This window comes from Anolis sagrei, chromosome 1 (assembly GCF_037176765.1).
Source record: "Anolis sagrei isolate rAnoSag1 chromosome 1, rAnoSag1.mat, whole genome shotgun sequence".
NCBI classification, from domain to species: Eukaryota; Metazoa; Chordata; class Lepidosauria; order Squamata; family Dactyloidae; genus Anolis; species Anolis sagrei.
Window position 1 is genome coordinate 59,729,860 of NC_090021.1, and position 72,089 is coordinate 59,801,948.

At 40.4% G+C, this 72,089-nt stretch overlaps 1 protein-coding gene and 1 long non-coding RNA gene across 2 annotated transcripts; one reads left to right on the forward strand and one right to left on the reverse strand.

The window, feature by feature from the left end:
• Positions 1–11,272: 11,272 nt before the first annotated feature.
• Positions 11,273–39,179, reverse strand: KCNK1 (potassium two pore domain channel subfamily K member 1). Its single transcript, XM_060753836.2, has 3 exons — positions 38,261–39,179; positions 17,916–18,311; positions 11,273–14,363 (listed from the first exon to the last, which is right to left on the reverse strand). Exons 1-3 carry the CDS (start codon positions 38,613–38,615, stop codon positions 14,107–14,109), a joined length of 1,008 nt encoding a protein of 335 aa, XP_060609819.1. The 5' UTR covers positions 38,616–39,179; the 3' UTR covers positions 11,273–14,106.
• LOC137096261 (uncharacterized) lies at positions 38,813–42,182 on the forward strand. The gene is made up of 2 exons (XR_010909380.1): positions 38,813–38,860; positions 41,677–42,182. It is a non-coding gene; the product is annotated as an uncharacterized lncRNA (long non-coding RNA).
• Positions 42,183–72,089: the final 29,907 nt, after the last annotated feature.

Sequence of the window (72,089 nt, forward strand, 5' to 3'; positions counted from 1 at the left end):
GTTTTAGCGTGGTGAGGTCTGTTTCACACTTGGCATGCATACTCAGCAGCAGAATAGCAAAGTGCAAGGGCAAATGTCTTCACTGTATCTGGTTGTGATCCCCAGGTTGCACCAGTCAGCTTTTGTATGATAGTGCCACTTTTTGCTTGATGTTCAGGCAATGCTTCTTGTAGGTCAGAGAAGGTCCAGGGTAACTCCCAGGTATTCAGGTGTGCTGAAATGTTCCAGTGGGATTCCTTCCCAGTTAATCCTCAGAGCTCAAGATCAGAGGTGGCCCTAGGTAATTTTCAATGGTAAGCAAACAGTATTTTGCCCCCCCCCCCAACCAATCACTGATATATATTTTCTGTTCATCATGGGAGTTCTGTGTGCCATATTTGGTTCAATTCCATCATTGGTGGAGTTCAGAATGCTCTTTGATTATAGGTGAACTATACATCCCAGTAACTACAACTCGCATATGTCAAGGTCTATTTTCCCCTAAGAGCGCCCCTGGGCAAAATCAACTATATTGCAAGTGCTTATTTTGCGTAATGGGTTGAGCCTCCCCTGCTCAAGATGAAATGTGACAATGATTAATTGTTTCACTTTTGGGAAAAATCAATGTGTTTACATTAGTCAAAGACAATAGCTCTTTAAGTTAACTTAAGAGGTCTCTATACATTAAAAAGGAAGTCAAAACAAGGATGCTTATGTTTACCAACATCAAGTATGCAAAGTCAACATCTGTCCAGGAAACTGAGATGAAGCCAGGATGTTTCAGGCTGGAAAAACATCTGTCATTCATTTACCACTTTGGAACAACATCAGCAAGAAATTGCTATATAAGAGACCTTATAATATTCCAAAAATTGTGACAGACAGTGGTGCTGTTCACCTGCCATGCTCTGCTCCTTGGGATGGAGAGAGATGGTATACCTTGGGAGTGTCAGAAATGCAATGGAAAGCAGGAATCTGGACACTTGGCCTCCTTTTCTCAAGGGAAGAGGAATGAGTGTGATTTTGGAGTCATGTTCTTAGAGAAAGAGGGTACATTTTGGGGTTTAGAAGTTTTGGGAGTTTTGGAACTGTGTGTTGGCAGGCTGCAGGGAAGCAAGGTCCGGTCTAACAGGTGTTCTTCTCCAAGAGATGACAGAAGGAGAGATAGTGATGCATGGGTATGAGTATGGGTAATGTGAATGCTAAGTAAAAATATAACTCTCCTCAGACCTCACAACTTCTGAGGATGTTTGCCATAGATGCAGGCGAAAAGTCAGGAGAGAATGCCTCTAGAACATGACCATATCGCCCAAAAAAACTTACAACAACCCAGTAACTCTCCTTTTGTTTGCTTGTTAGGCAATGTAACTGCAGGTTATTTGTGGATTCAGTGTAGTTACATAGAATCTGTATATCTCTATATATCTAAATGTTGTTCTGTAAAAGTTCTGATACCCTTTCTCTTCCTGGAAAATTGCAATAAAAAGAACCTATGCTTTAAAGTTATTGAAAAGTTATTCGTAACACAATTGGAGAAGTTTCCTTTGCGGCTACAGATAGCCTCATTGATCTATGCTGAGGTTTATGTCTAGAATGCCATTTTTGGATTTTCTAAGCTCATGCTGTACCCAGTACCAGGCTGATCATGCCTCGGTTGAGCAGATGTTTCAATGACATATGGCGTTATGTGGTTGCTTTGAGCTAATACAAATGATAGGATTGGCTTGTAAATATATTGAGCTTCATTGCAGCCTTCCTAGTAAGTGACCAATAAAGTGATAATTTATCTCTGAAGATAAAACAATTTATATTTCATAACAATCAATATTTTTTATCAAACAGAACATTTTCTGTGAATATACAGAATCTTCAACCAGTGTCTTACTCCCCCTCAACCTTGAACTGCCAATTGGCAAGAAAAAAAGCACCAACAGCCTGGCTTATTCAAAGGTCTGCAGCCATGGTTTGATATGCAAAAAACAGCAGGTGAAGTCTTTCATGGCCCAGAGTTGCCTCCATTAATTTGTGCAGAGATCAGCCAGGAGTTCAAGGAAAAGCTCCAAGGGACAGGTTCAAAAGCTGCCAATGCTTCCAGCATAATCACATTTGCTCTTAGTCAACAGGAGCAAATGCCGGGGAAACAGCTGCACCCAAATGTGAATTACTCAGACCAAAAGACTGAGTCCAATGCTCCGTACACAGGAATGACCTTTAAAAGATCCCCTCACATCCCCACAACTAACTTATTTATTTAACATCCCAGCTGTTGGGCAATGCCTTACTCTTTGGCAGAGTGAGTACATCTTGCCTGAGGATCCCCAGTGGGGTTCTATGCATGTGCAAGGATTTGGAATCCTGATATCCCAGAATCTAATCCTGCATTCATACCCCACTGCCTCTTTTACACATAGAATAATATAGCTGGAAGAGACCTCATGGGCCATCCAGTCCAAACTCCTGCCAAGAAGCAGAAAAAAAATGGCATTCAAAGCACCCCTGACAGATGGCCATCCAGGCTCTGCTTAAAAGCCCCCAAAGAAGGAGCGTCCACCGCAATCCAGGGCAGAGAGTTCCACTGCTGAACAGCTCTCATGTTCAGGAAGTTCTTTCTAATGTTCAGGTGGAATCTTATTTCCGGTAGCTTGAAGCCATTGTTCCATGTCCTAGACTCCAAGGCAGCAGAAAACAAGCTTGCTCCCTCTTCCCTATGAAATAAAACAAGACCTCCATCATGCTTAAGCCTGATATACTGTTTGTTTTTTGCTATTTTTATTCCGATTAGCTTAAATTACTTTTGGGTTAATCTCAGTTTTATTAGTCTATGAATAGGTGAATACAAATTGTGTGTATATGTACCTGCAAGTTGTCTGTCAACCTATGGTAGCCACATGTATTTTATAGAAGTTTCTAAGGCAATGCTTCCCCAGAGGTGGTTTTGACAATTCCTTCCTCTGAAATACCACCTGACCCTGTCTAGCTTCCAAGATCAGATGGGCTTTTATGCATTTAGGGTATATGGCTAATGATTCTGGAAATGAGATGAGGAGGATTCATGTTGTATTGATTTTATTGTTCATGGAATTTTATGGATTTTATATGCTTTTAACTGTTTTTATATTATTGTGACATGGAATTGTGCCGTTTTGTAAACCACCCTGAGTTGCCCTCAGGCTGAGAAGGGTGGTATAGAAATATAGTAAATAAAACAAACAAACAAACAAATAAATAAATATGGTGGTACCTTGAAAATGCCTGGCTACTGCTCATGTTCACTTGCATGTCACCCAATTTGTTAGAACCAGCCACATTTGGTCATTTTCACCACTGAATATACACAGAAATGAAAAGCATAGCTGCTATATATGTGGCCAGTAATACTACATCAAATCCAAGTTGGTAAGGAATTAAAATAGGGAGCCTATACAACTGTTTACAAGTGGGAAGTATATTTTGCATCCATCCTCCCATTCCTGGATGACTCCAGGGATTGAAAACAGTGGTGCCTTTTCTTATATAGCTTCACTTTATTGTTATTTTGATAGATTCGGGCTGCAATATATCCATTTGTGTTTGAACAGCAAAGTGAAAAGCAAAGTAATATATTTAGAAATAAGTGCAAGTGTAAATATTAGCCATTATCTTCACCAAATAACCCCTGACATCATGACTTTGCACACAAAGCAGTCATCTGTCCAAAGTGCTGGAAAATACATGGTGAAATCTCTAGTGCTTTTCCACCAGGCTGATTTTTCTGGTGATATTGTAAACACACACATAAACTCACACTATCTACAGTGGTTTGGCTGCATTAGTTCTTGAGGAAGGAAGACGAGTGAGATGACCTTGCTAGGCTTTGGTTATAAACCTGTTATGGTTCCCACAGAAATATGAGGCTGTTAAACTCCTTGGTAAATAAGTGCAAAAAGGAGGAATCGTAGAGATTCCAGTGACCAGTCTCCTCTACACTTGACAACCACTAGCTGAAAAAAGTCAAAGCAAACACAGAGGGAAAAAGTCCAAAAAGTATTTATTTAAAACATGTGCATCTAGTTACATAGATGAAATGTCTCAAGGTAGGTAAAAAGCAGGAGGAAAAAAGGTTACTGCTACAAATCTGTATGTGTGTGTGTGTGCATATGTTTTTTTCTTTGTTCTCTAGAGGAAATGGAGAGTTGAATCTGAAATGGAAGGCATTTTCCCAATGCAACAAGGTTAGAGTTGGCATGATGGAATCTGTTGAGGAAATTTTGGGATCTGTGGTTTGTTGAGACACTGACTAGAGCATTTGAAATGCCCCTCCTGAAACTGGAAATACACATTGACAGTTGCAGTAGAATCACAGCACTATAATTATGTGGTATAAAAAGACCCCTAATGAGAGGCTTGTGAAAATGGGAAGGGTGTAATTTCCCACCTTAGAGATACATTACTGAATGACCTCATTTAGTTACAAACTGAGGAAAAGGTGTCAAGCAACCTGCTTTTAAGTTTGGACAACCTCAGTTCTTCTAAGCTAATGTCTGGGGGCCCCTGGTAGTGCAGTGGGCTAAACTGCTGAGCTGCTGAACTTCCTGACCGAAAAGGTTAGTGGTTTGAATCCGGGAAGTGGGATGAGCTCCCGCTGTTAGCCCAGCTTCTGCCAACCTAGCAGTTTGAAAACATGCAAATGTGAGTAGATCAATAGGTACCACTTCTGCTGGAAGGTAACGGCGCTCCATGCAGTCATGCCGGCCACATGACTTTGGAGGGGTCTATGAACAACGTTGGCTCTTCACCTTAGAAATGGAGATGAGCACCACCCCCCAGAGTCGGACACGACTAGACTTAATGTTGGGGGAAACCTTTACCTTTACTAATTTCTGGCTTTATCCAGCATGTATTGTAGTCAATATAAGTTACTGAAAGTGGCACTGAATCTTGCCAGAGTTGTAAGCTGCCTTGAGCTGCCTGGGATGAGAAAGGTGGGGAATAAATGAAGCAAATGAATAACAACAACAACAACAATAATAATAACAATAATAATGTAACCATGATGAAAAGCATGGAAGGGAAAGGCATTTGAGGAGAAGTAATCCCTTAGTAGTGCAGCATTTACTTCACATGAAGACCATCCTTTGATCAGTTCTTGGCATCTCTGGGGGAAGATTATTGGGAGGAAAACTTCTTAGCTTCGTGGTAGTGTATTTGCTTTTAATGCAGAAGGTCCAAGCTTTAATCTCTGCAGTCTTTGGAAAATCTTTTGTAGGAATGGAAAACCACTGCAAACCACTGCTTGTTAAACTGTAGGTCCCAGCCCCAATGGGATTCACTTAGCTTAATGTTGGGGTAAAAAAAAAAACCAAAAAAACCCTGGCAATAGTCAAAATTTCCGATTGTCACTATGTGGCTGTTTTAAATCCTTGCATAAATCTGTTGTGCAGTGGTTACAGTGCACTCTGCCAAAGATGCTTCAGCTGTACTTCACAAAAAGGAAAGTCGGCCTGTTTAGCGAGCCTTGCAAATGACAATTTCTTGTCAGTAAATGTTTGATTTTAATACCTATTTTATAAACCTATATAACAGGGGTCACATAAAAATTCTCAGTCCAAAAGGGGTCACAAGCAGAAAAGTTTGGGAAGCCCTGGTATGGACAATACTGAGCTGGACATCCCACTTGGCTCAGTCAGCCCCTTAGTGTTCTCAGAGGAGCAGCTGAGAAGAAGAAAGGAAAAGGAAAAGGGGTGGGGGGAGAACCAAAACAAGCAAAGCAGCAAAGTAGAGAAGCACGTGGAGATGCATTATATTTTGCCAAGTCTGAGTTTCATTTATCCTCCTAGACTGCACCCTCAGGTTAACAAACTTGTTGCCTTCTCTTGCTTTTTGAAAGCTGCCATAGACAGTGTTTCCCTGGCAGCACATAAGCCATCAAAAAGGATATTTACTCTGTGATGTGTAGCAAACATCTTGTTCCTGCCTCAGGCAGTCCCTAGACATAGGGAGTTAAGGAAGATAAAAGATGTTTATCTCTACTCTCAAATGTTACAGGTTTGAGATGGATTCTGCCTTTTGCTAGGCTCTGTCTGCATTCTTTTTTTTTTTTACTCTTGCAATTTTGATTTTGCTAATCAAAAATGTTACCTAACAGACTCACTACTTGCATTATAAACTTTCTTTCCCTTTCTCACCTTAGCAAAGTAATCTCATAGCCATGGCTCAGATCACTTGCAATACTTACATGAAATGTCAGTGAATCTCCACTGGGGCATTCATTACCATTGTGACTTACGGCATCTATGCAGGCAGGCATCACATAGTGCCACTCAAGCAGACTGTCAGGGCTTCATCATAAAGGCTGCTAGAATTGCCACACATTGTGGCAATTCCAGCGATGCATGTTAGCGGGCATGGGGAGCCCATTGCCTCATGACCACATCACCTGATTCACCCAGATGAGCATCCCACAGTGGGATGCATTAACTGTCTAGTTTCTCCCCATTGTTCCTGGAGGAACATAGGAAGCCTCCCATCACCACCCCATTAAGCACAGAGTAGTTGTGTGTTGCGTAATGGGAACCAGCAGGCTCTGTGCTTAAAGAGGCGGCCAAATGGAGCATGCCACCGATTCTTCCCCTGCCTAATGAGGTCGTTAGTTCCATATTTTTATCTGCATTTACCCAATCCATAATCTTCCCATGAAAGATAGTTTAATTATTCATGTAATGGCTGTACCATGGTACACCATCATCATAATATACCAGCAACAGACAAGACTAAAACCTGGATCCTATTTTCCTTTCTACGAAGTGGGGGGGGGGGGGGAGCATTCTACTCACAAAAATGGGGCTTCTGACTTTCCCCATTGTTTTTGCCATTCCTGGAAAATTTGCTCTCACACTTGGTGCACCACTAGGAATGACGTACAACATAGCATAGGGGGCTGCAGGAGGAGTGAATATTCTTTTCTTTCTCGCTACCTGCATATGTGAATGTGTGAATGTTTGTCTTTTTCCCTTCTTCCTCCCCCACATACTTGTTAAAGTGAGACCTAGCTAACATAGCCTGTTTGGCAGACTTTAAAATCCCACTGCGCTATAAATGTTTTAAAACTGGGGCCATAACTTTGTAGAAACGAAACAGCTGTTGATTATCCTTGGATAGGAGCCCACTGTGAGCTCCCTGTGACAAGTGAATCATGAATAAATATCAAAAAGCCGGAGGGCTCCATTTGAACAAGGAGCTCCACAAGGTTCTTGGTGTCCAGATGATGCCATGTTTCAAAGGTGAAAAGTGAAACCTTCACTTGGGCTCAAAATGTATTTCAGAACAAATGTATCACAATATTTGTTTTTTAGTTTGAGAAGAAAGTTAGCTCATCACTTCTGGGGAAATACGAGTCACTGTGTTGTAACTGCTATTGTACATAAGCAAATCTGTTCATTGCATAAATTAATGTGATATGTATATTGTCAAAAGCTTTCATGGCTGGAATCACTGGGTTGTTGTGAGTTTTCTGGGCTTTATGGCCATGTGCTAGAAGCATTCTCTTCTGATATTTTGCCTGCATGTATGGTAGGCATCCTCAGAGACAACCTCTGAGGATGCCTGCCATAGATGCAGGTGAAACGTCAGGAGAAAATGCATCTGGAACATGGCCATACAGCCTGGAAAACTCATAACACCCCAATGTGGTATATATTTTATGAAAAGTACAATGTTTTTTTCTGAGTTGATTCAGGGTGCTTTCACACTACACAGTATGAAAGTACTATTACAGTATTATGAATCCTACTGAGGGGGCAGGATGGGGCAGGGAATTGGGGAGGGATGCTATAGAGCAGGGGTCCTCAAACTAAGACCCAAGGGCCGGATACGGCCCTCCAAGGTCATTTACCCGGCCCTCGCTCAGGGTCAACCTAAGTCTGAAATGACTTGAAAGCACACAGCAACAACAACAATCCTATCTCATCAGCCAAAAGCAGGCCCACACTTCCCACTGAAAGTTTGTTAAAATTGTTTTTCATTTTAATTATTGTATTGTTTTTAAGTGTTTTTGCACTACAAATAAGATATGTGCAGTGTGCATAGGAATTCATTCATGCCTTTTTCAAATTATAATCAGACCCTCCAACAGTTTGAGGGACTGTGACCTGGCCCTCTGTTTAAAAGGTTTGAGGACCCCTGCTATAGAGAAACCACACACACCATGGGCAGAAAAAGCAGAGCCTTGAAGCCAAGCCAAGCCCTCTCCTGTTCCTCTCCTAATTTGCAAAAGACGAGACCAAGATTCCAACAACTAGGGATCTGCTCCATTGGAGAACTCTAGTGGTGCAAACATGGAGATCCCAAGGCTCTCCCTCCTCATTATTTGATTATTTAACAGTTCTATGATTAATTTCATTTTTATGTACATACACATTTAAATGGGATTTGTATTTGTGTTAGTGCTAAAAGTCTTGTTTTAGAGAGAAAACAACTTAAACTGTCATAGCTTTGGGTTATTGTGAGTTTTCTGGGCTATACGACCATGTTCCAGTGTGCTGTCGCTCCATCTTCCCTGCCGAAGAGCTCTGTTCATCTACATCCTCCTTGATTGAATGCCATCATTTTTCTGCCATTTCATTATGGGTGTCTATTTATCTACTCACATTTGCTTTCAAACTGTTAGGTAGGCAGAAGCTGGGCTAAAGGCCAGGAGCTCACCCAACCCAAGTTTCAAACTGTCAGTCTTTAAATTGGCAAGATTAACTGCAGCTGGCGGTTAACCTTCTATGCTAAAGCCAGGATTTAAAAAATATTTTGGAATATCTTGAAAAGGTGGGTATTCAAGTGAAGTGCTTGGTGTTGATCCATGCCTCCTGCAATTTCCCTTGTCCAGCTTTGCATCACATTTGTTAACTGATTGTGTTATGTATGAGACCCATCTGGAGAAAAACTGAGGATCTAAAGGACTGAGGATATAAGAGTCCTACTGCACGGGAGATCTTCAAGGATCCTGCCAACCACCTGCTTCCATCATTATAATCATCATTTATACCTCACCTTTCTCCCAGTGGGGACTCAAGGTGGCAGACTCTCCACACTAGACAAGTTTAAAAAGTGCAATACAAAGGTTAAAAAAAATAAATACACCAAAATGGCCTTGCAAATGAATAAGAAGGAGTGCCACAGTTGGCAATTGGTAACAAAAATATTCAATTTTGGAACATTTCAGATTTTGAGGTTATGAATTATTGATGCTCCACCTGTACTACAACTCTCAAACTATTCCAGTTAGAAAAAGCAATACTGACAAACCCGGCTCCCAATTATACCAAGAAAGTTTGTGGCAGCAAGGAACAATATTACGTGAAGCAATCACTTGCAGTTTTCTGTCAATTTCCCCACTCCCGGCTGCTGCCTTGGGTCATCATTCCAATTTACACCTGTCAGCTTGACTTGTGATTCGTTTCTGCAACACACAACACAATCCCCACTTATACTGACATTTTTCCTGCAGACTAATCCCCACTCTTTCCTGTAATTTTCAGGCCAATGGCAAAATGTTATGTCATGTATTATTGCACCTTTAGCTTCAAAGGAGGATCTTACACGGACTGGAGCTTGAATGTATTAACGTAAACTGCAGTGAAGACTGAAAATGAGAATTTCAGGATTATCTTCTCTAGCTCTGCATTGATGAAATATAGCTACATGTTGTTTCACCACCACTCTGTTGTTACTACCATCTCATTTATTCTTGTCAAACAACCTGGAACATTTTAATGAAAGTAATTAATAAGGGCTTGGACTGAACAGTCCTTATCTAAATTACTTAGATAAATACTCCCTGGTGAATTTCTGGAAGCAATTAGTATGCATCAATGTGTATTATATGTTTTCAAATCTTAGGTTACAATAGAAAATTCAATGATCCAGTTGCAGCAATGCCCAAATAGCTTTTGTGGTACATATAACCAGCATATAAAATGCCAGGTGGCATAGTAGCTTCTGAAAATGGGATTATTAAAAAATGAAATGGCTTGAAGTTTGCAGACTCTGGCCTGTGTCCTGATCCTGCATCAGGATGTGTTGTTATTAGCTTGTTGTGCACCGAGTGAGTGCAAGAGTCTTTCTGGCTGGCATAATACACAAGAAGAACTGAAAATAAAATAATTTTGGCACTGTTGTGTCAGTTTGGGCCCCTGGCTATTTACCTGGTGCTCTTAACAATTTTCTTCAAGGCGTTGAAGCAGTTCACAAATCATGAATATCCTACAAGCATACAGGTTCAGTATCCACTATTTGAAATGCCTAGAACCAGAATTGTTTTGGATATTGGATTTTGGAACACTGTACCTGCATTTGCATATGTGTTACATGATGAGGTATCTTGGAGATAGAATCCGAATTGGAAAAAAAGTCATTTTATGTTTCAAATATACCTAGAATATATATACCATATATTCAAGGGTCCCCTGGTGGTGCAGCAGGTTATACTGCTGAGCTACTGAACTTGCTGACTGAAAGGTTGGTGGTTCAAATCCAGAGAATGGAGTGAGCTCCTGCTTTTAGGCTCAGTTTCTGCCAACTAGCAGTTTGAAAACATGCAAATGTGAGTAGATCAATAGGTACCGCCTTGGCGGGAAGGTAATAGCACTCCATGCAGTCATGCTGGCCGGATCTTTGGCTTAGAAAGGGAGATGAGCACCACCCCCCAGAGTCAGAGACAACTAGACTTTATGTCAGGGGAAACCTTAACCTTTACCTATACCTTGTTCCAGGCCTGGGCAAACTTTGGCCCTCCAGGTGTTTTGGACTTCAACTCCCACAATTCCTAACAGCTGGTAACCTGTTAGGAATTGTGGGAGTTAAAGTCCAAAATGCCTGGAGGGCCAAAGTTTGCCCATGCCTGCCTTATACACATGGCTTGAAACTATTTTTTATTATTATTTTTAACATTTTGTCCATGAAACAAAGTTTGTGTATATTGAAACCTCAGAAAACAAAGGTGTATCTCAGTCACCCTTGTGGGCAATTTTAGATTTTGGAGTGTTTTGGATTTCAGAATTTCAGATAAGGGATGTCCAACCTGTACCACTTCTCCTATCCATTGATTTCCAGTTGATTATACTTGGTAGCTATTCACCCTGCCTCCAAAATCTTTTACCATCAGTCTGTGAAGAGCTTCATGAACAAAGACCAATGGTTTTGCATCGACCAGGTCATCAGCTCTACTGATCTATTTAGAAGAGCACGGCATCTGAGAGCACAGTGATTTGCTTCCCTTCAATACTTCTAGACTGCTACGATTACATGCAGTTGAATAACGCAGGAATAAAGGACAAGTAGAGTCACACTTTATTTATGTCTGAAATGTTGATTGCTAATATACAGCACAACATGGTGTTTAGTTTGTCTTTTAGTTCTGTGCTTTTAATATCCATTCTTCTTGCAATTTAACATATTTTTTAAAAACACACACACGTGTAACAATGCTTTGCAATTATGCAAGTTGTACCTGTTCACAGGTGTCACGTTTCAATATATCTTCTCTGAAAAACAAAATCCTATATGATACAGTACACAGTGAAGGCTACAGCAATCAAGCTACTCAGGAGTAGCATAATGAAAAAGAAGGATTTTAACATAGCAACTTACCTTTCCACATTCATTTGGTCAGGATTTAAGCCTGCTTTTTTTCATTGCCACAGTTTGAATTAATTCATTTCTACAGAGATGAATCTGTGGATGAAGTCTTTAAAGTTTTAAATGTCTTAGACAGTTACATTCTGATCATCTAGAACATATATACAGTATATAAATATATTATATATTTATGTACACAAATGAAGGTTAAACATTGTAAACAGAACCAACATAAGCAGTACAAAAATACCCACTTTGATGAGAACATGCAAATACACGATAACTCAAACCAAGTTTGTGAAGCATCTCTGAGTTGTTTTCTTAAAATATAAATTTCAGCTCACGTAAAATTTAAAGCACATTTGTCAAGAAAGTCAACTTTCCTAATAAAGGTATAAAATCTATTAACAAACACTAGTTATTATTGACTAAATTAATATACAGAGTTTTCGATGATACAGTTTCAAGTATTTTTGTCTTCTCATAGAAATCTAGATATTTCAGTATTTGGCTCAATTACTACTTCTTTTAACAGATAGGACCATAATTCGGAAACCACTTGACAACAAATGGTTTGTGAATCAATGCCTATGGGTAACATTGGAGCCAAAAGGTTGTGGGTAAATGCTAAGGAAGATGGCTTTCCCCTATGTTGTGCCTGCAGTGCTGTATATGCTGGTGTTTATGGGTCCCTGATCCTATATATCCATTGAAATCAGTTGTAAAACACCCTTTTATTATTTTTTAAGGCCGGAAGGAAAGCACCCAGCTATAGAATTCTTGCTCAGTAATGCCTACTGAATGGGAATATATTTAATGATTGACAACAGAAATACAATCACAGTGCGTTTGGCACTGAGCAAATAGATCTTCAAGATACATTCCATCACACCTTCGAATACCTGTCTGTCATTATCCTGACTTAGCCAGAAACTGGGGGGAGTAGCTGAGCTCCAGAATCACAGTAAAAAAGCTACCCAGAACTGAAACAATGCACTTGGTCAGGATTTTAAGCTTCTACATGGTACAAGAATAGGCACAACCAACTGAGCACTCTCCCATACTTGAGTGAACTCACAGGAGAGCTGTCAAGAGTTCTATTCCTGCTTTTCTTGTGCAGGTCTTGTCTCAACAAGCTGCCCTTACATAAACATGATTTATTTTAAAGTCTTCACTTTCCATTTATGCACCCAGACAAGATGTAACACTTGCCATTCTCATTTGTCAACTAGGAACATATGCTTTGGAAGGAGACGATGAACCAAGGACTGAGCTTCCCAGCCTGGTATCCATGGGGAGCAATGTGTCCGCTGACACTCCCCTTTGTGCTTGCAAAATTCACCAGCCCTTTCTTATTTTTTAAAAAATAAAATATTTGCTTTGTTTACAGAGAGTACTGAAAAACATGCCACTCATAACCACCCAGCATCTGTATACTGGTTTGCCATAATATTTATAGATATGATGCAGGGGAATGAATATGGAGGAAAGCAGCTGATACATATTTTGCTTTTTTATATACTAACTTGTTAAAAGAGGCAGAATGCTGCCTGCTTGAGGGAACGACTACATGGCTACTTGGGGAAAGTTGGAGAAATGGGAGTGAGGAGAAGCAAGACAATACAGCTACACAGATGGAATTGGATGGTTGGGTATGATAGGGAAGAGAGGGTGACAAAAAAATCCTAATTAAGAGCCCTTGCAGGCGATTACATGTGTAAGAAAATAAATAATGGGTTTAGGAGGGAGAGATCTATCATGATTCAAGTGTGACTCTAAAAGAAAAAGGTACAAACCTTACCAAAAGAGGACCTTGCTATTTGACCTGATCACTTTCTCCATTTCTGCCCCTGATCACTTTGACAGAGAGTGTCTGAAGTACAATATAATGTCCGCAATACTCCACAATGTTAAGAATCCCAGCTGAAGAGAGCTGGAACTTGTGTATTTTTAATGAAAGTTGAAAAGATTTTGTGGAGTTTGCACTTCAGAGAGCAATAAAGAGAATTGGGGGGAAATCCTGAAAAGGAGGAAGACACCTGTAGGTTCAAACGTGTGGTTTTGGGTTTGGAACTCCCACCCCACCTTTGCAAATTCTTGAGCAAGTTACTGGCCTTTTAGTTTCATAAGCAGTCCTTGCCAAGAAATTGGTGCTTAGGTCATCCCAGCACCCAAACATTTCTGCAACTATGTGATGACACCTGTGACATCATCTAAGGAATCCAAATGTGTCAATCTCAAACAGAGAACACCTGAATTAGATAACTGATAATTGTCCTTTAGCCTTACCAAGTTATTTTCCATGTTATATGATGAATTCAGGAGTCCCCATCTGCACCATGTTTCTAGAATCTACATCTGGCTAAAGAAAACGGTTTGTCCCACATACCTTTAAACATTCAAGGAAAAATGAATTATTGATAATATAGCATAGCTTTCCTGCCACTAGAGTTTCATTAATGTTGCTAGTTCTAACTGCAAGAATGTTAAGTGCACTGTAGAGATGGGAACAGATGCCCATGTTTAGTTTATACAGCCATCACAATTAACTGCAGGTTGAAGAGTCACAAAAGGTTCATTGACTTTCTGATCTTCCTTCATGGAAGCTGCCTGGTCTGAAATTGAAGAGAAGGAGAGTTGATCATGTTCTACTATATGTACTTGGTCCTCTTCCTTGTTTTTCTTCACATAGAACATCTTCCTAAACTTTTTGAGTTCACGAAGTTCACAGAAAGTCTCAAGAACCACCAACATTGCAATGAGGCCCAGCAACAGATAACCTAAGAAGGAATAGAAATACGCTTGAAATATTTGTAAAATCGATGCAGCAGCACTCTTAACTGGAAATGGGTTAAATGCTTTGAGTGAATAGTGTATTATATCATGCAGAAATCCACCTTTGAGCTACATCTATAAAAGACAGGTGTGTTTTTAGGCAAATTGAATTCATCCAAAGTCTTGTGTACTGTTTAAATTATTATACCATTACTGTGTTTAATACAAGGATTTGGTTTAATTTTTTCCCACTCTTTCTTCTCCAAAGTTGTAAAAAAGTGATGTATTCAAAGTCAACTAGCATGTTTCATAACTAATCAGGGATTTGAAACAGGTAATTCTTAAAATGATTGCTACTACACTAGGTGGGTTTACAAGATATGTGCAACTGCCAATCATGTTTCCAACATACCTGACATATGAAACTGCAATTGTTCACTTTGATATGTTTGTAGGACTTGTTGAAAAGCCTTCCTGGTAAAGGAATATGAATTACATAGTAGGCAAAACTGAATGCATAAATGAATTAAAATAATGTTGAGAGCTGAAACTGAATTGAGAAATGGTGAAAGAAAATCTATCCTTTCTCCCATCAGTCTCTTTGACCTTATTGGCACATGCTCCGAGTCCTGGAAAATCAACTCATGAGGAAATAATCTCATTGGAGACCAAAGAGAAGCCTCTTTTCTCCCACTTTTCTTCCATTCAACATTGTAAACTGTTAAAGCTTTTTGCTGTTGTGTGCCTTCAAGCTGTTAATGACCTACAGCAACCCTAAGGTGAACTGGTCTTCTTGGCAAGATATGTTTAGGGGTTGCTTTTGCCTTTCTCTGAGGTTGGAGGGTATGATTTGCCCAAGGTCACTCAGTGGGTTTCCCTGGCTGAGCAGGAATTCTAACTCTGCTCTTCTCAGTCCAATGTTCAATGCACTAAAGCATGCTTGCTCCCTAAGTTACTTTTCATTTAAAGGAAAAACTCTGGGCCCTTCCACACAGCCCTATATCCCAGAATATCAAGGCAGAAAATCCCACATTATCTGAGTGTGGACTCAGATAACCCAGTTCAAAGCAGATATTGTGGGATATAGGGATGTGTAGAAGGGCCCTCTGTTTGGGGTTTGCTCTGTATAGATAGTTAGTTAATGTGTTGATTATCTATTAGGCTGATGCCAGCAGAGGGAGCAAGTTACTATTGAAAATAAGCCAGGAGGAGTTTGAAGTTGCTGGTAAGAGGGATCAGAAATTTCATGATCCTGGTGATGGATCTGTTTTAACCATGACCACAGAGAACAAAAAGAAGGCTCCAATACAGACCAAATCACAAAGATGCCGAAGGCCAGTTGAGCCAACACAGGTCAAGCTAAAGAATCCAAACATTGCTCAGTCTAGGGGTTCTGAAAATTACTTGTACCCTCTCTCTTCCCCAAATTTATGCAAGCTCTGTGGCTGTATCCCTTGGTTTAAGGAGCTTTAGATTAATGTAAGTCAATTCCTTCCTTCCTTGTATCTTCTTTTTTGCATTTCTGTTAGCATTTCTTAGAAGCACAGTAGTTCTGCCAGCAGATTGCTTTGTCGACAGACCTCTGACATGAGCTGGCAGAAGCTAATTCTGCCAGTAGAAGAGCATTTCTGCCAGTCGCAGAATCTTGCATCTCATTTTAACCCCAGTTTTGGTACATTTTTGACTTAGGACTGCACTGCCTGAGAAAGTTAGGCAGAAGATAGGTAGTTGTGCATGTGGTGCTTTCAGCCAATGGATGAACCACAAAATTGTCAGAGCAGATTTGCATGATCAGAGGAATGGCCCATCTAATCTAAAATGCTGCATTGTACAATGTAAAACTAAATGCCTGCAGGAAACCTGAATTCGAAGCTGTTCAGATTCCAGCATCTAACTGCCCTTCCACACAGCTCTATATCCCAGAAGATCAAGGCAGAAAATCCCACAATATCTGCTTTCAACTGGGTTATCTGAGTCCACACTGTCATATATTCCAGTTCAAAGCAGATAATGTGGAGTTTTCTGCCTTGATATTCTGGGATATAGAGCTGTGTGGAAGGGACCTCACATTCAGAAATACAGTCTCTATATTTCAACATCCTATTTAAATAAACAGTAAGTAACTGTCAATGAGGTAGCTTATTTAAATTTGTTCGACCTTGTCAAAACTCCCATAAAAACTTAAGACTGTGACTGCATTTTGAGGCAATGGGACCCCAGATGTATGTATGTATGTATGTATGTATGTATGTATGTATAAAGTGCTAGCTGTGGTCTGTTTTCAACTAAAAGCCCATCTCATTGGTCAGCCTGAAGAAGTGGAAAAAACAAAACAAAACCCTGAATTGCCTGGATCCTATTGGGAGTCCCAATTAGAATAAACTCACAAAATCAATGAGATTTAGCTTACCATTAAACACGTCTAATATAGTTGGGGCTGTTAATAGGATTCGGGACCTGGCTATTCACCTTCTCCAAAATAAAATTATCTAGGAAGTGTCCTCTTCTGTGTGCCATAAGTCAGAGTAACATGCTGTGTGAGGGCATGGGAGAAAACTTTCTCTGTGGTGGAAGGCTTATTAGCAACATTTTTTGGTGTTGTATAAGCATCTGGTTAAAACATATAGGCCTCATCACACTAGAGTAAAAATCCACTTAAAATCCAGTTTCTGTCTCCTGCAGAATTCTGGGGTTTGTAGTTTAGGGAGGAGCCTTTAACAGCCTCACTGAACTACAAACCCCAGAATTCTGCAAGAGGCAGAAACTGGATTTTAAGTGGATTTTTTTTCTCTAGTGTGATTAGTTGTTTACAAAAGTTTTTGAGATATAATTGATTTTACAAACTTTCTCTTGCATACACAATTTCATTTTCAACTTTTAATCTGTCTCTTAATTTGTTAATTGTTTAATAGGGTCTGTCTTTTAAAAGCTATTGTAATTATTGCTATTATTTTGAATTTATCTGATCATTTTTATTGCATGTCACTCTGAAATATTCAGCCAAAGGGTGGGATAGAAATATTTGCCTACATAAATAAATTAAATATATATATTATCTGAGACTCGGTAACCTGGTGTTTACTTTGAATTCTTCAGCATATGGGCCTTAAATGACTTACTTGAATATTGTTGGACTGTACATCCCATCATTTGTCAGCAATGGCTATGCTGGCTAAGATTGATGAGAATCACAGTTGAGCAAAATCTAACAAGTCACAAGATACAAGCTAATAGCAACTACAAATAACACTAAATTACCTGGTCATGCTGTATTTATTATTACTTAATTGGTTCCAGGAAATCTATAGAAGATGAAATTTACTTTAAAGCTGTGATCTGGAATATGCTAGTGTTTGACATTGACTCTGCCAGAATGAAAAAAATATTGTTTCTTGACATATAAATAGAATTTTGGAAATAACACATTGATGCCATGCATTTCCTAAAAATCACACACATACACATAAGAGGAATTTGGTAACAGTTTCCAAAGTGTAGACAAAATGAAACTTTGGCGTTATTTTAAATTTGTTGGTAATGATAACTTTGATACTTACATGTTATTCCTATTTTATACAGCTCTCTGAACTTTTGATTATAACCTTCTCCTGGAACGTAGTCACCAAGGCCAATGGTGCTCAGAGAAATGAAGCAAAAGTAAAAAGATTCCAGGAAGTTCCAGTCATCTTCAAGGCCAGAAAATATTGCAGCTGGGATTAAGAAGAAGCAGGAGATGGTAAGAAAGCCCAGGATCACTGCATGGATGATGGCAACTATCTGCTTCGAGAAACCCCAGCGAATATGGAAGTACAGCACAGGCCGCCTGGTGACATAGACTATAATGCGCTGCACCACTGCTGTCAGGAAGAGCAGCGTGAAGGGGATGCCGATGACAGAATAGATGATGCAGAAGGCCTTCCCTCCATCAGACAAAGGCACCGTGTGACCATAACCTATGGAATAAACAAGAAATTAAAAAGGAGTGAGACTTGGAGGGAATCGGTTTCTAAGAGAACCATTCATTTTTCATCTATTGTATGACAAGGGTCCAGTCCAACATAGATGCAGGCGAAATGTCAGGAGAGAATATTTCTAGAACATGGCCATACAGCCCAAAAAACCTACAACATCCCAACATTTATGTATTTATTTACACTATTTCTATCCCTCTCTTCTCACCCTTGCAGGAGACTCAGAGCGACGTACACAATGGCAATATTCAATACCACATATTCCACAACATAAAATACATCAATGCAAACAAAAAAACCCATATAAATATCATAAAACTGTTAAAACATAAGATCAAATCCTAAGGTCATTATTTGCGTGTTACATTGTGCTGATTTATATTGCACTACCCAAATGCCTGATTGCAAAGCCAGGTCTTCACTTTTTTCTGAACACCAGGAGAGAGGGGGGCAGTCTGATATTACTGGGGAGGGAATTCCACAACCGAGGGGTCACCACAGAGAAGGCCCTGTCTCTCATTTCCACCAACCACACTTGCAGATCTTAACTCTCTAACAGGTTCACATGGCTGACAGTATGAATTTAGAGTCATGTTTGAACCGCTTTAACACTATTAATGTACTAATCTTATAGTTAAAGTGCATCTACAATGTAGAATTAATGCAGTTTGACACAACTGCAACTGTCATGACTCAATGCTAGAATTATGGCAGTTGTAGTTTTCCATGGTTTTAAGTCTTCTCAGGCAAAGAACACTGCTGCCTTACTAAACTGCAACTCCCAGGCATCCATAGCATTGAGTCTTGGCAGTTCAAGCAGTGTCAACATGCATTAATTCTACAGTTTAGATGCACTTTTAGTTAAATTTAAAATCAGATCTTTCTTTTTCAAACACCCTGTATAATGTGAATATCTATTTAACAAGCCCACCTGACCACGTGCACTTTTAATGCCATTCCAGGCCCCCAGGCAAAGCAGTGCACTAGGCCTTGTCTAAACAACCATGCATAGGAATAAAAATCTGAATTATCGGCAAAATAAACGTATATTGATTGACCTCCAACAACCTTGGAACACAGACTTTAAAGCTGTGATCTGGGCTCTCCTCCAATAAATGGACATTGTCAGCAGTTAATTGCCTCCTGTGACTGTTACAATATTCTACCCCCATAACATTGCAAGCAATAAAAATGGTAACATTTTTCTCACACATACAGACATGCTTTTTTTTTTTTGTCGTGTCAGGAGCAACTTGACGAACTGCAAGTCACTTCTGGTGTGAGAGAATTGGGCGTCTGCAAGGACGTTGCTCAGGGGACGCCTGGATGATTTGATGTTTTTATCATCCTTGTGGGATGCTTCTCTCATGTCCCCGCATGAGGAGCTGGAGCTGATAGAGGGAGCTCATCCACCTTTCCCCAGATTCGAACCTGCGACCTTCAGTCCTGCCAGCTCAGGGGTTTAACCCACTGTGCCACCGGGGGCTCCTACAGACATGCTAACCCTTTGCTACAAGTTGTCATTTTTCTTTTTCTACCGAGTTAGTGAGAAATTTGAATGTTGAGGTGGGTGATTTCAAGCCAAATCTACATTTATTCTTCAGATGTAATAAAACTATGCATCCGGGTCTTTGAGCGTTAATATTTAGGGATTTAAATAATTTTTAAAAAGCACAGAGAAATCAGTAGACAATTTCAGAATATGTTTAGTGATATCTGGCTCCTAAGTTCATAATGAACTGCAGTTTAACTTTGAATTTAACTGTAATTGCAGTTAGTAAAGCAGACCTACTGAATCCATGTGAACCTTAGATTCCCATTAATTCCATAGATATAGTTAGATATAATTATAATTAGGACTAACAATTGGAAGGAGACCAAATAATTTATGGATACGTTTTTTAATTTTATAACAGTGATTTGTATATTTTATTGCAAATATCCCCGATAAAGGATTCTTATGATTTTGAAATAAGGTAGAATAGTACATTTTAATGCTACCTATTATTAGTGCCAGGCACCCAGTATTTCAGTTACAGATTAATAACTGACCGTTACATATACAGAACTGCTCCATATTCAATGTATTTATATCATGTCAAAAGGATTGCATAAACAAGTATAAATTGATAAAATAGAGGGAGCACAAGTGGCTAAAAATTTTTTGACCAAAAACCAGACTTTAAACAACTCTTCCTCTGCAACTTTAAACTATTCTTCCTCTGTGCATGAGGCAGGGCATTGTGGGCAAGCATATAGAGGTGGACTTGTTTTGTTCTGCTCCACAGTCTCACAAAGTGGAATATTCTTCTAGGTAGTTCTGTTTTGCCAGGTTGTCTTTTGATCTGCCCACTCCATTTCTGAGTCTGTTCAGGGACTTCCAAGTTGACCATGCTTGGTTTTCCCTTGGAGGCAGACCCTGGTGGGGGCCATCCAATTGGGATGTCCTGGTTTAGCTGCCCGGAGGGATAACCTTGTTGTTGCTGGGGGAACATTAAGAGGAGTGGTGGTTCCCATGAAGCTTTTCCTTGATTTGGGTCTACTGGAAGGAGCTGTTAGCCATAAAGTGGGTGGCTTTCACAGTGTTCAGCCTTATTTCTCTCACAGTTAGCAGCAACTTCCCATTGCACATCAGCTTATAGAGTCTATCAACAGGTGTAGGTCTGAGACACCCTATAAGCCAGCTAGCTTATAGAATCTATCAAGAGGTGTAAGTTTGAGACATGCTGTGATTATTCTGCATGTTTAATTCAGTGCCGTATTCACCTTCTTCACGTAGGCAAACTTATGCCAAATGCCAAACAGGGCAGGCATACTCAGCAGTTGAATAAAACAAGGCCAGGGCTGATGTTCCTTTTAGTTTTGGGTCTGCACCCCATGTGCTACCAGTAAGTTTCCACATGATGTTATTGCGTGCAGGTACTTTGTGCTTGGTGTTCATACAGTGTTTCTTAAATGTTAATGTTCAATCTAAGGTGACACCGAGATATTTAAGATGGAAACAGTGTTCGAGTTCTTCAATAAGACTATATAGTCTTAAATCATATAAATACTGCACCAGCCCACCTTAAGAGACAGTGGCTGGACTGAGTGAAGGAGGTTGTTCAGCTTCTGATCAGGATACAAGAGGGATAACATTTCCACTTTGCCACTAGTGAGCAAGACTGCAACCATCAGAAGCAGAACCCCTATTACAAATCTTTGTTGCAACCTTAATGGTGAGGAGGAGAAGGTTATCGTATCCTTTTTGCAACTTCATTAGAAGCTGAACGACCCTGCTTTGCCCAAATCAGCTGTTGGCTCTTAAAGAGGTCTGAGATGCCTGTGCCAGGGAAGGTGATGACCTACAATGACTTAGTTAGGCACACATAACTAAATAGTGGGTGCTGGATATTTACAGCAAAAGTAACAAGAATGGTTATTTCTTCTTAGTAAACTTTCTTCTAATCCAGATTTATTAAGTCTTTAATTTACAGAAATTAAATTGTACAAAAATTCTCCAGCACTTTATGTAGATTCTTCAATTTTAGGAGCCCAACTTTATATGTTGTCCTATGAAAATGAATTTATAGCTGTGCAGTTCGGTTTTGGTTTTCTGAGAACATAATGAAAGGCATCTTCAATGCAGGGCTTTATTTTTAAGTCAGGCCTAAATCCCTCAGGAACTCTGATTCATTTCAATTTATATTTTCCAAAAGCAGGAAAGCAGAAAGGGAGTTCAGAATCCAACAAAAAAATGTTAAAATGTATTAATCTGGTTTCTGAATATCAAAATACAATTGCACTATGGTAAATTAAAATAAATTCTTCGAAAACATAACATGCTTTTCAACAAGGTTGACTTGACTTTCCAGCACTGAAAATCAAATACAGGGAAAAGAAATATGCTCCTGCACAACAAAATCTAATAACCTGGATAGAAGAAGCAAGGTTTGACTTCTGATGTTCCCTTTGAGTATTTCAGAGAGACAGCTTCAAATGGGTACATTTATTGGTTTACCTATTTGCTAGACAACAAATAATCAAGAGCTGCTGTTTGGGTAAGGCTCTCACTAATGAGTTAGGGATGTTGCCTGGCACTGCTCAATCAATAACAAGCAGATACTATATCCATATTTACAAGGAGTATAAAAGTATTCTGAAGTAAGCAAGCTCAGGGGTACTTCTGAAGACTTGTATGTAAGACTTCTATACTCATACAAGCTAATAATGAGGTAGTTTAATTGGGCAAGGGGACTAATGCATGCCTCACCTCAACAAGACAGGGTCCTGTATAAAAGAGATCATGATAAGGCCATCACTGGGGGAAAAACACATTCTGAATTGTGCTATACTGAATAATTACCAGCCAGTATCTGAATCACTTTTCTTGGACAAGGTTCTATAGCACATGGTGGCATGCCAGCTCAAGGGACTTCTACATGAAATAGATTACTTAGGCCCATCAGGCTTACCTATGAGAAGGGAACATCTTTGGCACCTTTGGTGGATCACCTACACCAGGACCTGGATAGAGGAGATATGTTCCTGTTTGTTCTGCTAAAGTTTTCAATATAACTAACAATGGCATTTGGGAATTTGAGTGCCTCTCTTTTTTACAATATTTCTGATTCATTTTAGAGTGGTGAACTCAGAAAGTGGTGCTGAGGGGAACACCTATTCAACACCATGATTATTTATTTATTTATTTATTTACCTTACTTATATACTGCTGTTCTCAGCCCGAAGGCGACTCACAGCGGTTCACAACAAATACGAACAGCAAAAATTCAGTGCTACAGTATAAAAACAGTTAACAACCTAACACATTACAAAATTAATAAACAGTTACTACAATACCCATTCACTGTCGTCTCATCATCAAAAACATGTTCCAGATTCGTCATCCATTGTTCCATTCCAGTGTTCATTAACCAATCATTGCACTAATTATTCGAACGCCTGCTCAAATAGCCAGGTCTTCACTTTTTTGCGGAATACCATTAGAGATGGTGCTAGTCTAATGTCCGTAGGAAGGGCATTCCACAGCCGAGGAGCCACCACCGAGAAGCCCCTATCTCTCGTCCCCGCCTATGTGTTCCCTCAGGACTCTGTTCTGCTCCTCGCGGTGGTTCAAAACCGCGATTAAAGGATACGCATAATTTAGGTATTCTGTGTTTAACTAGTATCCCGATGATATTTTATTTATTTATTTAAAACTTTTATATCCTGATGTTCTCAACCTCCATAGAGGGACTCAGACCAGCTAAAGTGATATACAACACTTTAGTTACTTTAATTCCCTGGAAACTGTTTTGATATGAAACTATGTCTTCTATTACTTATATACTGGATGGTGGAGAGGAAATTGGAACTTAATTCCAGAGGTACTAATGATCATCTTAAAAGCAGATCAAGAAATATGAATTCAGCCTGTACTGGAGAGGCTCATACTACATTTAAATTCTCAGGCTAGTATATTGGCTTAGACTCAGTTCTGAGTCTGGAAACCAAGATTTCAGCAGTAGCCTGGAGTGCACAGTGTGCGCAGGCATGTGAGCTTTTAAGTTGCCTGTTGATTTATGGCAACCCCATGAATTCCATATGTTTTTTTTAACAAAACAAACAACAAATACATTAACACTGGCAAAAGTCATGTGCCAGCTGTGTTCATTCCTGGAGATGTCAGCAATATTTGTAGTGACACATGTCTTGATTAGATCTTGTTTGGATGGCTGTAATACATACAGGTGGGCTTGCTTTTGGAAACTGTCTGGAAACTTCAATGAGTCCAACATACTACAATCAAACACTTGAACTGGGCTGCAAACATAGAACATAAGTCCCTTGCTGCTAAAACTTTACTGGCTATTGGTTTCTTTTGAGTCAAAATTCAAAGAGCTGGTTGGGTCTTTTGAAAGTTCTACAGGGATTTGGTCCAAACTAGCTGGAAGACTAAATCTCCTAAACAGCATCCTGAGATATTTTTAGATCCTTGGATCACAGTCCTGTCTAGTGGGGATATGTAACAGGACCTTCTTGATAACTGCTCCCAGACTGTGAAATTCTCATCCATGGGAGAATATGCTGGTCCACTATCTGAAGTTCTTTCACAGGCAGATAAAGATCTTTTTTTTATTTAAACAGACTCTTTGCAATTAACTAGCTGTGCAAACTGTGACCTATGCTTTTATTCTTATTCGTTTATTTTTAAACTCCTCTATTAAATTAATAGAGTTTCAATATAGTTCTTTATTTAAATTAATAATCAGATGTTGAGCCATATTTATTTATTTTAAGGAAAATCTATATCATCAAAACATAGTCAGGTTATAAAATCAACATGGATAGTTAGATGAATTGTGCTGATTCAAGTTTGTAGTCCATAGTGTCTGCCTGGGTTTAGATCAATACTATACTATTACTATACTAAAAATAAACAGACAAATACACACTTACAAAAGAAAGCTTTGCAGATGTTTCTAGAAAACATCCCTGCACTTTGACCAACCACTGCAGGGCCCCAATCTTGGTTTTACTTCTGACAGTTTACAAAAATAGCTTGGATGTTCTAGCATGAAGTTGTTAATTAGCAGCAATTATCTTGTCTAGTGCAGAATATAAAAGAATATGAAGAGTCAAGTGTCTCTTTGAGGCAGAAAGATGAGTTTGATGTTATGCTTTTTCATCCTCCGCTGCAACTTTCACAAATATGCATCCATTTTTAATGCTCATCCTAATTAATCCAAGCTCTTGAAAATCACTGTTTATTCCTAACACTCTGTACTGATTGCTGGCTGTGGAGATAGCGACTGCTGAGTGCAGCACCTGGGCAGGATGGTGATTCAGCCAAGGAATCACAAATGTCAGGTGCAATTAATCCAGAACAGGCTTCTGAGACTGGTGATGTGGCATCTGTCACCAACCCACATGAAGCAGGATTTGCTCAACAGCTTGACAGTCATATATTGCCATCTACTGATATATTTAATCAACCAAGACTCTAACAAAACCAGAATACACTGTGTAGCCTTGTTGGTAGAAAACCTGAAAGAAATAAGTAATGCATAAATGTGCAGGGATGGTTGAAAAGAAGAGAACACAATCTGGCTTACTTTTCTAAACCAGGAACAGAGCTTAGAACCACTACTCCATCCTTCAAAAAACAACACTTAATCCATTGTTGTAGTTTTTCAAGAGCATCAAGCTGCATCCTACTTATGACTGACAAGTACTAAAACTTATTTGTGACATGCTATTCTTAGAGCTCCAACATTTTTGAAATAAGAAAAAAATCTTCATCATGTGCACAGCAGCAGCAATTTAAGATCATTTTATTAAAGGCAATGAATAATGACACTAGCTTAGATTCTGTATTATGGTCAATGGTAGGTAACTTCACCCATCTGCAACTAAGTAGCACAGCCCCATCAAAACAGTGTTAGTTAATTGTGAAGATTGTAACAGGGCACCAGCCAGAGAGTCCAGGAGTACAAAAGACAGTGACATGGCTCAGGGTTCAATGTGCACCTGCTATTTCTGTAGGTACTCTTTGGTACAATTATGTGTTTATATAATGGAAGCCCTTTGGTGAGTAGGATATTGTTCAAATGCTCAATTCTCTTTCCTGTACATGTATAGCCGCTTACGTCAATGCAAGTCCTCAACAAAATGCCAGTTTAACATATTACTTCCATGTTCCATATCAAGCTTGCCTGAAAATTAAGTAAATGCCTTGTTGCATGTCTCATTGCCATGCGACGTTAATTTGATGGGTACACACCACAAGACTCCCTCCCTCCCTTGACCACAAACTCTCTCCATTCCCTTTGAATTTTCAGCTGCCAACTAAGACTATACTGTTTTAAATGATCTTCAAATTTTAAAACCAGGGCTTCTGCTCTGGCTATTTAACTGTCCATGGTTTCAAAAGTATTTTGAAGTCATCCTTGCTTTGTTATTAAATGTTTCATTTGTGCGATCACAAGTTACACAACCAATCCTGTGTATCATCAACAGGATTCTAGCCTACTGTGTTCTTTTAAAAGCCTATTTTTTCTAACCATTATACAAAGTTTCTGTAATTCCAAAATTATTTTCATTGCCTGTTCCTCTAATCTAGTGGTTACCAACAATTTGTCCTGTGAGAATTTTGGACTTTAGTTCCCAGAATTCCTGACAGTTGGTTAAGCTGGCAAGAATTTTTGGGAGTTGACATTTCAAATATCTAGAGAAGCAAATTGGGACCACTGCTAGTCAGCCCTAGATAACATTTTACAGCAATTATTATGCTTCCTTAACTTCAGTCAAAAGATACTTCTGTGCGTTTATTTCACTCTCCCTTTCAAGTGTCTTATGTGGTGGATAAATCAAGGCAGTCAAGATTTCAGCATTCCCCACTATTGGCCAGGCTGATCGTCCAATAAACATGTAGATTCCCACAGGTTGCCCATCCCTGGGATATTTTATTGGAAGTATTTCAGCTTCCCATCTGTTTCAAGATTTCTTTTCTCATCATTATGCAGTACTAATGCTTTTTTACACTTGGCTCATGCCAAAATTTGTATAGAAATCAGTCAGGGGTTAAAAATAATGTTACTAGCCCCAGCCAGTAGTTGAATTCAGAGTACAGCCTTTGTTAAGCTGTTAGCGTGAGCCTAAATCCAACTGATGATTTAAGCTAGAGCAGGCTCATGTTGAAACAGCACAGTTCTGTTGGCACAACATGCAAACAGCATCTTTTAGATTTAGAATCTTCCTTTGAAGACCTGGCTTTACAAAGGAGTTTATGTATGCATAATATGTTGTGGATGTGCAACAATTCCATAATATCCATCACTAGTGGGTTGTATAGGCAGGACATACCGTAATAGTCACCACCACATATAAGTCACAGTCCCATTTTGATGTGACTTATATGTTGGCCCTCTGTAAGTTGGGTTCTGCATCAATCAACCTCAGCTTGAAAAATTAGGGGAAAAAATTCCAGCACTAATTTGAGATGTTCACCATTACATTGTAAATCCCATTTTACTATGCCATTGTATATAATGGGATTTGAGCATCTACAGGTTTTGATATCCATGGGGTGGCAAGGGTGGCTGGATATCCCCAAGGAATAATGAGGACCCACTGTAGTTCATGTACAACTACGAAATAAGAGGGAAAACAATGAAATGACTGAAATATCATGTCAATGTAAACAGTAATAACTATATTAAACTTCTTTGTACAAGACAGCATGAAAATTATGACTATTTAGTTTACATCTATTGATACTAGTACAACTGGGACCTCTAAACTACTAATTTTAAAAAAGCAGCAGACTGTTAATTTGCATGTAATTATCACATACTGTGTTGTACACAGCAATTAACTCCTTTATGTGCCATATAATTAAATACTTTTTTGTAATTAGTTGTTGGATATTACAAATATGCATTCTAAAAATTGAAGGCGTTTGCTATTTCTTTTTCAACATTCATAATGTTTTGTTCTGCAAGATTCACATCATACTACAATGATCCAGCGTGAAATAGAATTACATTTTCACTAATATGAAGTGTACTTGTTATTTCTCACCTTGAGTCTGTCTTGCACAGTCACTGCAAACTCAAAAATAGCAAATTAAAATGATTTATTTGTATTCTAATAAGGCAAATTAGGCACAGTGTTGCATCGATCCCATACAATTTGTAACACTTACAATTGCTCTCAAATTAACCAGTACAGAGGCCCTTTGAGTCCGTTGGCTTTAGATCTGTGATTTCAACGAATCACTGATTGTCACATGCCAGATTTTTAAAAAGCAGCAATGTGTATGTGGACACACTGATATGTGCATGTTCACATTGCCACCATTTAACAATATGGGTCATGATCATCCATGCTTTTTGTATCCATGCAGGATCCCAGAATAGAATCACCACGAATATAGCAGGACCACTGTACAGAGTAATCTTATAATATATAGAATGACTGTGATTTGAGTCACAGGACAATATGCAGAGGAAAATAGGGAGGAACAGCAGTAACTGAAATTAGGAAAGTCAAGGTCAGATTTCCTTCCAGAGTAATTATTTTATAATAATTTGGAAATTGTCTTTCACCTTTTGAACTTTTTTTCCAAATTTACTTGATAAGCATTTCATCAGTGCTAGAACACCTATGATCCCTCCCAATTATTGTTTGCCAATGCCTATTAAGGCAATGATAAATGGCTATACTTTTTACATTTACATTCCCTCCCGTCTCACTAATTACATCTCAATTAGTGAGACTACACCAAACATGTACAAATATCTTCCAACCGAGGAAACTCTGTGCGCCTAAGGAAATGGCCTGTGGTCTGCAAAAGCTTATGCTAAATAAAACTTGTTAGCCTTCAAGAGTAGATATTATTGTGTATGTAAGAGTTGATACCAGATCCTACTGTTTTATTTGCAAGAACACCTCCCTTGGAAACTTAAGGTATTGATTGATAGAAGAGAAAATGTGGCATAGTGGTGGCTTGCTTCTTGCATTCTCTATCTCAGTGGTTCTCAACCTTCCTAATGCAGCAACCCCTTAATACAGTTCCTCCTGTTGTGGTGAGCCCCAACCATAATAAAGTTATTTTCATTGCTACTACATAGCTGTAATTTTGCTACTGTTATGGTATCTGATATGCAGGATGTATTTTCATTCGCTGGACCAAATTAGGCACAAATACCCAATAAGTCCAAATTTGAATACTGGTGAGATTTGGGGGGGGGGGGGGGGGCTGATTTTGTCATTTGGGAATTGTAATTGCTGGGATTTATAGTTCACCTACAATCAAAGAACATTCTGAACTCCACAAATGATGGAATTGAACCAGACTTGGCACACAGAACTCCCATGATCAACAGAAAATACTGGAAAGGTTTGGTGGGCATTGACCTTGAGTTTTGGAGTTGTAGTTCACCTACATCCAGAGAGCACTCAAACAATGATAGATCTGAACCAAACTTGGCACGAATACACAATATGCCCAAATGTGAATACCAGTAGAGTTTGAGGAAAATAGAATTGACATTTGGGAGTTGTAGTTGTTGGGATTTATAGTTCACCCACAATCAAAGAACATTCTGAACCCTACCAATGATATATTGGGCCAAACTTTCCACACAGAACCCCCATGAACAACAGAAAATACTGTGCTTTCTGACGGTCTTTGGCAACCTACTGACACCCCCTCATGACCCCCTCCCCCAGGGGCCCCGACCCCCAAGCTGAGAAACACTGTCTTATTATATATTTTTTTAAAAAAAAACAATTTAAAACAGTTCTATTACAACATGAAGCTAGAACATTTGGAGCAGAATTAAAAAGATTCAAGTAAAGATTAAAACATGGCAGGCCATATAAAAAGATAATTCTACCTCATCAAATAAGAGGTAAAGGCCTGGCAACATACAAAGGTCTTTGTCTGCTGGTGGAAAAAGAACAATGAGGTTTTTTGCTCTTGGTTACACTTGGTCATTTGGATTTGGCATTGATTTTGTGTGGCCTCATTTGGACATGACCCAACCTTATCCAATCAGGCTTTGAATACAAAACGTTTTGGTTTTTTTTTGTAATTTCAAACTTCCACGCCTCCCATTAACTTCTGTTGGGAAATCAAGGCAGTCACTGCATTCTTCCCATATAAATACATGACAATTTGAAAGATGATCATCATAATAATAATTTATTTCTCATCCACCTCTCCTTGTGGCTCGAGGTGGGTCACAGCACAGTTAAAACACATAAATATTGCAAAAATTCTAGAAAAACACACATTAAAATGTAGTTCTATAAAAGATACATATGAAAGCATACTTCTATAAAATTATATCATCGTAATTAATCCCGCCAAATTGCAGACAAATAGGTGTGGTGATTTGGGCAAATTACTTTTACAATTAACTTACAGTTAACTTAATATATTTAAAATGTGTTAATATGCATGCTATTATTTTGCATAATGGTAGTATCTATGAAATATGTATGTTGCTTTCAATTTCTTCAGAAGTGCCTGTGATGCAGTTAAAATTTGAAGGGCACTCAAACCCTGCTGAGAGGCAAAGCCAATTACTGTAATGAAATAGTAACAAATTTCATTAGTCTCGTTACACTCACAAAATTTTCACCAACAAAACTTTCGAAATGCTTTAGAAATGAAGTGCCAGGACCCCCCAGTTTTGTAAATACTTTTGAACCTTTTTTTTTTAAATGGATCGCACATGCCTAGTAAATATATCTGCAAAATAGTAACTTTTTGGACCATACTTAGTTGCTAAATAGTCTTAATAAAAAACAAGGGAACAAATGGTTACACATTTATCATTGTGAAGTTGGAAGAAATTTCAAGGGTCATCTAGTCAAACCCTCTGCCAATGTAAAAAAATCCACAGTTAAAGCATCTTTGGCACATGGTCATTCTGCTTCTGTCTATCTCACTGTCAAGGAGATTTTGCAGTCAGGGAATTCTTCCTAATTTTCAGTCTTCTTTCTTGTTATTTGAATTAATTCAAATGCTGTTGTCCATCTTCCTTGGCTATTTGAAGATGGCTATCCTCTTACCTATCAATCTTCTCTTTCCTAGGCTGTCTGAACTTCTTTTTGAAGGAAATAAAACTCCATTTAACTCAACTGACTGAACTTTCATGTTTTTTTTAAATGCCATTGGAATATAATGGGATCTATAATGTACTTTCCAAGAATGATGTCTTTTCTACACCACCACAAAGGCTTGGCAAATATAATTCCAACGTCAACATTCCCACCTGGGCTTTTTGTGATTAGTGACTCAGCCTTTTAAAAGCATCTCATGTTCATGAAAAGAAATCATGTTAAAATGCTTCAATGAATCACTTCCCAGGACGTTTAATTAGTGCTCTCATTCCACCCATGCCAACCGCCCCCCTCCCCCAGCCAATATTTCTTTCATAGTGTTCTTGTCATCAGTTGTGTTGTGAAAAATTAATTTTGAATCTAACGACACTGTTCTGCATATTTTCAATCAGTCTTATGATACTCATTTTAATTTGAACATTTTGCTTTATGAGTTTGACCTCTAACAATCAGGCAAACTATAGAAATGTCCTTCTGTCAAAAGAAAAGGTTATTAAACTATTAATGCATAATAGCTAGAAACCACTAAGTTAAACAGCATGTAAGGCAAAGGTATAATCTTTCCCTGCACCTGCCTCTAAAAAACTGTTTGAATTTGTCTTGCTACAGTGATTTGAATGGCCCCGATGCTATGCTTTGTTGCTGTTTACAAAAGAGTACATTTTATTTCTAAACTTTGAGCCATTCAGTGACTAACTAAGGGCTTCCTAGCCTGAGAAGGCCTGTTGACTGGGGATTGAAAAGATGCTTTCCAGAACAATCATGGTAATGACTTCTGCTCAAGAGCAGACCTACTGTGCTGAACGTAGTGCAAAGCATCTTTTGTTATACCATTGAATACTATACTATACTATGCTATACTATACCACACTAGAGTCAGCCCTGAATGGAAAATTGTGCTTTCTTAACTCTGCTCTTAGTACACTGCCTTTGTGACTGTTTATTTATTGTTTAATTATTTACGGGTTAAACCGCTGAGCTGCTGAACTTGCTGACCAAAAAGTTGGCGGTTAGAATCCAGGGAGCGGGGTGGCCCAGCTTCTGCCAACCTAGTAGTTCGAAAACATGCAAATGTGAGTAGATCAATAGGTACCACTATGGAGGGAAGGTAACAGCGCTCCATGCAGTCATGCTGGCCACATGACTGGAGGTGTCTACGGACAACGCCGGCTCTTTGGCTTACAAATGGAGATGGGCACCAACCCCCAGAATTGGACATGACTAGACTTAATTTTGGAGGAAACCTTTACCTTTACCTATACACCGCCTTTCTCATCCCGCAGAGGACTCAAAGCAGCTTACAAACTCAGGCTAAAATTCAATGCCACATCATAAAACAACCATAAAACAAGCCATATCAAACTATAAAATAGTTAAAATATATAAAAAATTTAACACACATAAAAGCAAGAAAACAAATTTTAAAACATAACAGATTAAAAACTTAAAGTGCCAAATCTTGGTTTCCATAGTTATTGATTTTCCCATGGCCATTATTCAAGCTGTTGAGGTCAGTTACATATTATCCTGTTCTCCGAATGGCTGTGTACAGAACCACGTCTTTAGCCTTTTTCTGAAGACCAGGAGGGATGGGGCCAGCCTGATGTCACTGGGGAGGAAGTTCCACAACCGAGAGGCCACCACTGAAAAGACCCTGTCTCTCATCCTCACCAGTCGCACTTGTGAGTAAAGTATTTTGGCATCAACTTTATCATTAATCATCAATTACAAATCATTACCAACATCTATATTAACAGCCAGTTGAGGAGAACAGGTGCCCTCCATTTTAAAGAGAAACTGTGCCATTCAAAATTAAAGTGATGGGTTCTAAATCCTTGGAGAAATTATTACCTGGGTGCACATGAACACACTGAAAATGAAAAGGTTTTTCAATATGCCAAATTACTAAGGAAACTTGTGAGAGCATCCCAGGATATAACAGAAGGTAGAGGTGTCAGTCAAAGATGGGGGAGGGGGGGAGAGGAGAAAGTAGTCTGTTGAAACCTACAGAAAATTGTAATAACTTGGGGAATGTAATTAGTATTGGATGACTCCTTCTCTTCCCCACTGGCATTCAGAACAATTATTTTCTTCTCCCAATTCCCACATTCTCTTCCCTATCAGTCCCCTTCTGATGTTTTCGAGAAGAGGTTTAGGGCTAAAATGACAAAGTCTTGGGGCTAGAGAGGCACTTGGGGCTAGAGGGACACTTTTCCTTCTCTCCCTTCTTAAATTTCTTCTTACGTCTATTAAAGCTATACTACTATTCTTCTTTTCCACGTGGACTGGAAACACAGTCCTCTTCTTATATGGGCCATACTGCAGCATTTGATCCGTATAGTTCAGTGGTTCTCAACCTGGGGTCCCCAGATGTTTTTGGCCTACAATTCCCAGAAATCCGAGGCCAGTTTACCAGCTGTTAGGATTTCTGGGAGTTGAAGGCCAAAAACATCTTGAGAACCACTGATATAGTTGGACATGTGAGATGCTGTGAAGATCAGTTGTAGAATACCTCTTTCTGCATGTTTTTCATCCTTAACATGCTACAGACAATGTAATATTTGGGGATGAGGGCACAAACCACACAAGAAATTAGGCCAAATCCTGGTGAAGCTGGACTTGTAATGTAGCACTAAGCCTTTCATATATTAAATGAAAAGATACAGAATGGGGGACATCTGGCTTGAGAGCAGTATGCATGAAAAAGATCTTGGAGTCCTCATGGACAACAAGTTAAACATGAGCCAGGAATGTCGTGCAGTAACAAAAAAAAGCCAATGGGATTTTGGTTTGCATAAATAGGAATATAGTGTTTAAATCTAGGGAAGTAATGCTACCCCTCTATTCTGCCTTGGTTAGGCCACATCTGAAATACTGTATCCATTTCTGGGCACCACAATTGAAGGGAGAAGTTGACAAGCTGGAATGTGTCCAGAGGAGGGCAACTAAAATGATCAAGGGACTGGAGGACAAGCCCTATGAGGAGTGGCTTAAAGAACTGGGCATGTTTAGCCTTCAGAAGAGAAGGCTGAGAAGAGACATGATGGCCATGCATAAATATGTGAGGGGAAGCCATAGGGTGGAGAGAACAAGCTTGCTTACTGCTGCCCTGGAGACTAAGACGCAGTGCAATGGTTTCAAACTACAGAAAAGGATATTCCACCTGAACATTAGGAAGAACTTCCTGACTGTGAGAGCTGTTCAGCAGTGGAACTCTCTGCCCCAGAGTGTTGTGGAGGCTTTGGAGGCTCTTTGGAGGCTTTGAAACAGAGGCTAGATGGCTATCTGTTGGGGGTGCTTTGAATGTGATTTTCCTGCTTCTTGGCAGGGGGTTGGACTGGATGGCCCATGAGGTCTCTTTCAACTCTATGAGTCTATATAGAAAGAAATTGATCAAATGGAGAAAGCGCCAAAAATAAACATTGCAGTAAGAGAACAATAGTTCTGTATCACCATCCAAAAGTGAAACCTTATAGCAATAGTAATTTCCAGCCGCCACAAATTAGCATCGCAAAGAAACTACAACATAGACTTCCGTACAGGAGGTGAAACTAGTGTTTTCATTTGTTTCATGAAACTACTAAATTATGAAAAGGCAATATCCTATCCAAGAAAAGTTTCTATATTAAGAGCAGCAAGATGGAGCGATCTAAACTTCACTGGACCATGTAGAATTCTTGCAAAAATCATGAAATGATGTTTATTTAAAGCACTAAGAGTCACAGCATAGTACAAAATAGCTACAGAAACACAAGCTGTCTAATCTGCAAGCATGCAATTAATTAGTTATGGGTGTGCTTTTCCCCTTCAGACAGACATCATGAGCAATCGGTTTTTCCATTGCAGCTTGCAATCTAATACCCATGTCCTCATCAGGTCACCTTAGCTGAAAAGCAAGGAAACACAGCTCACATTTACATCTTCTCTCATTGGTCTTTGAGGTTTTCTCAGCCTTTGAAGGAGACTCACAAAACTTGTGGTCTCCTTCTGCGGAAACAGTGGCTTCTGAATTTTCCAGTTCTGCCAGTTAAGCTAACTGATAACATTTAAACTTAACAGGCTCTGTCAGTTGCTCTGTTGTCATTTACAATTAACGTTTTACTAGATATTTCCATGTAGGGCCCATGGAAGGCAAAGCAGTTCATTTATAGGCTAAAATCTGATTCCAGATTGAGACCTTCCATTATTCCAGAACCAACTACTTCATCACACTAGAGAATGAATCCACTTAAAATCCGGTTTCTGCCTCCTGCAGAATTCTGGGGTTTGTAGTTTAGTGAGGCTGTTAAAGTCTCCTCCCTAAACTACAAACCCCAGAATTCTGCAGGAGGCAGCAACTGGATTTAAAGTGGATTCATTCTCTAGTGTGACGAGGTGGCAAGTGAAAAAAGTTTATGTTCCTATATCAACATCTTTTTGAAAACAGCTCTGCAACTCTAAGAAATGTACTAATTTGAATCAATTACATATGTTTCCCCCACTCCCCCCCCCGCCCCAGGATTTACTCCTTAATTTGATACAGAGCTGTCATCCCACCATTATTAGAACAAAAGCTTCAGGCTGCAATGCTGGGAACACATATCTCGCTGACCCTTCAAATACAGCAATCCTGATGCTTTACTCTGTAAATATGCATAACACTACACTGTACATTTCAAGATAGGCCATGATAAAACTATTTATTTAGGTGAAAGACACTCACTCCTTAGGAGAAAGGTGCTCAATCCTGACTTGTGGCGGTAGTGACCCAGGAATGAGTGGCAATGACCCTTGAATATTTCATGGGACATCACACACAGCCAAAATCAAGGACAGTCATCCCTCCATATTTGTAGTTTTGACATTTATGTGTTTGACAAAAAAGCAGATGGATTATTATTAATGCATTTGATTAACCATGTTGTCCCTTAAGAAAATTTAATTCCTTCTGTGTGACTCTATGGTCAACATCCTTCAAACATGTAGAGATTTCTAAAGAAGAGACCTCTCTAGGAATCTCTAGGTCCTCCAATGGAATGCCATCATCAGCTTCCAACAGAAATTGACCAAGAATCATGATGGAAGACCTAGAAATTCCTAGAAAGGTGTTCTCCTCAGTTCTTCTCCTTCCTGGTGGGTCTATGCCCCCAACCCTAGTGAAGGTGGGGGACTGATTGTTTGATCAAGTCCTAATAATAGGCACATTTAAACTGTCCTTAGTGATAGCAGGTATGACAGTGGTTCTCAACCTGTGGGTTCCCAGGTGTTTTGGCCTTCAAGTCCCAGAAATCCCAGTTTACTAGCTGTTAGGATTTCTGGGAATTGAAAGCCAAAACATCTGGGGATCCACATGTTGAGTATCACTGAACTATGAGCTTGAACACACTACCAACATTGTACAGAGACCAACTTTTCAGCTGGGTCTACAGCAGGCATGGGCAAACTTCAGCCCTCCATGTGTTTTTGACTTCAACTCCCAGAAATTGCAGTCAGCTTACCGGCTGCTAGGATTTGTGGGACTTCAAAGTCCAAAACACCTGGAGGGCCAAAGTTTGCCCATGCCTGGTCTACAGCTTAGCCAAAGGAATGTTTCCCCTGCTTAATGAGGTCATTGGACAAAATCCAATGCAAACTCAGGTCTGAATCCAACCTAGCTTTATGTAGTGTGTTTCCTCATAACTGCACCTCATCATCATCAAGTTCATACTATAAAGGCCCCTCTGTTTCAGTGAAAACATAGAGTCACTGTATGTTAGGTCTTTAAACTGCTAGGGACAATTTAAAGGCCAAAGCCAAAGATGTGGTGGTGGTGGTGGGGAGCTGCGGGGAAGCCCAGCAGGCCTCTGGAAGGGAAGTTGTTAAATCAATAACCATAGCCACATTTTACAGATTTTATTTAATAGTGGTTGCTTTTGTTAATTTTATATGTCTGGTTTTATATGAATGTGTTATTGATTTTATATGCTGATGTATTGCATCATATGTGTTAGGGCACCATTGTGTGCTATTTTGTAAGCCACCCCGAGTCCCTAAGGGAGATGGTGGCAGGGTATAAATAAAGGATTAATATTATTATAAATATTTGGTGGGATTATTTGAGTTTTCTGGCTTGGCCTCATTGGAAGAAGGGATGAAGGGAGGGGGTAACACCAGCAATTGGGGTGCTGGGAGTCAGCATGGGACAGGGCTAGAGGTTCAGGGACCCAGCCTGGCTTGAAATCCTCCCTAGGCCTCTCTAATGAGATACCTTTTAGGCTTCTACCCCGAAGAAATTATTTCCCCTTAAGAAACTCCTTTGGCTTCCACCCTTAAAGAACCCATTCCCCTGTGAGGTCGGGCTTATAAGGTTCTATTCTGGAGGGAACAATATCTCGCTTTGGATTCCACCCTTGAAGACACCATTCCCCTGTGAGGTGGGTCCTCTGAAGTTCTATTCTAGAGGGAACAATGTCTCCTTAAGAGACTGCTTTGTCCTCTACCCTTGAAGACACCGCTCCCCTGTGAGGTGGGGCTTCTGAGGTTCTAATCTGTAGGCAACAATATCTCTTTAACAGACCCCTTTGGCCTCCACCCTTGAAGACAGCATTCTCCTGTGAGGTGCGGGTTCTGAGGTTCTACTCTGGAGGGAAACAATGTCTCCTTAAGAGACCCCTTTGGCTTCCACCCTTGAAGACACCTTTCCCCTATGGGGAGAGTGCTATCCCCATAAGATACTCCTTTGGCCTCCTCCCTTGAAGACACCATTCCACTGTGAGGTGGGGCTTCTGAGGTTCTACCCTGGAGAGAACAATGTCTCCTTAAGAAGCCCCTTTGGCTTCCACCCTTGAAGACACCTTTCTCCTATGGGGAGAGCATTATCTCCATAAGATACTGCTTTGGCCTTCACTCTTGAAGACACCATTCCCCTGTGAGGTGGGACCTCTGATGTTCTATTCTGGAGGGAACAATGTCTCCTTAAAGAGACCCCCTTTGGCTTCCACCCTTGAAGACACCTTTCCCCTGTGGGGAGAGCACTATCTCCAGAAGATACTCCTTTGGCCTCCACCCTTGAAGACACCATTCCCCTGTGAGGTGGGGCCTCTGAGGTTCTACTCTGGAGGGAACACTATCTCCTTAAGAGATCCCTTTGGCTTCCACCCTTGAAGACACCATTCCCCTGTGGGGAGAGCACTATCTACAGAAGAGACCCCTTTGGCTTCCACTTTTGAAGACCTCATTCCCCTTAGTGGTGGGGCCCCAGGGGTCCTACTCTGGAAGAAACCCTTCGCTCACCTTGAGGAGGGCATGGTTTCTTCCAGAGGAAGGGAGGGAGAGGGGGGGCTGCGGGGGGGCCTTACCGGTGGTGGAGAGGACGGTGCTGGCGAAGAAGAGGGCGGAGGTGAAGTCCCAGTTCCAGTTGCCGGAGGCGTTGCTGAGGACGGAGACGCCGTAGTTGCTGGCCTCGAGGACGCGGGCGAGGAAGCCCTCCAGCTGCTGCTCGGAGAGGCAGGCGTGCTCCTCCACGAAGCGCCGCTTCAGCTTGCGCAGCTCCTGCCGGAGGAGGTCCTCGTAGGGCAGCTCCACCGAGGAGAAGACCACGGCGCCGAAGACCAGGTAGAGCAGGTAGCCCAGGACCAGGAGCGCGAAGCACCAGGCCGAGCGGCGCCGCTCCACCAGCCGCACGCACGAGCTGCCCGCCAGCGACTGCAGCATCCTCGCCCGCCAAGGGCCAGGCCCGGCACAAGGCCAAGGGCCCCGCGGACCCGCGCCCCCCGCCACCGCGGACCCGCACCAGCGCTGCCCCCAACAGGCCTCCCTCCCTCCCTCCTTCCCTCCCTCAGCCGCGGCGTGTCATCTTCTGCTTGCCTGCTTCCTCCTTGGGCCGGTTTCGCGCGGAGGAGGGCGAGGAGGAGGAGGAAGGGGGGGGGGGGGGTCACGTGGCCGGCGTCCCGGCTCAGGTAAGCGGCGGCAGGCCTGGCGTCAGAGGCTTCGGCTGCCGAACCGGTTCCCGCGCCAAGGAAGGAGGGAGGGAGGGAGGGAGGGAGGGAGAGAGGCGGAAGAGGAAACCCGCCACGCTGCAGCCTCAAGAGCCCAGGCTTCCATCAGACATCCAGGCAATGGAAAAGAAGCGCACACAGCTAAGGACGTGCGACACGCGCCTTGCAAACAGTCCCTGCGAGCTTAGTCCACCACAATAGAAACCTGAGCCAACAGCTTAGAAAACCAAGGGGAATCTAAGCCAGGCATAGGCACACTTTGGCCCTTGGGGTGTTTGGGACTTCAACTCCGACCATTCCTAACAGTCTCAGGCCCTTTCCTTTCCCCCCTCAGCCGCTTAAACACCCCAAGGGCCAAAGTTTGCCCATGCTTATTCTAGGCAGTATCCATACAAGTCTAGAGTCCATATCAAGGGCAGTTGTGGTCCCACTCTTGTTCTGCTTTGGTCAGACTTCCCCTGGAATAACCCTGTGTCACCACAGTTCTGGGAGGATGCTAAGAAACTGGAACCTATCCAGAGAAGGAGCACTCACAGGATCAAAAGGGATTGACATCAAGCCCTACACAAAAGGGTTTAAGGAGCTGAGTATGTTTAGCTTGGAAAGAAGAACGCTGAGAAGGGACGCGAAAGCCACGTTTCAAGATTTCCAAGGGCATCACACGAGGAGGGGCTGAGCTTGTTTCCTGTTGCTCTGGAGACATTACCTTCATCACACTAGAGAAAAAATCCACTTAAAATCCGGTTGCTGCCTCCTGCAGAATTCTGGGCTTTGTAGTTTAGGGAGGAGCCTATAACAGGGTTTGTAGTTTAGGGAGGAGCCTTTAACAGAATCCTGGGGTTTGTAGTTTAGGGAGAAGCCTTAAGTGGATTTTTTTCCTCTAGTCTGATGAAGTAGCTAAGGATATAGAGCAATGGATTCAACTTGCAGGAAAAGGCTTTCTACCTAAGATCTTCCAGTCTGTGATAACTTTTTAGCCGAGGAATTTGGCCCTTGGGGTCTCTTTCAACTCTAGGATTCTATGAACAGTCCTAGCTTTATGTCATTTTTTGTGTCAGGAACAACCTGAGAAACTACAAGTCACTTCTGGTGTGAGAAAATTGGCCATCTGCAAGGACATTGCCCACGGGATGCTCGGATGTTTTGATGTTTTTACCATTCTTCTGGGAGCTGACAGAGAGACCTCAACTCACTCTCTCTGCATTAAAACCACTGACACATTAGTCAGCAGTCCTGCCGGCACACAGGTTTAACCCATTGCACTACTGGCTGCTCCGCTCAGTGTCATGCAATCCTGGGAATTGTAATTCGACAAGGGCTATATAGTTCCTATAGTTCCACAGCATTGTGCCATGACAGATAAAGTTCTATCAAACTGCATTCATTCTACAGTGTAGATGCCCCCTCGGTCCCTGCTTCTTGGTCCTACAGTCATTTCAGTCTGTTGTTTCTTTTTAATATAATATAATATAATAATAACTTTATTTTTATACCCCCCCCCCCCATCTTCCCGAGGAGACTTGGGGTGGCTTACAAAGGGACAAGCCCAACAAATGCAAGTTGAAATAGCACTGAAAATACAGTCAACGATAAAATCAATAAAAACATCATAATCAAAACCATAAAAACAGTGCCATGGTTGTAAATAATGATGGGTTCAGGCTCATGATTCCTCAGTTCAATGATTGCTACATAGAACCATAGGGAAATGCGACTGTTGGGAGGCTGGGTTAAGGGGCAAATGCCCTTAAATCATTAAAGTATTAAAGGTGCTAAAGGGGGGGGGGGGCAGGCTAAAGCATAGGAGCTTAGATAAGATCACGAGATTCTCTGGAGGGCTGCTTACTCAAAGGCACAATGGAACAACCATGTTTTTAATGCCTTGCAGGAAGTGGACAGAGTGGGGGCCTGTCTGATCTCCCTAGGGAGAGAGTTCCAGAGCCAGGGGGGCACCACAGAGAAAGCCCTTTCCCTCGTCCCCACCAATTGCGCTTGTGATGGTGGTGGGAGCAAGAGAAGAGCCTCCCTGGATGATCTTAGCTTACATGCTGGTTCATAGGGGAAGATACGATCACGAAAATAGACAGGTCCTGAATCATTTAGGGCTTTGTAGGTAATAACCTGCACTTTTTGTCTCTTTCACCCCTTCTTGACCAGGGCCAGTCTCTTTCAGAGAGATGCCAGCCCCAGATTCTGAGGCACTGACCAAGAGGCCTCTTGGAAGACTTCAAAGGAATAGGAGAAGAAAGTTATCTAGAAGGCAAGGAGCCAGAGAGTTTGCTGAAACCATGTTGTGTGTCATACACTATAACAAGAAAGCTCAACTAGAAGAGCCAGCATGGTGTATGGTTCAATTGGTGGATTACAGCTCTAGAGATTAGGGTCAAATCACTGTTCAGTCCTATAGGTTTCATGGCCAAACTGGGTGACCTTGGGTGAGTCATTCTTTGCCATCTACAGAGGAAGTGACTGGCAAACGTTTTCTGGACAAATCTTCCCAAGAAAGCCCTGTGATAGGGTCACCATACATTAGAAATGACTTGAAATTGCACAGTAAGGTAGACTGATGGGAATCTGGCCTGAGTGTTTAAAAAGTACATATAGAGTACTGTATATTGTAAAATTGAAACATGAGCCACAAATTAGAGATGAATAGATGTGATCTCTAATAGGCTGTATTGCCCATCTGTCTTGGAAAATTCCCTCCTCTTTGCTTCTCTCTTTCACACTCATTCATGCATTCTGCGGCATTATTTGTAATGTTTTGTTTTTTTCAGGTCAGGAGCAACTTGAGAAACTGCAAGTCACTTCTGGTTTGAGAGAATTGGCTGTCTGCAAGGACATTGCCCACGGGACACCCTGATGTTTTACCATCCTGTGGGAGGCTTCTCTTATGTCCCTGCATGAAAAGCTGGAGCTGACAGATGGGAGCTCATCCCACTCCCCAGATTCAAACCACCGACCTTTCGGTCAGCAGTCCTGCTGGCACAAGGGTTTAACCCAATGCACCATCAGGGGCTCCGTTTGTAATGTTACCTACTGTGGAGTGCTGCACAAAGCAAGCTAAGAATGTGTGCTTTTCTAGTTACCTTAATGAACAGTTTTTACAGTGTGTCATAATGTTTTAACATTATCTGGTTGTAAGTGTCGCAGCTCATTTGAGATACGATGCTGGAGAGGAGTTCTGTGGATACCATGGACAGGGCTGCATTTTTGTAGGCCCTAGGCATTCTTTTATTCAACTCCCCACCTCACCTGAGAAAATAAACATAATTTCAAGAAATGTCTGTTCAGTTTCAATGGACCAGAATAATATATCTTTATTTTGAATTTCTGTGGGTTTTTTTTTCCAATTGTGGTTCACCCTGCCTTTGTGGGCCCTAGGCATTGTGCCTATAGTGCCTCACGGATAAGACAGCTATGATCGTGAACTGTTAAAAAGATAGATAATTAGGTCCTAGAACAAATCAAGTATGAACTGTCCTAGAAGCCAAGATTTCAAAACTGAGATTATTCTACTTTTGTCATTTCATAGAAGAGATGACTCACCAGAAAAGATTCTTGGTAAGGTGGACAGCAGTAAGGAAAGAGGAAGGTCACATTCCTGATGGACAGACTAAATCAGAGAAGCAATGGCCCTGTGCCTGGTATACCCAAGCATGGCTGCTGAGGATAGTGCAGTCATGGGCAATCTTCGACCCTCCAGGTGTTTGGACTTCAATTCCCACAATTCCCAACAGCTGGTAGTCTGTTAAAAATTGTGGGAGTTGATGTACAAAATACCTGGAGAGCCAGGGTTTGCACATGCCTGGGATAGTGTGACACTGAAATCTCTGATTCATAGGGTCAACGTAAGTTGGGGTTGACTTGAAGGCAATTCACAACAAAGGTAACTGGGCTGTCCATACATTACATTTTCTGTGGATGGATTGTACATTGAAGCACATGCATTTCAACATACACAGAGCAGACCCGCCCTTGGTGCAGTGACACAATGTGATGTGTTGGATTCCTGTAAGTTTTATAGTTTAGCGTCAGCCCAACAGTGCTAAATGGAAACAAAGAATGGCACATCTCTTCATCTCAATTCTTTAAGTAAACAGCTACAGCAGAAATAAAGATTTACAGATTGTAATATACCAAAAAATAAAATGCTCAGGAAAACCAATTTGGCATTGACAAGGGGTAAGAAGGCCTCTTGGAAGACTTGAAAAGAATAGGGGAAGGGTTTTTTTCTCTAAGACCTAAAAGGCAAGTAGCCAAAGAGTTTGGTGAACTTGTGTTGTGCGTTGTGTAGCAAGAATGCTCAACCATGGTATATGGTTTTTTAATTGGTGGGTTAGAGCTCTAGAGATCAAGGTCAAATCCCTGTTTGGTCCTGTAGGTTTCATGGCCAAACTGGGTGACTTTGACAAGTCATACTTTGTCATCTACACAGAAATCAACTGGCAAAACTTTTCTGAACAAGTCTTCCTAAGAAAGCCTTGTGATTGGGTCACCATACGTCAGAAATGGCTTGAGGTTACACAATAAAGTGGGTTGGTGGGAATCTGGCCTGCGTGTTTGAAGAATACAGATAAAGTATATTGTAAAATTGAAACCTGAGCCCCTAATTAGAAATGGATAGATGGAAACTCTAATAGGCTGTATAGCCCACTGGTCTTGGAAAATCCCCTCCTTTTCTATGCCTCTCTCTCATTCACACGGCTCTATTACTTGTAATATAATAGAGTACTGCATAAGGCAAGCTAAGAGTGTGTGCCTTTCTAGTTACTTTAAAAAGCAGTTCTTACACAAGTCTTTTATATCCTGTAGGCCTTGTATTCACCAAAGATGCATTCCACATAGTTGTATCAAAGCTCCTATCCACTGTTGCTATTGGTAGCATCACCTGCTTTTCTCAGGTGATGCTAACAATAGCCAACGATGGTGGCTTACAAAGACAAAAACAGATACGAAGGTGGAATTCGTATCATATAGAATTAAAAATATAACCCACAATAGAATGTAAAGCAGTTTAAAGCATGATGATTAAAAAGAAATAAACAAAAAGCATCATCATCATTATTATTAATAGTATATTAGCTTTATTTCTACCCCGTCTTTCTACCTATGAAGGCTCAAGGTAGCCTACAATAACACAACACAAACTGATCAATTAAAAAACACGACAAATACAAAAAATAAAAATATTTGTGTCATGGATACACTGCTTTGAGTCCCCCTAGGGGTGAGAAAAGCGGTATATAAATGCTGTAAATAAATAAATAATACATGTTAAAATGCAGTTAAGATACAATACCTGTACAATTAAAATTACATTTAAAACTAAATAATTTCATAGAATCATAGAATCAAAGAGTTGGAAGAGACCTCATGGGCCATCCAGTCCAACCCCCTGCCAAGAAGCAGGAATATTGCATTCAAATCACCCCTGACAAATGGCCATCCAGCCTCTGCTTAAAAGCTTCCAAAGAAGGAGCCTCCACCACACTCCGGGGCAGAGAGTTCCACTGCTGAACGGTTCTCACAGTCAGGAAGTTCTTCCTAATGTTCAGATGGAATCTCCTCTCTTGTAGTTTGAAGCCATTGTTCCGCGTCCTAGTCTCCAAGGAAGCAGAGAACAAGCTTGCTCCCTCCTCCCTGTGGCTTCCTCTCACATATTTATACATGGCTATCATATCTCCTCTCAGCCTTCTCTTCTTCAGGCTAAACATGCCCAGTTCCCTAAGCCACTCCTCATAGGGCTTGTTCTCCAGACCCTTGATCATTTTAGTCGCCCTCCTCTGGACACATTCCAGCTTGTCAATATCTCTCTTGAATTGTGGTGCCCAGAATTTGATTACTGGTACATTACTTAAACTGTTATGTTTATTCATATCATTATCTGATCACCATACTCAATATATCCCATATGCATGGGGGTATTGGGGTAATGATACAAAAGGTTTGCTAGGGTAGACCCTCTTTCACTCAGACTCAGCCCCCCCCCTCGAAACCCCCCCTGAAAAAAATTCGCCCCCCCCCCCCCCGAAAGAAATCCTGGCTACGGGCCTGTCATGAGCATTAATATGGTTCAGAACAACAAATCTTGGTGTGATGTGATTGCAAAAAGGGATCTTAATGGGAAGAACTGTGTTATATAGACTGTGGTTTAGTTTTGGCAATAATTCAAGAGAGCATGAAATTTTCTTTCATTCTAAGTTTTATAGCACTCTTGACTACACTGTGACTTTTATATTCAGAAGGCATGTCTTGGACAACCAAACAGACGCAACAAACCAGTTAAACTTGATGGTGCTTTTACAGAGAGACTGCAAGAATGCTGTAATTAAAGTAAGTCATTAACCAGCCATTTACCGAGTTGGTCATTTCTCTATTTTTAAAAATAGCACAGTATGAATACAGGCAGTCCCCAAGTTATGAACAAGATACGTAAGTCATGTAGGTTTCTTCTTAAGTTAAATTTGTATGTAAGTCAGAACATTTTTAAGTGTAACTTCAGTCATATATATATATACATATTAGCTTTAGATAGCATAGGGAAGGGTTAACACTCCTGTGGTGTTTGTTTTGCTGTCTGTGCCCGTTTAGAAGATATCACCTCACTTTCTGTCCTTGTGATCATTTTTTTAAAAATGGCTTGTTGTGGAAACAAGGATTGGTGATAAGTGATCAGTAGAGATGCCTTTTCCTCATGATAATTCTTTAAGGAGTGAATTTCCCTTCCTATGGGCAGATTTCCTGTTTTCTCATCCCTGTTTGTAACCTTGATGGTGGCCCTCCACCTGTGGAATTCACTCCACAGGCTGTCTTCATCCCTCCTCACCTTGAGAAAGAAGTTAAAAACGTGGAAGTGGGACCAGGCCTTTGGGTAACTATGCAGACTATGACAATGACAATTGCTATGGTAATGGACTATGGACAAGCCTGATGAGTCTCCAACTACAGAATTCAGCTAGATAATTGCCACCAGACTGGTATATTTTAGTAGATTTTAATTGTATTGACTTAATGTTTTTAACTATATATAATTTTTGTTTCTGTTCTGTATTTTATTATGTGTATATGGAGGCATCGAATTGTTGCCAGCTGGAAACTGCCCTGAGTCGTGTGCCCCCCCCCCCCTCCAAGAGAGTTGAGAAGGACAGGATAAAAATACTCAAAAGAAATAAAATAATAAACTATGAGTCGTTTGTAAGTCGGATGTTTGTAAATTGGAGACTGCCTGTATTCTACTTTTGTCCAGGCTACCACAATAATATAAACTGAATGTATTTCCAGAAGGCATGAGTCAATTGAGGAAATAACACCTTGCCACAAAAATTAAAGGACAGATACAAGGACTCCTAAATTTAGATGCTCTTCTAGATTCCTAAATTTAGATTATAGATCTCTTGTACAAACAAAAGGAAGGGCAAAAGTTGATTTCCTAAACAAGGAAACATCAGAATGATTCTCTATAAGCACGACACTTCTTTGATTACTAAACATTATTAACTAGACAAAAAAATTAACAATTAAATAAAAACGATTTTATGGCAAAAATCATAGAATCATAGAGTTGGAAGAGACCTCATGGGCCATCCAGTCCAATCCCCTGCCAAGAAGCAGGAATATTGCATTCAAAGCACCCCCGACAGATGGACATCAAGCCTCTGCTTAAAAGCTTCCAAAACAGGCGCCTCCACCACACTCCGGGGTAGAGAGTTCAACTGCTGAACGGCTCTCACAGTCAGGAAGTTCTTCCTAATGTTCAAATGAAATCTCCTTTCTTGTAGTTTGAAGTCATTGTTCTGCGTCCTAGTTTCTAGGGCAGCAGAAAACAAGCTTGCTCCCTCCTTCTTGTGACTTCCTCTCACATATTTATACATGGCTATCATGTCTCCTCTCAGCTTTCTCTTCTTCAGGCTAAACACGCCCAGCTCTTTAAGCCACTCCTCATAGGGCTTGTTATCCAGACCCTTGAACATTTTAGTCGCCCTCCTCTGGACACATTCCAGCATTCTCTTCAATTATGGTGCCAGAATTGGACACAGTATTCCAGTTGTGGTCTAACCAAGTCAGAATAGAGGGGTAGCATGACTTCCCTGGATGTAGACCTATTGATGCAGGCCAAAATCCCATTGGCTTTTTTGCCACGGCATCACATTTTGGCTCATGTTTAACTTTTTGTCCATGAGGACTCCAAGATCTTTTTCACACATACTGCTCTCGAGCCAGAGTCCCCCATTCTGTATCTTTGCATTTCATTTTTTCTGCCTAAGTGGAGTATCTTGCATTTGTCACTGTTGAACTTCATTTTGTTAGTTTTGGCCCATCTCTCTAATCTGTTAAGATCATTTTGAATTCTGCTCCTGTCTTCTGGAATATTGTGCAAAACTATACAGATGGTTTGATAGAGTGCCTACTTTGTTACAGCCATCACAATATAAACATGTTTTTTAATATCAGATTAGGATTAAGTTTAGGACATTTGATTGCTATCCCCCAGAAACTCATGCTAGTCTTTTCCTTCCCATGAGCTGTTTGCCGTGATCACAAGACTATACTTCTCCTCGAATACTTCCAAAAGCATGAGAGTTTCCCTGTATGAGTCTGAAACAGAATGGCAACTTGCAGACAACAATTCTGGTTGAGATTCAGAATACTAACAAGCATGAAAGAACATGATCCCGGACCAAGAGAAAGAAGAATGGCCACTCACAGCAGCATACAGAATCCACAGTGGAACTACAATAAAGAAAGATGGTGGCTAAACCCTACATCAGGGTTGCATTGTCTAAAACTCTGCATGGGAGTCGTACACTGATTGCACCATGCAATGCTTGTGTTAAATTGTGACACTGCACAACTGAAGGCTCACCCAAATGTACAGTCAAGAGCAGAACTGAATGCAATTCTGCATCTCATATGAATCTGAATGCACTTTTGCACAGTCTGACACTGCATACTTAACTCCGCTTTTGCAATGTTTAACTGAATGTAGACATTCTGGTTTTGCCAAAAATCTCCAACCAACCACTTTCACAAGGAAACTTAAGCATGTATGGGAATTAGGCCAAGATTTCTATGAGTTCGTGGACAATGTTTTTAATAGGAGACCTTAATGTTCATGTTTTTATTGATTTTGTTATAGTTTTATTATCCGATTGTTTTTATTGTATTGAAATTGTATTTTATGGTCTTGGCACCAATTGTAAACTGTCCCAAGTCACCTGCAGGCTGAGAGGGACGGTATAGAAATATAGTAAATAAATAATCGTAATTCTTTTAACAAAATGCATTTTAGAACTGTAGCTGCATTTTCATCTCATCTCCAAAATATTTAATGTAGAACATATAAGGAACAATACACTAAATATATTTAGTAGTCACACTTCCATAATATATAATGCATGTTTTGACTACTGTGCAGAATAATAAAATTTCATTAGAAATACCACAAATGCTTCCTGTCCTTCTTCAAGGAGAAATTGAGTGCAATTTTTATATACATCAAATAATGGATAAACCATGTCAGCATAGCCTAAAAACAAAACGGCAGCCAGATCTCATATTACAGCCTTCTCTTTCACTGCCACTCTTATTAGTATTATCAGCAAATGAAACTTAATAGAATAGAAACTACACTTTCAAATTTTCAGTACCGGAGGAACATTTATTGATCTGATATGGTGGCAGAATTTAATTTTCACTTGTATTGAAATGGCTAGTATTTACTAATGTAAAAAAGATAAGCAGAGCTATTCACTGAAGACTTAGAAATTATTATGGCAATTCATTAATAAGATCAGGAATGAGAAATGTGCACCCTTCCAAAAGTTGTTGGATTGCAACTCCCCTCACTCTTCACCATTGGCAGTGCTGGCCAGGTCTGATGTGAGTTGATCTATTTGACAACACATGGTTATATCTGGAGACTTACAAATTGGTGAACAATCTATCAAAGGATGCTTTGATAGATGCTTGTCATAGATGCAGGCGAAACGTCTGAGGATGTTTACTATAGATGCAGGTGAAATGTCAGGAGAGAATGCTTCTAGAACATGACCATATAGCCCGAAAAACCTACAACAACCTGTCACCTGCATCTATGCCTGCCATAGATGCAGGTGAAACATCAGGAGAGAATGCTTCTACATTCAGGCTGCCATACAGCCTGAAAAACCTACAACAACCCAGTAATTCTGGCCATGAAAGCCTTCGACTATACAATCTATCAAAGCATGGCGTATAGCACAGTTATATATTATAGACATCACATTTAGTTTAGTCTCAACTCAGAACTCAAGGAAGTGCGTGTAATGTTGAAGTTGGAAAGAAAATATGACAATCCCATGGCAATCCTATTTTCCCTGGGGGATCAGATGTCATTCTGAGGCACATGGGATTGTTATCTGGGTGTACTGCTCATTTTCACATTGTACAGACCAAAAAGCATATATTATTATTATTATTATTAACTTTATTTGTACCCCGCTAGCATCTCCCGGAGGACTCGATGCGGCTTACACAGGCCGAAGCCTCAAACACAATACAATAGAGAATATAACATCACAACAACAAGGCAAATCAAACAATAAGCAAAATAACATAACACCGCAATACTAAGCAAATCAAACAATAAGCAAAATAACAACAATGGCAGTACATCAGGACATTATTAAAAATTGGTTCGGCCGGCGCACTGGGGTACAAGGGTTAAAAGTGCTGAATGGCAGGAGGTATGTAGGGTTAAAAGTGCGATGTGCAGCGACAATTTGTTATGCTAAGGTGCTACTAGGACTTGGGGTGGGGATTCCTAGTCTGGGAAGGCACAACGGAACAGCCAAGTTTTTAAGTTCCTTCTGAAAACGGCTAGGGTGGGGGCCTGTCTGAGATCTTTTGGGAGGGCGTTCCAAAGTCGGGGGGCCGCCACAGAAAAGGCCCTGTCACGTGTCCCCACCAAGCGCGCTTGCGACGTGGGTGGGATCACGAGCAGGGCCTCTCCAGATGACCGTAACGAGCGCGTGGGTTCGTAGATGGTGATGCGGTCATGCAGATAGGGTGGTCCCAAACCGTTTAGGGCTTTGTAGGTGAGCACCTGCACCTTGAATTGGGCTCGGAAAACAAATGGCAGCCAATGGAGCTCCTTAAACAGAGGGGTAGACCTCTCTTGATAATGAGCTCCGGTTAGTATCCTGGCTGCTGCCCGCTGGACCAATTGAAGTTTCCGAGCCGTCTTCAAGGGCAGCCCCACGTAGAGCGCATTGCAGTAATCCATTCTAGAGGTGACCAAGGCGTGGACCACCCCGGCCAGATCAGCCTTCACGAGGTATGGTCGCAGTTGGCGCACAAGTCTCAGTTGCGCAAAGGCCCTCCCGGATACTGCCGACACCTGAGCCTCAAGTGTAAGCGAAGAATCCAAGAGGACGCCCAAACTGCGGACCTGTGGTTTCAGGGGGAGTGTAACCCCGTCCAACACAGGTGACCACCCTATACCCCGATCTGGATTGCGATCGACCAGGAGGACCTCTGTCTTATCGGGATTGATCTTCAGCTTGTTCTTCCTCATCCAGATCGACACAGCGGCCAGGCACTCGTCTAGCACCTGAGAAGCCTCCTTGGAGTTAGGTGGAAAAGAGTAGTAGAGTTGTGTGTCATCCGTGTAGAGATGGCACCCAACTCCAAAACTCCGGATGACCTCTCCCAGCGGTTTCATGTAGATGTTAAAAAGCATGGGCGACAAAATAGAGCCTTGCGGGACCCCACAGGTCAAAGGCCAGGGGTCGGAGCAGGCGTCTCCCAGCTTCACCATCTGAGTTCGTCCCTCCAGGAAGGACTGGAGCCACGACAGAACCGTGCCCCCAAGGCCCATCCCGGAGAGACGACCCAGAAGGATACCATGATCGATGGTATCGAAAGCCGCTGAGATGTCCAAGAGAACCAGCAGGGTCACACTCCCCCTGTCCAGTTCTCTGCGGAGGTCATCCACCAAGGCGACCAAGGCTGTCTCGGTGCCATGACCAGGCCTGAAACCAGACTGTGACTGATCTAGGTAGTTGGTATCGTCTAGGAAACCCTGAAGCTGAGAGGCGACCACCCTCTCCAGCACCTTGCCCAAAAAGGGGAGGTTGGAGATCGGCCTGTAATTATTCAGCACCGTGGAGTCAAGGGAAGCTTTTTTGATAAGTGGACGGACCACGGCCTGCTTCAAATTGGATGGAAAAATTCCTTGCTCCAGCGATGCATTGACAATCAGTACAAACCAATCAAGCAACCCCCCTCTGGCTGATTTAATGAGCCAAGATGGGCATGGGTCTAGAGATGAGGTGGTCGCTCTCACAGCCCCAAGAATCTCCTCCACTGTTTCAGGGAGAACAAGCCTAAAAGAATCCCATAAAACTGGACAAGCAGGTGCCTCCGTCACCTCTCCTGGCACTGCGATGGAATTGGAGTCGAGCTCGAGGCGTATCTGGGCGACTTTATCTGCGAAATGGTGTGCGAAATCGCGACACCGAGCTGCGGGGTCGTCAGGGACCTCCTCCACCGCAGGTGGGTGGAGGAGTTCTCCCACGACCCGAAACAGCTCCGATGATCTATTTGCTGCAGATGCTATACGAGCGGTCGTGAATGACTTCCTGGCCGCCCGTATGGCCACAGAGTATGCCTTAAGAGAGGCTCTAGCCCGTGTTCGATCAGATACATCTCGAGATTTCCTCCATTTGCGCTCTAGCCCCCTTCTCGTATGCTTCATCACAGCCAGCTCCTCGGTGAACCAAGGAGATGGCCTGTCACGACGCAACGAGATGGGGCGTTCGGGTGCGATCGTATCTAACGCCCTGGCCATCTCCCCGTTATAGAGAGTTACCAAGGCGTCGATAGAATCGCCAGGCTCCAAGGCAGGAAGAACCCTAAGATTCCTCAGGAATCCATCCGGATCCATCAGTCTCCTAGGGCGGACCATCTTAATTTGTCCTCCACCCCTGCGGAGGTTTAGGGTCGCAGTAAGTCTAAATGTGATCAGATGATGGTCAGACCATGACACTGGAAGGATGTTTTGATCTTCCACTCTGATCAATTCATCGTCCACCACAAAGACAAGGTCGAGAGTGTGCCCAGCTTGATGCGTGGGGCCAGATATTATCTGTGACAGTCCTATGGCCGTCATGGTGGCCATAAAGTCCTGAGCTGCGCCAGATAAAGTGGTCTCGGCGTGGATGTTAAAGTCTCCCAGCACTACCAGGCGCTGGGAGACCAAGGCCGAATTAGAGACCACTTCCGCTAACTCAGACAGGGAAGCTGCCGGATCTCGGGGTGGGCGATACACCAGCAGGAACCCCACACTGTCACGGCTCCCCACCTTCAAGTGGACGCACTCAAACCCAGAAGCTTGCGGGACAACGCATCTGGTCACGGCGATGGATTGCCGGAAGACCACTGCGACCCCTCCTCCCCGCCCCCCTTGTCTGGCCTGTTGATGCACTCCAAAACCTGGAGGACACAGCTGGGAAAGGTTTACACCCCCCACCTCGTCCAACCAGGTCTCGGTAATGCATGCCAGATCCGCCCTCTCATCCAGGATCAAGTCCTGGATGGCCGCGGTCTTACCATTAACGGATCTGGCGTTAATCAACAGGACCTTAAGACCAAGGGGGCTGCCAAGGAGCCTACCACTACCCACCTTTTCCAGGGTCGCAAAGACTCTGTTGCGCTTCTCCCTGGTATGTTTGTGATCCGCAAATCTCCTTCCCCACACGACTCGGATAGCACCCCCCTTCTCTGGAACCTTCCCCCCCCCCCCCCGCCCGATCTGAATCTAGTCAGCTCTCAGGGGAGGAAGTTGGGCTGGGAAATAATCTCCCTTGGGCATTTGGTATGGATGACTGATGTTGAGGTGGACAGAGAGGTATCAAGGGAGCTAAGTGGGCTGAATAAAGGGAGTGTTCTCGAGCGGAGATGTGTGGCTGGCTGAGTGGAGGCGACTGGGGCAGATGGGGTCTCAAAATTATACGAACCAGGAGGGGGGGCCGTAAAGCTTTTTTTTTTTTACAGTATTTATATCCTGACTTTTTCACTCCGAACTGGTCTTCGAGAGGCCATACAAAATGCAACAATTCAATGCCATATCAAAAACAAATATAAAATAAACATATATATTAAAACATGCATTTGAAGTCATACACATTATTAAACACATTATTAAAATCACACAATTCGAGATCATAGTAAAAAAAAGCCGTTCCAGTTGCTATTGTACATATTCCATCTTCACTTATTGCACTGCACTATTGGCCAAAGGCTTGGTCCCAAAGCCATGTTTTTACTTGCTTTCTGAAGGTCAGGAGGAAGGGAGCTGACCTGATTTCACTGGAGAGGGAGTTCCATAGCCGAGGGGCCACCACTGTGAAGGCCTTTCCCTCATCCCCACTAATTGCATCTTTGAAGGAGGTGGGACCAAGAGCTGGGCCTCCCAAGACAATCTTAACCTCCGAGTTGGTTCATAAAGGGAGATGCGTTTGGACAGGTAGCTGGGCCAGAACTATTTAGGGCTTTATAGGCTAAAACCATCACTTTGAATTCTGCTTGGTAGCAGACAGGCAGTTTAAAAACACTAAACTGGCAAGTGGTTTCAATTTTTTTTTTAAAAAAAACCCAATAACAATGATTTGCAGAAATTGTCCTAGGTCTGAATGGTACCACTTCCATCAGAAGGTACTAGACAGTGTCTTTCTTGGCCACAGGCTTAATTGGCACCAGCAGCTGAATAGGAGAATTCTGCTTCATGTTTCATTTCTCCACAAAATACTGTCTTCTAAAATGTCGCTGCAACACCCAGATAAGTCTATGACTAAGGGAATGGGAGACAACATGAATCAGACATGTGTGCCAATGGGACATTTGCTTCCAAAAAGTGGGGGTGAGGAGGCTGCCAGAGCGTCTGCAGCTGCACAGGTCCAAGAGCCCTGGCATGTTTTGCCAGTATTGGACGCTGATTATCTGTTGGCACTGATAATTAGTGATTTGTCTTCAGTCAGTTTGGCTGCTCCTCCATGGGTGTGCTTTTTTAAAAAGACATATATCGAGGACAAATCAAGTCGTTTGATAGACCTCTTTCTTCTCTCTATGGAATCCAGTGTCTTTGTTTCTTTGGCTCCACCCTGCTGCATTCCTTTGTTGGTTATTTCACAGACCATCATAAGGGAAAGTGGAATCACAGATGCCTAGCAACAAGGCTGCAGGCAACATTTAATCAACCTGCGGGTGACCGTTCAATGTATTTTGGAACTCAACTATTTTCTGCAGCCTGAAACAAAATCACTTGATCATGCTATAGTAACGTGGGGTAGAAAGGAAGTGAAATGCAATGAGCAATGGAGAGGTTGACTTTGACTTATTTCTCAGTATATTGTGTGTATACATACATACACACTCAGAGTCAGGTGAAAAATAAAGCTGAATTTAAGAAAATTACTTTTCATGGCATTAAGTATACATCTTGGTGGATGGCTTGACAAATTTAGGAAAAGTAAAAGCAAGAGAGGATATTCATCCCAAAGGCACAATAAGCAAACACACAAGATCATTGGTATTTTCCATTACTGTCAAAAAATGTTCCTTTATTTTGTAATTATGGGGTTTGTTAATTCTGTCTCAAGGTAAGGTCTGTTTGAACCAGTTAGACCTAAAGAACTCTACTTTTTAATTGACAAAATCCAATCTCTCACATTGCCCTATGCCTACATGTGATAGGTCAGCCTCTTCCTAGACAATGGAAGGTGGTCGATAGGGTAGGTCAGTTTGTATGGAAAGATACAGTCTTTCAGAAAATCTGAATTCCTAAAAGTACAATTGTTTGATTTTTGACATAGCAAAGATGACACCTTTGCAAAGCTAAAATAGCTTTTAAGAGAAACACCCAGACTTGTAATGAAGGATTCAAATTGAGGTACTACAGCAAGCACTACTAGCAGATACAGATGAGAAAGAATTCTAAGAACATCAGGGAGTGTTCAAGTTAAAGGTCTATTTTTCCCAAGCATTTACAGACCCGGAGATGCTTAAGCTGAAAATGATTGTCAAATACTAGTGTTGGCATTTGTCAGGTTCTCCTAGCACCTCTGTGACCTAGAATCTCATTTGCTCTTTACAGAACATGTTTAATATCCATAATAAACTGTAAGGATTTAGTATCAATAGATGCCAACATGTTATTTATAACCAATTTCGAACTTATTTTGGACAGAAATCCTTGTGTACTGAGGTGTCGTTTTGGAAGTGGCGAGAAATGATTTAGTGCTACACCAAAGTAGTACTTGCAAGCTTTTCTTTACAAAATATGGAAACCTGACAGAGTCACGGTGATTCATGGTGACAGAACTGCCATTGTAACAGGGACGAGACAAAGTACATCAGCAAAAATTCATGATGACAACAAGGATATCACCAATTGCTAAGAGGAGTCAAAATTATCTGTTTGTTGGTCTTGATTAGGCCAGTACCTTAAATCCCTGGTAGCAATGTATGAGCTCTAACCAAGCAATAAAAAAGGAAAGAAATGTTAATAGCCACTCTATTATCAGACAGGATGCTGGAGAAGATAATGGCATCTCAAAATAATACACAACTTTCCTTTGCAAGATTGATCACCAGCAGTGATTTAACTAAGGCATTTACAGTACAATAATGTAGTCATGGATAATAGGGATTCCTATCATCCATAGTTTCCTGTTTTCACAGTTAATTCAGAAGCACATAAATCACATATGTACTGTTACAAGTTTTTTTTCGTGTCAGGAGCGACTTGAGAAACTGCAAGTTGCTTCTGGGGTGAGAGAATTGACCTTCTGCAAGGAAGTTGCCCAGGGGACACCTGGATAGTTTTTTTTTTTAAAAAAAAATGTTTTTACCATCCTTATGGGAGACTTCTCTCATGTCCCCGAATGGAGCTGGAACTGATAGAGGGAGCTCATCCGCGCTCTGCCTGCCCCGGGCTGGATTCAATCCGGCAAGTTGAAAACATATTTAGGATGTGTATTTTTCATTATGATCCATAAATTCAGTTATCTTAAATGTGCACTACAGTAAGTATAACACATGAGTGGTGACCCCTAAGGAATGTTGCTGCTGGTATCATGCTGGGATGGGCATGTGGTTGTGTTCTGAAGTCACTTATTATTAGTATACCACAAATGCTATGAGTTACTTCAAAAGAAATAAACATTTATCAATGCTTTCTGATACTACTTGATAAGTCAAGTTGCAGCTCAGTCTGTCATTAATAGTTCTTTCCCATTTTAAAAAATGGGTCATTGCATCATATATGTGCAACATAACTGAAGTTGTTTTTTATTTATTTATTATTTTTTGCTTTTTTACATCATTGTGCAGGCCAGGGAGGGGGGAGAGGGTTAGGGCCTTGGGGATGGGTAATGGGGATGGGTAAGGGGTGTAGGAGAAAGGTGGGGAGAGTGGGTTAGGGAAGGGTGGGGTTAGGAGCCCATCACCAAAACAGTTCTTTCCGTGGTTATGACTTCCTAGGGTCTTCCAAGAGTCTTCTTCTTCAGTAGTAGATCTTTCATTTCTTCGCATCATATGCTGACAATATATATATATATATATATATATATATATATATATATATATATATTCCCCTTATTTCTTCTAGAAGTTCGTTAGGTCTATTATGACTGATATTTCTTTTGTTTTTAAGTAATCCTTAAAGCCCGTCCAGTTTGTTTTTTTAGTCACTCCGTTTATCCTCTGAGTCAGATTGTCCATTTGTATTATGTCAAAAGCCTTTAGGATCCAATCTTCTTGGGTTGGTGCTTCTTTTTGTTTCCATTTTTTCGCTACCACTGTTCTGGCGGCAGTGCTTAATAAAAATAGAATTTTATCCTGAGTTTTATTCATTTTGGTTTCATTTGTTATTCCTAATAAGTAAGTCTCTGGCTCTTTTGCGAATTTTATTTTTAGGATTTTTTGAGAGGCCTGATGAATTTTTTTCCAGAATGTTTTGATTTTCTCACATTCCCACCATTGGTGGAAAAAGGTATCTACTTTTTTTCCACATCTCCAGCATTTGTTTGATATGTTCTGGTTTTTTTCCCCCCAAATTTTGCAATTTTATCCGGTGTGTAATGCCAGCGATAAAACATTTTAAACCAATTTTCTTTTATGTCGCTGGCAACGGTGTATCTAATTTTCCTTATCCAAATTTCTTCCCATTGACTTGTCGAAATATTGTGTCCTAAATCTTGAGCCCATTTAATTTGGCATTCCTTCACTTGTTCCTCCTCCGTATTCCATATTTGTAGTTGTTTGTATAATAGCTTTATTATTTTGTTATTTCTTTCCATAATTAAATCCCATATCCCCCTTTTTTGTTCAAAACCTAATTTTTCATCTTCTTTGAAGCTCTCTCGGATCTGGAAGTAGTTTAGCCAAGTAATTTTTGGATTTAGCTTTTGAAGTTCTTCATAGGATTTTAATACCATCTTTCCTTCCTCATTTGTCTTTAGTGTCTGGTTGTAGGTTAGCCAAATTTCTGCCCCTATTTCTTTTTTGTTTTGCCTCAACTGATGAAATCCAGAGTGGGGTATGTCTGAATAATCTATTTTTATATTTTTCCCACGTTTTGATCAGGGCTGCCCTAATAAAATGGTTTGTGAAATTTTTTCCATCTTTCTTCGATCATACCATAAGTAGCTATGCCACCCTGCTCTTAAATCGTGACCTTCCAGAGTTAATATATGATTGTTTTTGAGTGTTGTCCACTCCTTAATAGCTGCCAAATTGCAGGCCTCATAATAACTTCTTAGGTCTGGGAGTCCCAGGCCTCCTCGTTTTTTGTCGTCTGTTAATATTTTTTGGCTGATCCTTGGTTTTTTATTTGCCCATATAAATTTTGAAATGTCTGTACTCCATTTTTTAAAAAGATAATTGTTCCTGATGACTGGGATGGTCTGGAAGAGAAATAGCATTCGTGGCAATATTACCATTTTTACTAGTGCAATTTTGCCCATAAAGGAGATGTTTTGTTTTCCCCATTTTACCATATCTGTTTGGATTTTCCTCCATAGAACTTCATAATTATTTTTTATTAATGCTGCGTTACTTTTGGTGATGTTGACTCCTAAATATTTTACTTTGGTTACGATTTGAATTCCTGCAATTTTTTGTAGAGTTTCTTCCTCTTCCCTCTTCATATTTTTTGTTATCAGTTTTGTTTTTTGCCTATTTAAGTAGAAACCCGCCAATGTTCCGAATTCCTGTATTTTTTTAAGCCAATTCCTGATGCTTTCTATTGGGTTTTCAATAAAGCATACCACATCATCTGCGTATGTTTTGAGTTTATATTGTTGTTTAAGAATTTTTGGTCCTTTTAGATTTCCATCTCCATTTATGTTTCTTATTAGGGTTTCCATTATGAGAATAAATAATAATGGGGATAGTGGGCATCCTTGCCGCGTGCCTTGGGAGATTTGTATCGTCTTTTGGGTTTCTTGTCCGTTAATTATTATAGAGGCCTCTTGGTTTTTGTAAATTGCATCTATTACATTTCTAAAGTGAAAGCCCATATCTAATTCTTTTGTTAGTAATTTTAGGTAACTCCAATTTATTTTGTCGAATGCTTTCTCAGCATCGACAAAAAGTAGTGCCAATTTCTTTTCATTATGTCTTTCATAGTGTTCAATTATGTTAATTAGTATTCTGGTGTTGTCTTTGATTTGCCTGTTGGGGAGAAAGCCTGATTGTTCTTTTGAGATCCATTCTTTCAGGAATTCTTTTAGTCTCTCTGCTATAATAAGTGTGAAAATTTTGTAATCATTATTTAAAAGGGATATTGGACGGTAATTCTTGATTTCGGTTGTGTCTGTATTTTCTTTATGTATTAGAACTATATTTGCTTTTTCCCAGGATTTGGGAATAGTTCCCTTTTCCAGAATATTGTTTGTAATCTCCTGAAAGAGGGGGCTTAGTTCATTCCGGAAGGTTTTGTAAAAGATGGCGGAGTATCCGTCTGGTCCTGGTGCCTTTTGGTTTTTTAGTTTTCTAATTGCTGTGTCAATCTCCTGCATTGTTATTTTCCCGTTTAATATGCCTCTTTGTTTTTCCGTTAATTTTGCCATTTTGAGCTCACATAGGTATTTTGTTATTTTTCCCTCATTTGCTATTGGGCTTTTGTATAGTTCTTTATAGAAGGTGGTAAATTCTTTGGCTATACCGATATCCTCAGTGTAGATTTTGTCCTTAACTCTTATTTTAGTTATTAGTTGTTTTTGTTTTTGTTTCTTGACTTTGTTTGCTAACCACTTGCCCGTTTTATTTGCGTTTTGAAAGTAATTTAGCCTTGCAAATTTCATTTGTTTTTCTAGGTTTTCGTTTTGTAATAGCTGCAGTTGTTTCCTGAGCGTGTTTATGATAAGAAATTCTTTTTTTTTCCTTTGGCTTTTGTTTTAGTAATTTCTCATTTTCAGTTAATTTTTCTAGAATGTCTTTTATTTCTTTATTTTTGTTTTTTTTGTTTATCGCATCTTGTTGCATGAGGTATCCTCTCATGACTACCTTCATGGCCTCCCATTGTGTACATTTGGATGTCTCATCTCCTTTATTTAATTCAATATATTCTTTTAATAATGCCCTATTCTTTTCTATATCTTCTTTTTTTAATAGGTAGTCTTTTAGCCTCCATCTGTATGTTGTTTTCCTTCCTTTAATTGTAAACTCAATTGCGCAGTGGTCTGAGAGGGTTCTGGCCAGTATATCTATTTTTTTAATTTTTAGATTTACTGACTTCGTTGCCCAGACCATATCAATTCTGGACCATGTTAGGTGTCTCCCTGAGAAAAAAGTATAGTCTCGTGTGTTTTCGTTATGTTGTCTCCATGTGTCCTGCAGATTTAATTTTTCTAATTGTTGTGTAAAGAAGCTGGGTAGCTGACTAGTTTTGTTCTGTTTTTTCTCCCCTGATTTGTCCAAATTACTATCTACCACCCCATTAAAGTCCCCTAGTATTATTAGCTCATCCCAACTTTGTTTATCTATCTCTCTTTTCAAGTTTTTAACGAATTTGCCTTTTGTCCCATTTGGAGAATAAATATTACAGATGAGCCACTTTTGATTTTTTATTTCAATTAGTATCCCCACATATCTCCCCTCCATATCCTTAAAGACAAGCTCTGGATTTAACCATTCTTTCGCATAAATCACGACCCCTTTTTTTTCCCACAATGTGATGAGTAAAATTCATTGCCAAGTTTCTTGTTCACCAGGTACTTTGTGTGTCTACTTGAGATGTGCGTTTCTTGGAGAGCAATTAAGTCCAAATTTTTCTGTTTCAGTGAGTTGAAGACTTTTTGGCGTTTCTTCGGCGAATTCAGCCCGTTGATGTTGTTAGAGTGTATTTTGATGTCCCTATTCATGATTATTCTCCGTCATTTCCCATTGGATGATTTCTTGTGGTATTAATTGATAATTTTCTGGGGAGAATTCCCTTAATCTTTTATTTTCTCTTTCACTTCGTTCTCTCCACGTGATCTCCTCTTTGTTGTCTTCTTCTTCTTCATCTTCCTCCCTGTTGTCTTCTCCCTCGTCTTGACGTCCTTGCTTTGTGTCTGTTCTTTCTTGATTTTTAGGATCTTTCGTTGCTTGTTGGTCCAGTGGTACCCTTTGGGGGGTTTCATATGGTCTGCCTTTGATGTGTTCTGTATAGAAGATTTTAGCTTTCTCTTCTGTGTTTAACCAGTAGCGTTTCTCATATAATGTGACGGTAATGCCCTCCACTTTTTCCCATTTGAATTTTATTTTCTTCTTCTTAAGTTCATCCGTTAGAAAAGCATATTTTCTTCGCTTTATTAGGGTTTGTTGCGTCACTTCCTTCATTATCGTTACTTTTTTGTCTTTATAGAATACAGGTTTTTTGGCATTTTCTTTCAAAATCTCGTCTCTGGTACTCTTCCGACAGAAAGTGATGACCACATCTCTCGCTGTTTTGTGTTTTTTTGCGTAGCCCGTGGGTACACGATACACTCTATCCACATCGTTGCCTATGATGTCTATACTGACATCCATTAAGTCTGCTAACAGTTCAATCAGGGTTTGTTTGACGTTTTCCTCTTTAGTCTCCTCTAAATTTCTAATTCTTAACTGGTACTCCAGTTCTCTGTTTTCAATCATTTCAGTTTGCTGCTGTATCTTTTGGTTTATATTTTCCAGCTTGGAGATTCTATTTCCCATTTTCCCGTGTTCAGTGGAAATTTTGTGGTTTTCTTTTTTCATTTTGTCCAGGTCTTCTTGTAGTTTATTTATGTCTTTTTTGAGATCTGCTTTCATGTTTTTAATTTCATCTTGTAATTCTTTGTGTTGTGTATCTTGTTTTGTAGAGATCTTGATAATTTCTGCCAGTATTTGGCTGAGTGCATTGTCATCAGTTAGAGAGTCTTTCTTCGTTTGGTTTTGAGTCTTTAGTAAGGGTGTACTTTTCCCTTTGGAGCTTTGCGTTGCCATATTTTCCACCTTGTTTATTTGCCTTTATTTACCTTTATTTCTTTTCCCTTCCTTTGTCTTGGTTTCTTGTGTCTTCTAGTCTTCTTTCTAATTTATTTATTTGCGTGATTCTTTTCAATGTGATGTTCTCGTTTGCATCTATTTGCTTGGTTCTTAGTTTTCTTTCTTTATATCCACCTCTTGTTGTCTCTTAACTTCTTTTAGTTACATCACCTTCATTATTATTTATTTATATTTTGGGTCTTAAAGTCTTACCTTCCGTTCTCTTTTGGTCCCTCTTTCCGCCTTTATTTCCTGTATTTGTCTGTTCGTGCTGCTTCTTCCTGTTGCTCTTTCTTAGCTTCCGCTTCCTTCTCTTTCCGTGCTGCAGTTCTTTGTCCCTTCCTGGTTTGTTCTTGTACGTCGTTACGTCTGCAGCGTCTTTACGCGTTCTTCTCCTCACTTCTCTTCTCGCGCGATGTTCAGACTCTCGTTTGTGCACCTCTCATCCAGTCTCGCGAGACGCACCCTCTGTCTCCTCTCTCCGCACGCTGCCGCGCTGCCACTCAGGCGGCGTCCTTCGTCCTTATCTGCCGTACCTCCCTCTTCTCAAGGACGTCGCCTGGCTCCCAGCCGTTGCCAAGACAACTCTCACTCAAGGTCAATTCAGGCTTTCTAACTTGTTGTGTGCTATATTTTATTCCCTTTTGAGAGCTTTTATTTCCTTATTTCCTTATTAAAATGTTCGGTGGGCGGGGGCGGATTAGTAAGCGAATCCTCCTCTTCCTTTGTGTCTTATAGTGTATTAAGTCCTTTCATATAGGGAAGTTCTCGTCCCTTTTGTTTTCTTTATTTTCCTTGTGGTCCCCTTTCCAGCCCGCTGTACCCTTTTTGCCTAAGGTGTCCTATCGATCGGACCTTGAGGGGGCCGACCGTTGGTCTTAGGCTTGGGTTATGCCGTCCCTGCTGGGAGGGAGCCTTTTTTGGCTCTACCCGGCTGTGATCTGGGACCTCTGTCCTTTCTTTTAATTATTCTTTTGGAGGTTCGCGAGATCTATCCTTTCTTTGTTTCTTTCTTTAGCTTCCAGCCCCTTCCTTTGCTCTTTTTAATTCTCGCTTACAGTTCATTAGGGAGCGACCGTTCCCCTTACCTTTGCTTTAAGTCGTTGTTGTTATTGTCTCGGATTTCCCATTTCTCCGGCTCTCTGTCCGTGCTTGCTTTTCTTTTCCTTTTCTTTCCTTTCTTCTTGTCAGCTATGTCTCTTGTCTGACCACTGCTTTGTTAAAGCGAAATTCGATGTTCCCCTTTCTTTATTTTGTGCCGATCACCTTGGAGCGTTGGAGCGTTGGAGCCGTTCGCTCCAGCTTCGGTTGCGCTCACCCCTCGCACCTTGTTGCCGGGCGTCTTTGGGTATCCCCTTGAGGGGGGTACCTCTTAGATGCCGTCGGCCGATGGTGCCTCGGGGTTTCGCCTCCCCGACCTCAGTCCGTCGGATGAAGGTTGGGTTGCATTTGTAGCCCCCCAAGCTGCCAAACCGAGCCGCTTTCCTGCCGCTCACTCAGGAGCTCACAGAAGTGTGTCCTCCATTAGCGGTGACCAAACCGGAAGTTGTTAACAGCAGACTCTGGATAGCCCCAGTCCTGCAGCTTGTGGCTGAGTGACCTTGATTCATCTAAGAAAAAAAACCCTTCTTTTGTTCAGAATGAAACTTGACAACCAATCAGAAGTGGAGATGAGAAAACTGATCACTGTGTTGGCAGATTGTATAACACCATTGCCCAGTCTTTCCACCAGTAATGATGCCATATTTGGAATTTGTGCTAGAATTACATCTGGCCTCGTTTCCAGATACTTGGAAAAACAAGTATGGCAACCAGAAGCCTATGAAAGTTCACAGTTATCACAACATATTAGCTGAAATGATTTTATTCACTTTGGTTGAAAAAAAACCCTGCTTTAACATGTATGAAAAATCTGCTTGTTTTGAAATGAATAGTACATTTTGTCTTCTTCGCTCTGCTGAATGTGCTGCTGTGGATAATAAATTACACCCCAAATATTCCTCTTGGGTTTTAGAACAGAACAGAGTTGCATTCATAATGGTTCTGTGCTATAGACTGACACAAGCAAAATTTATATTCATGAAATGTTTGTGCCTTTTAAACAGTAGTTATGGGATTGAAATTAATATATTCTGTGCTAGGTGGGAGTCAAAGTGGAATAATGAAATTTTTTCCAGAAGAGAAGAAAAGGAACAATAAAATTATTTGAAAAGTATTCACACAGGAAATAAATAATCAGCCTTGACAAGGTAAAATACCAATCAGAATTATTAAGCAATATATTTTTAGAAACTATATTATCACTCTAGAATTACTAATAATAAAGATTTTCAGTTTCAGTTTTGATGGAATCTAATTTTTAAGACACTTAAGATAGTTCAGAAGGGAGCAAGTAAAAATGCACAACACATTAGCTGTCCATCAGTAAAGATGCAGTGTAGGTAATTACAAATTTTGATTTAAGGAAACACATGGATCTAGATCTCCCCTATGAACCATCAAGGATGTTAAGATCTTCCAGAGAGGCCCTGCTCTCAGTCCCACCACCTTCGCAAGCGCATTTGGTGGGAACGAGAGACAGGGCCTTCTCTGTGATGGCCCCTCAGCTATGGAACTCCCTCCCTCCCTAGATTAGATCTGCCCCCTCCCTCTTGTCCTTCAGGAGGCTAGTGAAATCCTGGTTATGGAATGAAGCATTCCCAGAATAATGGCTGAGACTGGTTACAGACCAAAGTGAGTGACCACATATGCGGACTGAGTTGAACATGATTTTGCCTTGGCGATTTGGTATATATGTATTTATCTATATGTATTTTAATCTTGTATTGTAACTCAGCTGAAGCAATGAAAGGATGAAAGGGTAAGTTCATGGGAGTGGAGAGGAATCATCGACTGATTGTTCTTGGACAGATTGAAGGCATATGAGCACACATTCAATAGTCACATTCAATAATGCAAGATCTTGGCCTTGATTTTCAGTAGTTCTTTATCCAAGTTTTCCATGGAGTAAATCAAGCAATAAGAATATAGTGAATTAAACTCAATCCAGCTGATATAACAGTGATTCCCACACCTGTTTGGTGGCCATCATTATACAGTTGACCCTACTTAATTTCCAATATCAGATAGGATCTGGTGCCTTTAAAGTGTTTAGACCTTTTCTTACCAACTTACTGCTCTATAAGGAGAACAAAGACGTTCCCTTTCATACTTTTATGATGGAATAAAATGACGAGAAATTGAAAACTAAAGCAAATAACCCTGTGCTTCCTTCCACATAACTTCACTAACAAAATTACCAACAACAATTTATTCATCTGCAGTGCTTAAATGTAATAGGGCAGCTTTGAAATTCATGTTTAGCATCTATGAATACTAATAATCATAAAGAGGGGCCTTATTAAAGTAATGCAGTGGATCCCCAGAGTGCTCACTTGCAAGGAAAAAATATTTCTTGCTTGGTGGATCTAAATGAATTATTAACATGCTTTCCCACTTGCACCATATACAGGCACTTAGCATTAGCATAGACAGCATTTATTAAATACAGATGAAGAACTCCCTTTACATAAAAAACCTAATCTACATATGAGTAACAAAAGTTATTTTTCCAATGTGAAACATTTTTAAATTGGAGCAGAGAGACACAACTAAAAGCAAACTGGTGATCTGAATAGAATAAATTAAATGGAACTTAAATGCTCAATTTTCAAGTTCTATTAATTCAAAAGACCTACTCTGATTGGGATTAACAACATTAAAAAACACTAATTGGATCGCAAGGAAAAGAATTCAAGAAGCTAAGAACAGAGAAAAAATAGAAAATGATATAAAAAAAGTAGAACAAGAGGCCTCTTCCGCAAGTTTCTAGAAATCAGAGGAAATGTCATCCAAGAGTGCACTGTTCTCCAAGCAACTGGGAAGCACGCTGCATGATCAAGAAGAAGAAAAAACAATGTAAATAATACACTGATGAACTGGAGTTGGCAAAGTTGTCCTCTGCAGAGACATACTGTATTTATTCTGATAAGTATAGACAATTGCAGGGCCTCATCACAGTACAGGGACATATGTATCACTCTTTCAAAAACATTCGTGGACACTGTGTATCTAATCATATACATATTCTACATATAATTAATCAGTTACACATGAAGAAGACTGAATCTTGAAACATATACCAAGGTGAAACTCTAGAAAGAAACCAGCACATTGAACTGTTTTTAATTTGAGGATATCACTATTGATTTGCTATTGACTAAAATTTTGAATATACAAGAAACCAATGAAATAACAGAAGCTTAAATTTGAACATCATGAGCATTTAGTCCATAAAATCCAATAAGCAAATGTATGGAGAAAGCTCTTTCTCAATAATAGAAAAGATGTTTTTGTCAACTCCACTCTCAAACACACAAAAACGCAAACCAGAGGTCACAAATCAGCAGCACTTAAACTGCCAGGTTCAATATAGCAAGCAATGCTTATCACTTCTTTTCCTTCTTTAGACTTCAAGGGTGGAAAAAGCTAACACAAATCAGCTATTCCTTTGAAAGCAACTAAAATTAATGTGTCAGTGAGTGAGCCATTGCAAATGTCATACTTCAAAATACTGGGTAAGAAAGAAAAGGATCAATGGCCAGGACTGTTTTTAAAATAACAAAAAAATCCCTCTGGTTCTAAAAGAAAGTCCATTTTCTATGCTCTGACTGGCAGATAAAGCTATAAATACATTAATGACAAAACGGCAGAAGCAACCAAAACATGAAAGTTAAAGTAATTCAGCAGAGAGATGTAATGAGACAAAAACAATACAGCCTCAGGGATTCACAAGAGCAAGGAATGGATGGTTTTCAAATCTATGATCCCATAGGAGGAAACAGAAAGACTATAATGTGCATAGTATTTCCTGGACATTGAGTTATACATTTGTACTAGTTAGTAGACATGTGCGATCAATTTTAAAAATTTTTAAAAATCATTACAAAATTAGGGGATGCTGGCATTTTGTTTCTAAAATGCTTCTAAAGTATAGTTAGTGAAAATTTCATTGCTATAACAAGAGTAATGACCTTTTGTTACTTTCTTGTTATAGTAATTGTACATAATTACTATAATTGGGGAAACTTCAGGAGCTCCTTTCTCCCTCATTTGTTTGGCTATTGGGATGAAAATTGCTACAACGATAAAACACATTTACCACTGTTAGCCCATCAAGTTTCAGAACGTTTCACTTATCCACAGATATTGGAGAATTTTCAAAGTTTTTATAAACAACATTTTTTAAAAAAAAGACTACAAGAGCTATCTCCTTAAATTTTCTAAGCAATGACACAAGATATCATGGGATCATTTCCCTCAACTTTCAGAAATATTCATACATCTACTGATTTTAGAGAATTTTTTTAATTAGCCAATTATTAATTAGTAATTAGCCAATCTCTTCATAGATTGGATATTATTTCATTGGTAATCATTTTTAACCATTACAGCAACTTTCCACAACTCCAAAGCATCAGTCTCTGCCAATTCCCTTTTCAATTGGGCTAATCTAGCTCCCTTCTCCTTATCTTTCTTCTGCTGGATTTCTCTCTGACATAGAGTATTTTCCTTCAATTTCTGCTCCCTAACCATTCTCCTAAACCATTCTCCTGACAAAACCTTTTTTAAAAAAATGTCACAACAGTGATCTCATTGAATGTCTCTCATATATTAACCAATAGAAACCAATATTAACCAATTCTACATTTTCATAGAATCATAGAGTTGGAGGGGACCCCCAAGGGCCATCTAGTTCAACTCCCTTCTTCCAGGTAAAAATTCTCCTGTCAAATGACCATCCAGCCTCTAAATGAACTAATATGCTTCCCCTATTGAGTTGGAAGGGAACCCCAGGTGCCATTCTTTTAGGGATTTCTTCCTGGCCCAGCACTGATTTAAATAAATAAAATTATTATTTGAAACACAGTAAGATGAGTCCACAGCAGACACTCTGCTGGCTGTTGTATTGGATCACACGTTGGACACTTCCCAAGTGTCTAGGACTGTGTGATGTATCGGTGAATAATGCATGCAGATCCCAGTAAGGTGGCCTTTTGCAGTTGGCAGATGGTAATCTTGTCAGCAGTGATTGTGTTTAAGTACAGGCCAAGGTCTTGAGGCACTGCAAACAGTGTGCTGATCACCACTGGGACCACCTTTACTGGTCTGTGCCAGAGTCTTTGCATTACTACTACTACTACTACTACTACTACTACGAATACTACTTACTAGAAGTATCAGTCAGTCCTCCTCTTTACAGATTCAACCACTTATTGAAATTCTGGCTGGTTGCTGCTACAGAGGGACAAATCTCAGTGATAGTATGATAGCTGGGTTTGGAAGCTTTGAGTGTTACACACATTTTGCAACGGCGGTTGTGAATAAGGGAAGGGACCATGTGGTCCTGAGAGGGGGTGGAGTAAGAGCGGGGAGGGTGGCACACTGAGGGTGGGAATATACTTTGTAGTTGCATTTGGTGGAAGGATAGAAAGGAGGGGATGGTTAGGATAAGGTTTAGGGTTAGGTTTAGGGTTTGGGTAAGGGTTAGGATTGGGGTTAGGGTAAGGTTTAGGGTAAGGCAGGGTAAGGTTTAGGGTTTGGTTTAGGGTTAGCTTTAAGGTTAGGATTAGGGTTAGGGGTTAGGCATAGGATTAGGGTAAGGTTTAGGATAAGGGTTAGGGTTCGGGTAAGGGTTTTACCATTACAGAACTCTTACATCCCTTCTATAATATCTGTGTCTGGCCTGGCTTACAGTACCTCAGTCTCTCATTTTGCCCCACAGTCTTGGTCACGTGTTCCGTTCTGCAAGCAGCACTCCCAAAGGAGCGAAGCGGAACCAGTGTAATGCTTGGAGCTTCCAGATCCAGCTATCATACTATTACCCAAATCTCTCCCCTCTCCTGATTGGAACTTTCTGATGCGAACAGAATTCTGGGAAATGTAGTTTAGGGCAGGACCTTTTGAATTCTCTTTCATAGGGCTCCTTGCCTTCTCAAACTACATTTCCCAGAGCTCTGTGCTTTCTAGAGAGAACATATTAATCAAATCCACAAATTACATCCACAAAAGTTAAACTTGAACTTGTGAAGTACTGGCTGTAATTAAACAAAAAAACAGAGATGAGAAAATTTGTCCATAAAACAAAAAGTCCACTTCACCAGCCATGAACCTTAGAAAAGCTTGTAGAAGAGCTGTAATGCTTAACTAAGAAATTCCTATAATTCGATTCCTCCAAAAGAATGCAATGAATGCACATTAAAGCAGAAACAACCAGCAAAACCCAAGGAATCAAATCAGGAAAATTCTCACTTCCTCAGGCCAATCTGGAAAGAAGAGAATGGGACTGTGTGTGTGTGTGCGTGTTAGGATAATCCAGAGACCTTCATTTGTCCGCCACTTCAACTTCCACATCATATTGTCTCTCCAGACATGTTATCTTTGCTTTCAGAATGCAAAACAAATAAGTCAAACCTAAACCTATGTAGTTCTACAACACAAAAAGTTTAGATTGAGCAAATTGCAGAATATAAATGATATCCATGAGATCAGAGCTTTGGACCCATATTCTATGTGTTCATTTATTTCTAACATATTTAGACAGAAGTGATACTTTGTGTTTCTTAAAGAGATATGTATGCTATGTAAAATGTGAGGACAGAATATTAAACATGCTTGAATTAACAAACATGTTTTAGAAGTACACAAACTATTATGTGTCTACTCTAATGAATATTAGTGCATATTTTCAAGTTCCCAGGCATTTATTAAGTACCAATAATGAGATATTAATGTTAGTCAACAAAATGTAGGTCACTGAACCTCAGGAGCTATGTAACTTCAAAAAACATTCGTGACTGGATTTAAATATAAGGCTGTCAAGATATGTACAGTCATTTTTGCTGAAAATAAAACCAGACATGACTCACTTCAGCTAAATGTTTCTTAATCCAACCTGGTTGTTTCTAACAAAGCATCACGCAAATTTACTTGTGTTTTTTTTTTTATATACCTACACTGTGGAGCTAGTTCAACTTATCTTGTTTTCTCTTTCATGGAAGAAAGAAGAGGAATATATGAAGAAGACCGGCACGGTTTGGAAATGCATGACCTTTTAGAGATCATAACCTTTTGGAAAATCGGAATCTGCATCCTCAGAGGTTGTGAGGTCTGTTGGAAACTAGGTAAGTGGGGTTTATATATCTGTGGAATAATGTCCAGGGTGGAGAAAATAAGCCCCACTTGCCTAATTTCAACAGACCTCACAAAATCTGAGGATATTTATTTATTTATTTATTGTGTCAGAAGCAAATTGGGGATACAGTTAAAATGTATTTAAAACACAAACAAAAGTTAAAAACTTGGCATTATGCAAAATTTCCTTTGACCAGGAGTTGGTCACCTGGACTGATTCTGGTTTTACTATGAGAAGGTCTTCCTTTTGCATAGAAATCTTTTGGTAATGTACACATTTTTAAACTGAAAGGCAGACCACAACTTCTGGAGTTTCCAGAATCAGAAAGATGTCCATGTTCAAACCTATGGAATTTGTTTACAGGTGAGAACCATACATAGAACATAATATCCATACACAGAAAAATACTGGAAAAAAGGACTATATTGTTATAATTGTAAAAGAGGAAAACTGATGAAACATGTTCAGCATCTTTAAAAGAACCTTTTCCTTCTATGATTCTGCCAGGCATAATTCTCAGAGGTGTTGTTTCTTTAAAGTGTAAACATAATTTAAATAGCCTCCGTAGGATTTTGCAGAAAAGAAAACATGATGAACACAGTTGAACAAGAGGACGCCTGAGTTCCATCGTTGCCTCATGGGTTTGTTTTTTTTTAGAAGACACATGCTAAAGAACATAAATCAGGTTGCCTGGCTAAGGCTAAATTAAATGCTCCTGCGTGGAATTGCATGTGCCTTCAAGTCATCTGTTGACTGCTATTCCATTTTCGATGCCCTGGACTATTTTCTGGCAATTCCCCAAACCAGTTGCAATATTTTATTCCTATCCTTGAGTGGTTTTCTTTTAAGTTCTAACATATATTGAAAGAAACAAAACCCTATTTCTTCTTTCTTTAAAAAATATTTTTCTTAGCATCATAGTGACTCAGTTGTTTATTCATTCACTCCTTTCCAACTCTTTGTGACTTCATGGGCCCGTCCATGCCAGAGCTTTCTGTCAGCCGTGGCCACCCCCAACTCCTTCAAGGTCAAGCCAGTCACTTCAAGGATACAATAACTTGCCCTTGGTCGCCCCATCTTGCCCTTGGTCGGCCCCTCTTCCTTTTCCCTTCCATTTTCCACAGCATCATTGTCTTCTCCAAGCTTTCCTGTCTTCTCATGATGTGGCCAAAGTACTTCATCTTTGCCTCTAATATCCTCCCCTCAAGTTAGTGGCTGGGCTTTATTTCCTGGAGTATGGACTGGTCTGATCTTCTTGAGGTCCAAAGCACTCTCAGAATTTTCCTCCAACATCAGTGCATCAGTATTTTTTTGATATTACGCTATAATGTTGGGAGGCAAGAAAGGAGTAAAATATTTGCTCTGCATACTGTAGGAACACATGAAATAAACTACGTCCTCAATTTTAAAAAAAGGACCATGCGGATCCAAGAAATTGCTACAAAGAACTGCTTAAAAAGATGGAAAGGAGTGGGTACAAAAGAGAAAATAACTAGCAAAAACTGGAAAAAGCTAAGGAGCTATATTTGCAAGAGCTCACATTGAAAGAGCTCTTGGCTAATCTTTAAAGAATTACAGGACTATTTGTTGATTTTGTAATAGCATTCTACCACTTCTGGGATTTGATCTGAAAGGCACTGATAGCTAGTAATGAAGTCTTAATTCACCCAAGGCTAAATCTCGTTCTAAAAATTAGTAGCCAGAGATAAAAGACTCCTCTGAAGGCTGGCCTAGGAACGTTCTTCAAGAGAAAATCCCTTTGGATGTACTCCATTTTCCACTGCTCAATGTGCAGTTAAGAATTTAAGTACCATTGGGATCAACTCAAACCGAGTTCATGGGCTCTGGTCTTGCATTTGAAATGCCTTTTGTAACTGTGCTATGTAGCACCTCTTCCCAGGGTGCACTGATGTACTGCAGCTGATTGCTGAATGTTATTATCTGCTTCCCCGGGAAGAGCTCTGTGAGTGGGTCTGTCACAAACTGGAGAGACAAAAAGCATTTCAGCACCCAGAAAGTAAGGGAGGAAAAAAAGCATTTTTGAAACAGCAGCAGTTTTCTCAAGGGCAGCAGTAAATTATGCTTACTGCATAGAAATACAATGCAGAGATGGAGCTCTAGGATAAGCAAACCAATAAAAAAAGTAATGAGCAAACAAATCTGTGACAAAGGGTTATTTTTCAGAGGGGTGCTCCCCCCTCCTCTTACGAGCATAACTGTCTCCCAGAGTTTTAGTTCTAGCTTGCTTGGAACGGTTTCAAAGTATTAAAGTGTTGGGTTGCTGTGAGTTTTTCAGGTACTACAGTGTTTTTGCACTCTTCTGGTGAAAAAATAAGCAAGTCATGTAAAATTAAGAGGAATCGGGAGTGTTTTCTTTTATATGTGGCTCTCTACTCAGTTCTTTCCTACATATAACTTCAGTTG

Coding starts and splice junctions, on each gene's coding strand:
- KCNK1 (XM_060753836.2), bottom strand. CDS start 38,615: ATGCTGCAGTCGCTGGCGGGCAGCTCGTGCGTGCGGCTGGTGGAGCGG. Junction 18,312..38,260: donor CACCGTCCTCTCCACCACCG/GTAAGGCCCCCC, acceptor TTTATTCCATAG/GTTATGGTCACACGGTGCCT. Junction 14,364..17,915: donor GTATAAAATAGGAATAACAT/GTAAGTATCAAA, acceptor ATTCCTTCTTAG/GTTATCTGTTGCTGGGCCTC.